General features: G+C 32.7%; 1 protein-coding gene and 1 non-coding gene across 2 annotated transcripts; one reads left to right on the top strand and one right to left on the bottom strand.

The window, feature by feature from the left end:
• Positions 1 to 6,755: 6,755 nt before the first annotated feature.
• On the bottom strand, positions 6,756 to 8,269 carry LOC120139048 (dCTP pyrophosphatase 1-like). The gene is made up of 2 exons (XM_039154388.1): positions 8,061 to 8,269; positions 6,756 to 7,072 (listed from the first exon to the last, which is right to left on the bottom strand). Exons 1-2 carry the CDS (start codon positions 8,187 to 8,189, stop codon positions 6,812 to 6,814), a joined length of 390 nt encoding a protein of 129 aa, XP_039010319.1. The 5' UTR covers positions 8,190 to 8,269; the 3' UTR covers positions 6,756 to 6,811.
• Positions 8,270 to 41,269: 33,000 nt separating this feature from the next.
• TRNAG-CCC lies at positions 41,270 to 41,340 on the top strand. The gene has a single exon. It is a non-coding gene; the product is annotated as a tRNA-Gly (tRNA).
• Positions 41,341 to 72,089: the final 30,749 nt, after the last annotated feature.

Consider the following 72,089-nt stretch of genomic DNA (forward strand, 5'->3'; position numbering starts at 1 on the left):
AAAAGGTAAATTACGCTTTCACTAAACTTTACTACTCTCTTATTTCACTCACCGTACTTTTAATTTTCAATTTGCTCATTGAACTTTAGACATTGAACTTTTTTGGTCACTCGATCGTTACTTAGTAACGGGGTGTTCATGTGGCTTATTTTAATATAAAAATGACACACGTTTACTCTCTAAACTTTACTCTCTTCTATTTCACTCATTGTACTTTTACTTTTTTTCAATTTTAATTTAACAATGTTAGAAATTTAAAGGTCGAGTGACAAAAAAAGTTCAATGTCTAAAGTTAAATGAGCAAATTGAAAAAAAAATTTAAAAGTACGGTGAGTGAAATAGGAGAGTAAGTTTTAGTGAAGAATGTAATTTACCCAAAACTAAATCATACTCCCACCGTAATTTCAAACTTCTCACAAATACACATTCAATTCCATAAATATTTATTTCATCATCAACCCTTCAACTTTTGCTAAATACATAGTTTAAACTACTAATTTTGAATTCTTTCTAGAATTCCCTTAACCTTTCTATAAATTTATAATAGCCCTTCACCATTATGATCATTTCACATTAACTACATAAAATTCCCAGCACCTTAATAAAATATTCAAATCAACACTTAAACATTCAAAAGCTTGTAATTTCATCCTAAACTTTTTTAGGCTTTTAGAATTCAACCACCAACCTAATAAACTTGCAATTAATCCCAACTCAAAAATAAACTAAAAAATTAGCAAGCTACTAAACTTTGAGAATTGTTCTAATTTATCCAAATGATACTTTCACATTTAAAACTTGCAATCAAGTCAATATTTTTAGGACCTTTCAAATTCCACCCCAAAATTTACTAAATTTGCAATTTGGTTCCAATCAACTTTCTAACTTAAAATTCCAACATTTCAATGTTAAAAATTAACAATGAACACCCCAAATATCACATTCTTACAATAATATCTCACAATTCTCAAAACTTATATATATGAGCTCTTTACTAACTCAAGTTCCAAATTGATATCCAATTCACATAGAAAACTTCTAATCAAATTCATGAACATAGGAAATATTCAATATTTTCCCCTAATTTTTCTTCGTCGAACTTATCAACGTGCATGGAACAATATTTTCATTCAATTTCAAGCATGGATTTCAACTTCCTTACATCAAATCATGCTATTCTAACCATCACAACTTCGAATTCCATCAAAATCCAACATTTCTAAAAACCCTAATTAGGCCGAATTCATACAAGGCTTTACACATAGTTTTGATCATCATACAATCCTTAGAATTAATCTCCAACATCACAAACATAAAAATCCTTCATCAATTATTCAAAATGCATAAACCCTACATAAACCCTAATTCTTAATCTCACATTCAAGCATCTTCACTATGTGATATTTATACCAAATGATAGAGAATTTCATGTAGATTAATTCACTATTTCACAACCTAGTCCAAAAATCAATCATGGTAAGCTTAAAATCAAAAATAAAATCTTATCTTGGAGAAAAAAAGAGTTTGGCCTAGGCTTGTTCAAGAGCTGAAAATGTGTTTAATTTATTGGTTATTATAGTATTTAACAACCTTAACACAGGATACTTTATAATATAATTAAATTTAAAATTCAATTAATGAGAAATCCCAAAATATTATATAATGAAATTTGATAATTACCAATTGCCATTGCATTATCTTCATTAAAATATTCTATAGTCAAAGATGAATCAACATGGCTTTGACTTCTACTTTGGCCATGCAATTTTTGAAAATTGCATTTTAAAATTCCACTGTTAAGAAATAGAAAAATTACACTGATCTGAGCTAAATTTCTCTGATCTAAAATATTTAAATAATATTTTCAACCATTATCTAACATCCTTCAAATTTACCTGTCCGATCCGATTATCTGATTTCTATATCGAACTTTATCGCTTTATAGCTTTTAACACAAATCTCGTATCGAAATTTGATTACCATGAAAATTCTTGTTTTAGGCCAAACTGTTCATTTATGGGCTAAAATATACAACTTTTCAAATTATATTTTTAGTCCCTAAACTTTTACAAACTTTATACTTTAACCACCAAACTTTCAAAACTTATATTTTAGTCACTAACCAAATTTGGGGAATTACACTGTTCAAAACCCATATGAAATACCTTCAAGTTCAAGGGGAAGATATTCATCTACCAACTTTTTCGACCTCAACACCATAATAACATCCACCCAACAATATATTCATAACCCATATACAATTTGCCTTCAAATTCAAGGGGAAGATATCCATTTGCCAACTTGTTCGACCTCAACATCAGAATGTCATCCATAAATAAGATAAATTATTATCATCTCTACGAGAAAACCACATCATGAGCCAATTGTGGATGCTGCTGGGGCAACATTATTAGTGCAAAATTGCACTAATACAGGTGCACGGATGCACTAATACAAGAGTACACATTGGTAGTAATTTGAGTGCACAAATACACTAATATAAGATTGATCAATAAACATTTCACCTCATGGCTTGCCAATTGTACCAACAATTCACATATACATATAATGGGCTAAAATATTATTATATACATCAAAGTATCCACATATACTAAAATATTCAATTGTTATAGAAAAGTGTATTGGGCAGTTCATACCCGAAATCATCCAATAGTTCTCATAATTTTTCCCAATTTTACATTCTAACCAATCAAATGAATTCTTTAAAATTCATCCAACTTTCCAATTTATTCTGAAATGGTCCTTTTATCATTAACTTCACATTCAAGCTTCTAAAACTTTTCAAGCATACTACATCGATTATTGAACAATTGTACTTTAATCCCTAAAATTTTCCATAATATGAAAAAATGGTCCCTAAACTTTACAAAGTTCCAAATTGATCCAAATCACATTTTAAAGCATGTAGAATCATTCTAATATCAATTCTAGCCCTTAGGAAATTTTTGTATATTTTTCTTCTTTTTCTTCCTCAGGGCCGAATCAACCTAAGCAATTCTAGCATGATTTTCACTTTGATTCAAGCATGAATTCAAGCTCCTATCATCATTTCCATACAATCTCAATCATATCATATAAAATAATAATTCCTCCATAAACCCTAGCTTAACCAAATTCAATATAGTTATTCCTACATGATTTTAATCATCAAACTTTCTTGGAAACAACTCCACTAACATAAAAATCCAATCTTAAATCATCAATTTCAACTTCCCATTCATCCACCATATTCATGAAATCAATTCTCCATGCAAGAAAACTATGAATATTTACACCAAATGATAAAGAATTTGATATAGATAAATTCTCTATTTCACACTTTAATCCAAAATCAAATAAAATGGCTTAAAAATCAATTGAAAGCTTCCTTACCTTTGCTATGGGGTTTACGACAAGAGCAAGAAGAATATGAGAAATTCTTGAGTTTTCTACAAAATATCTCCTAACACATTCTTAATACTAATTATTCTAATTTACCTTTTTACCATAACTAAAACATGATAATTTCCACTTTTTCCATTTCCATGAAATCATATTCCCTACATCATCTTCAAGTCAAACATGAATAAACCTTTTCATACTTTCTACTTTTCCTTGAATTTTCCAAAAATTACAAACTAGCCATCATAGTTAAACAATCTGATTTATCATGAAAAATTGATCTTAATTCCAATGATCCATGTTAAATTTCACAATTCTAAAATATAGAAATAATATTTTTTAACCTTCTTCTATCGTCCTTCAAATTTCTCAAACTTCCGATTCGATCCGATCATCTGAATATTTTTACCGAACTTTATCACTTAATAGATTTTAATACAATCTCTAGATCAAAAATCTGAAACCCACAAAACATCATTCTTATGGTGAATTATTCATTTATGGGGACAAATATATAACTTTAAAAATTACATTTGGTTACAAGACAAAATTTTGGGGTATTACACACCACCACCTCAAGTCAAAAATAGTTTTAACTTAAGTTAGTTTCATTTAATTTTACAGGTCGGGCCATTTTTTTACATCCTTAGATGGGATTCAAACTGACTACGCTTAAGGAGGTTCTTACTTCTCACGAAAGGGCGAATTTGGTTTGACTTTTGAAAAGTGACTTTTAAAAGTGTTGTAGAAATGAACTTTTAATTGTGTTGTACAAAAGTGCAGTTTAAATTTAATTGTTTGGATTGCTGTTAAAAATGAGTTTGAAAATATAAAATGTCACTTAGACATTATGATGTAAATTAAAAATATAACATTTAATTATTTTACACTTATATATCATAATTTTAAACTATAATAAATTCAAAAAATATATAATTTAAACTATAACAAAAATATAAAATATAAAAAATACAAATAAAAATATATATTATAACTCACTATTATATTTTAATATAAAATAATTTTATTTATTTTTAAATAATTAAAATAAATTATTAAAGTAATAAATTATTGTTAAGGATGTTATTAATAAATTATTAAAATAAAATATAAATACATAATTTAGTGGAGCCAATGCATTAGTAAAGGTAACATTATAATTTGCTTCCAAATGAAAAATTGAAAATGAAAAAAATTAAAAATTCTTAGCTTTTGCGGTTAGTTTGAAACCACTGTTTTCATTGCATTTCTATTGTTTATTTTTTACACATTTTACATTAATTTACAAGCAAAACGGATTTTTTTTAATAAAAGTGCTTTTAGAAAGCTTTACCAAACACACCCTAAACTAGGTCTGAAATTTTTTCTAATCCTAATGAAATCTATATTTAAAGTTATAAATAAAAATTAAATTAAAAGATAATATTAGTTCCGTTTTTATAATAAAAAATAAATTTAATGATCAATATAAAATAGAAATAATAGATTAACTGTTCTTATAAAATAAGCATAAACCAAATTTGTTTTATAAAAATAAAATACTACAAAGTTTAATCACAAAATCTTTGAAGAATATCACAGTGACGAATTATTCTCAGTTTTAGACAATATTGTTTATTTTATTTAGTGACTAGAAAAAATTATTATACTTGCATCTGAACTTTGCGACAATTCTCAAATTAGTTCTTGAATTTATTTTTGCCGCATATTGGTACTTGAATTTGAAAAAAAAAATATCAAAATGATACATAAGTTTGAGAAAAGAAATTCTCAAGTTGATAGTCAACACCGACATGGTCTTCCAACAACCAGTTAAGTTATGACACATGATACTTAATAACTTTATCATTTGATTCATTTTTTTCTTATAAAAATTTAGGTAAGGGGTGTATCCCCCAATCAAATATCAGTATATATAAGACTCAATTTATATTTACATAAGAATTTACAGATTGTCCATCAAGAGTGACGATGAGAGGATTCAAATTTGGCCTACCAAGTTCATGAATCTCAACCACTTATTGAGATGACATGTTAAGTTAACATAGGTAATATTTAAGATTTTCTTTCAAGTTTAAATATTAATTTGATAAAGTCATTAAATTCAAGTACCAATTCGTATAATAAGCCAAAAGAAAATTATAAAGCATTCTTAACATAAGGAAGGAGCAGAAGGAGGAGGGAAAAAAAGGGAGAAAAATGTATCCAAATTATATATCAACACAAGGGAAACAATTGAGGGCGTAAGCAGGGCAAGTACATATAATAAGTCTCTATGAACTCTTCCTGAACCATGATCTCCGAAATGATCTTTTTCAGTATTTTCAGAGGACCAACCATCACACTCCATCGAATCACCGGGCGTGACCCTAACCAGAACCCGCGACATTTAGCCTTATACCCGAGTCGTATCGTGCTTCCTCGTCTCCTCTTCAGACGCCTCCTTCCCCGGCACCACGACACAAACACCATCGAGTTCGAAAACATTGATACGGCCATAGAACCCTTTTTCAGCGTCCTTAGAAAAAGAAATACCGGTTGGTGATAATGCGGATTGCGAAGTGTTTCAGTCAATTCACAACTGATTGCTTATATAGTGAGTGTGAAGATAGAGCAGGGCTTGATCAATGATGACGGTCATTATGGTCGTTCATTATTATATCGTGGCGCTTTAAGTTTGTTAAAAAAGGGTTTCTTTCCACTTTTAAAATGGGGCTTGTGGTGTTCATGATTAGAAGAGATAGGGTCTTCATTAATGCTTCAAATGAGTTCAAAGAGAAAGTTGGTAAGATGTACCAATCATCAAGGAATCCTATTATGTTCTTTTTTCTTCTTTTATATCATTTTTTAACTTTCACATTTTGTTATTTGAGAATACGTTTATCTTCTTCTCATACATTGATAGTTCATTCCTTCTAGTTTAAGCAGAAGATTACAATGGATGAAGACTCAATCATGAACCGAAGTTAAAACGTGTGAGGGGTGAATGAAAGTTAAAAGAAGATAAAAAAGTGTAGATAGGAAACCGAAAAAGAGAGAAAGTCCTCAAATCAGGTTTATCTCAAATATTTATGTTGACATTTTGAGTGGATGTTAGTCTAGATCATCATAATTGTTAATGGTTGAAAGACTATACATATATGATTATCAACTATTAAATTTGATTCTGTCAAATATTACATTAAAGATTGAGAAGTATGGATTTCAGTGAGCGATTCCGACATAAAATGATAAAATCTTTCAAATATCTTTTATATATATATATATATATATATATATATATATATATATATATATATATTTATTTAATAATTTTCTCCAAAAGCATAACCCTTTAATTAAAGGTGCCCATTTATTACAATATAAATACAAGTTCTTAAAGAAAACTAAACACTTAAATAGATAATGATCAACTACTCCCTGTAATGCCATTGTTGGAGTTGAGGTTTTTCTTTGAAGCCGGGTATTTGATAGCATTGTGTTCAACTTTGCGCAAAACAGCTTTCCCCAGATCAATGCCACAAATATCAGACAACCTTACGAGGTAGAGTAGAACATCGGAGAGTTCTTCACCGACATGAACTTTTTCTTCTTCTTTCCAATCAGGCAACCCTTTTGGTACCTCCCCTTTCCATTGAAATATCTCCGACAATTCTCTCACTTCACCCACCTACATGAATCGTCACAAAAAAGTGAAGCATTTGCAGACCAAATTGAAAGAAAAGTTTAAAACCCTAGGTGGGAAGTACAAAAATAATAAGAGAAAAATAGAAAGAAGGCAACTTGCAGAGATGCATCTGCAAACCATGTTATGTGATTTAGTCTTTAAGAGCCATTTTGTTCACGATATACAACATTATCATAGGAATAAAAGCATTATTCTTCCGTTTGATTGGGCGATAATCTTATTCCTGGTAATCTTTTATTATCAACAATAAATTTTTTGAAGTATATTACCGGTAATCATTATCGGGAATGTGATTACCTAATTCCTTTAGGTATTGTTAGATTACCGGTATTCTGAACTAAAATATTCTTAAATTTTTTTTCTTCAAAATTATCATTCTTCTATCACTAAATAATAAAAATTCTACGAAAATTAAATTATAAATTTATTCTTAAACTATTTTAGATTTTAAAAAAAAAATTCATAATTATAATTTTATATGAATTTCGAAGGTTAAAATAAAATTTTATCATTTCATTAAACATATTTATCTTTTTAATTTTATAAAAAAATTTATATAAATTTTTAAAATATATATATAAATTAATTATAGTAATATTATAATAGAAGTCAACTTGTTAAAAAATAAATATGTAATAAAAATAATTTGATAAAATATACATTCTAATAATTTTTTTAACTAAACACATTAATCTTATATTCTTACTAAATCAATAAAATACAACATTCCCAATAATTATATTCCTTAATAATCTTTTATTCTTATTAATAATTTTATATTCCGTGAATAAAACGTATCCGGAAGAATAAGATTATATATATATATATATATATATCAGTAAACGCTAACCTTTCATCTTTATTGTGTCTTGGAAATGGAAACTATAATCTAATATTCAAAGACTGAACGAGTAACGTTCCTAATAAAGCTTTGTTTAATATGCCTCTAGAGGGAGATAAAGAAAGATACCAGGGCCAAAAGGAGGTTTCTAGGGCTGTGGAACTGATCCCAGTCCCTTTCCTTGGCAAAGTTGGCCATTTCCTGCTTAAGAAGATCAAGACTCACACTTTGATCACCTTCCTCAATTCCCCCAGTCATCGTTCCTTTGTTTAATACAAAAAAGGAATAAAAAAATGATAAAAGGAAAGGAAAAAAATGATAAAAGGAAAGAAGGGTTTGATAAAAAGATGAAATTCAGAGACCTGGGAGAGAAACTGCAGTTTTCTTGGAAAGCTAATATAATAAAAAGAGAGCAGGGGAAAGAAACCAGAAAACAAAGGGATGTTTTCTGTGTAAAAGAGTGTGTACATTTAATTCGTAAGTTTCTCTCTCTTTTTACAAGAGTAAGTTTATCTCTTATGTAGTGCACTATTTTGAACTTACGTGCATATGATATATAAGCTTGGCGTATATACATGTATCTTTATACTTTTTTGAGTGTATAAAATACGAGAGAAATTTAGTGGAGGGAGATCGGTGAGCCTGTGGGAAGCTATATATCCTAGCTACGGACAGCTACAACTTTACGACCCAAAACATTGAACCCTTACAATCTATTATGCCACGTGTTAGTAGCCCACATGCATTTCCCTCGATCCTTGGGCAGCCTCTTTTCTTTATATGTACCATGTGTTCTTTTCTTCTTTTTCATTACCTTTGGACGAGAATGATATGTTTGGGGTTCGCTCATGTCTTTAGTTTTTTTTTATATATTTTATGTATATTTTTAATATTTTCTTAGAATCTTTTTTTCTATTTATGTGTTCGGTATCGACTTAGTATCAAACAAGTCAATTCCGTGGACAAGTAGAACCAATAGGTATTGTTATTATGATGGTGAATCCTTATAGGAGGGAAAGTGACCTTATCTTGTTTGTCTTTTTTACGATTTTCCAAATGGGTGATACTAGCAACTCACTTTCAAGTGACACTTCTTTTGTCGAGTAATGATCCCATAGACTTGAAATTATTGCGTAAAATTAAACTAAAGTTCATTTGTTTTCATACGGCATTTAGTTATGAAATTATTGTGATAAAAAAAGGTTATATGATCATATACCTTTTAAGACCCTGTTATGTTAGGCTTTCTCTGCAGAATCTCTCATAACTACTAAAAGACAAACAAATCATCTTTACAACTTCGGTTAATTATCTTAATTTACAAGTTATTAATTTATCGATATGAATAAATTGATCATGATAACTATAGACAATTTATTTATTTATTATTTAAATAGAAAATTACAGCTGGTAGACAACTTCTTTAAACGTCAAGTTTTTTACGAGTAAACTGGTCAATTTTGATGATTTTACCTTGTCAATTTAAGAGGTTTCTATCAACTATAAAAGACTCCCAACAAAGTCAACAAACCCATACAAAAAATTTCAAATACTTCACATACTTCTTTAAACAAAACTGCATGATAAGAGATTTATGTTTTTTCCCCATATGTTTGTCATTTTGTATAATGGGTGAAATGTTTCATCAAGATACATGTCATTTGACTGATGGGTGATGGCTTCCAACCCCGTTTCCATTAATAAATAGTATATCCATGTAGTTTTATTTTAATTTACTAATATCTTTATAAAATTGTGTTGGGTTAGATTTTGTTGTTGATGCATATCTGCCTTTTATATTGTTGAACTGAAACCTCACTTAAGGCATGCCAATTTTGAATCATTAGAAGTACACTTCAGCTGTCTATTTTTTAAAATAAAATTGTGGTGTTTTTAGTTATTAAATCCCAGCCAATTAGATTTAAGTTATATTCATTTATGTTCATTATATTCATCATTTGAGAGAAATCATTATTATTGATTCTCTCAAAAATCATAACAAATTAAATGTGAAAATATAATTTAAAAAGAATTTTTATAGATCATAATACATCATTAATTTATATGAATCAAATTAAAAGGAGGATCAAAGGATTTTGATTAGAATTAAACCAACCGGATTCATTGAATTGAGTTTAAACCAAATTTTATGTTTTACCTAAGTCACACTTCATTACTTTAAACGCGGCTATGTGCAATAAACAAATATGGGTTTAGTGTTTACTTACCATATTTACACTTTTTTGTTTCTAAAAGATGTTTAAAATTTTGTGAATTACCCAAAATCAGTCGATATCGAATCGAAAACGATGTAGCAGAACTGACCGGATAAAATGATATTGCAATTGTATGTGCTTCGTTCTGGAATGAAAAGATGGATTCTTCTCTAGATGGATAACACTTTCACTGTCACAATACAAGACATTGTTTTCTTGTTTCTTGCCAACTCTTCCAAGAAAATTTGGAGCCAAACCATCTCATTGTTGGCTTCCGTAACAGCGACATATTCCGCTTCAGTTGTGGAGAGAGCAACTATTTTCTGTAGTTGAGAAACCCATCTTACTGTAGTCCTCCTATAGTATAGACATACCATTTAGTGCTTCTTCTGATGTCGACATTTCTAGCTAAGTCAGCATCTACATAGTCTGTCAGTATCGTATCTTCACCTTTGAAATAAAGTGCCTTTTTTGTGATACCCCGCAGATATATGAGGATCCATTTGACCGCTTCCCAGTGTACCTTGCCCGGATTATTCATGTACCTGCTAACAACTCCCACTGCTTATGCAAAATCTGGTCTGGTACAAACCATGACATACATCAGACTTCCAATTATTGAGGCATATGACACCTTCACCATGTGTTCACGTTCTTCCTCCGTCTTTGGTGGCTGTTCTTTGAAGAGTCTAAAATTGCAGCACCCAGATCCTTCATAGCAAACTGCTTCGACAATTTTTGCTTCAAGTGTATAATCTCTTGCATGTCTGAGTCTGCAACGAGCATGTCATCAACGTACACTAATAAAATAATGAAGTTGTTGTCGAACCTCTTGATGTAGCACCAATGGTCTGCTTGGCATCTGGTAAAACCACTGCTACTCATGAAGCTATCGAACTTCTTGTACCACTGTCTAGGAGCTTGTTTTAAAGCATACAAGCTCTTCTTCAACCTACATACCAGATTTTTCTTGCCTGCCTCTATGAAGCCTTCTGGTTGCCTCATATAGATTTCTTCCTCCAAATCACCACGAAGGAAAGTTGTCTTTACATCTAACTTGTAACACCCCCAACACGTACCCGACCTGGATACGAGTCCGAGATGTCACATTGACATTTAAAAACAATTTTCTTACAAAATAACAAAATATTTGAACTCATATTAAGAAAATATGATAATATATTATTAAATTATGTTCGTTATAACCAATTTAAGAAAATATACATTTAAAAAAAAAGTAAAATACGGTATGAACAGTACCGTGAACAGTAATGAACAGTACCATGAACAATACCCTGCTACAGTACCAAATGCTAAAATTTTCCAGAATATTAGAGGGGTATCGATACCCCTGCTACAGGTATCGATACCCTGCTATAGTACTGCTACAATACTTCTACAGTACTTCCGTAAAACATACATAAACTCTTAAAATTTAACCTTTCAACGCTATACATTTACCATTTACATAAATACATTTAAAACATTCCAAAACTCGATCAAAGCACACACACTTAATTTAAAAACTTTGTTTACATGTCAACTTATTTATTACATAATAATACATACTGTTTAAGTTTCTTCTGATCTGATAGTTGTAGGAGTAATGTTGTCCCAACTGTCTAACCTTGCTTGTCTATCTTCTCTGATCCTACATGTGAAACACTCACACGCTAAGTCATCGACTTAGTGAGGCATAATACTAATGACAAATAAATATAATGAAAATGTCATAATAAAATGCAATATCATGAAATCATATATTCAATTCATTTAAGTCCCATAATCATGTATCTTACCCATAATATGATCAAATTAACCATCATGAATTCATATAATAAGTTCAATAGGTTCAATAACCCATGATACAATACTGAGAACCTGAGGTATGTGAGTACTGTGAGGTTGTGCACTATGTTGTCGCCACAACTCATATAAATTTGCACCGAAGTGCCACGCAAATTTTTGTCCTGAAGGATCGCGTAGAAATTTGCACCGAAGTGCCACGTAGAATTGCACCGTAGTGCCATATAATATTGTCCATAAGGACCACATATAAATTCCTTAAGAATCATATACATATACCAAGGATCAAGTAGGAGTCTCAAAAGACCTCATACATGTTCCAAAGAATACATATATGTCCCGAAGGACCACATAGAATTTGTCTCTAAGGACCGCGTAGGCCCTCTACTCTTGGCATGCCAACTATAGCTATAGTTCTCATCTACATAACATAGGCTTTCACAATTCACATTGTAACATCCGCAATACCGGGTTAGTGACCAAATTGAAAGTTTCAGAATTCGGTGATTAACGTATAAGAATGAAATAATTTAATGATTATTGGAAATATATGATGAAGGTTATTTAGTAATTATTAAAGGAAATTAAGGGTTAAATGGTCATTTGACCAGAAAGATTTTTATCTTTCTTTTAAAGGTGATATAAACGTGGGAAATGAGAAATATCCAGAGTTCTCTTCTCCTTTCTTCTTCTTCATACGTGGGAGAGCAAGGCAAAGGTGAGAGTTTTATTAGTTGATTATTGAATTTTAAGTTTAGTTTTGATCTTTAGTTGATGGATAAACTTAAGGAAAGCTTGGGTTACGGTAAAATCAAAGAATGGAGGGGTTAAGGGAGATTAAAGATTTGGAGTTTTTATATGAAATTTTGGAAAAGAATTGATAAGTAGAATTTGAAGTTAAATTTGACTTGTCAATGGTTAAATTAAGAGATTTGGAGTGATAGAATTGTATTTAGAACATATAGAAAATTTGAGTATGATTATTGAATTTCATAAGAGGAAAGGTTTTTGAGAATTAAGATGGGATAAATGAGCACAAATGGGTTTAAGTATGTGTGTTTGAGTTTAGTATATAAAAGAGGTTGAAATAGGAAGTGTTTAAGTTGAAATGAAGTATTTTTCGTGCTGAAAATGTAATTCTGGGCTAGGGGAATCGGTACCCATTCAAGGGGAATCGATACCCCTTCAAGCGAATAAAAATTCCAAAATGTCATGGGGGAACCGATATCCCCACAGGAGGGAACCGATTCCCCTTAAATGAAAATTTTAAATATTGGTTTAATAAGTTCGTTTAAGTTGCTAGTATCAAGTTACAAGGTGTAGGTATCTAATAATTGTCTTAAAATATATAATTATGTAGATTCATAGCCTAAACGAGTTCCGGAATCATTGACAAGTAAGATCGATAAAAAGGGAAGATAAGAGATTGGAATGGACTAGTGAGGCCAGGTGAGTGCATACTAGTGATATGTAGTGTTTAATGGAAATAAGACTTGCGATGAGTCTATTTCCTAGAGTAATATGCATGAAGTCATGGACATGATTATGTGTGGTTATAATTATATGTGATTATCTGTATTACATTGATTGTATGTATGCATGACTAAAGATAATGATATGCTTTGTATATGCTATATGATGTATGTAAGACTTTAATATGTAATAATGGAAGAACATGAAATAAGTTATATGATAGAGTCATAAGAAATGAAATGAACATGAGAGAATAAGATAATCAAGTATAAGTTATATGATATGGTATAAGTGATTATACGAGAAATGTTAGGAGACTCTAAGAGAATAGTATGAATTCGAGGGCATAAATAAGGATACATAAGTTATATAGGGAAGATTGATAAATTAAAGGAAACTATGGTTTATGTATTATAGTGAAGAGCTACAAAGTTTTATTAAAGAGTATTGTGGAAGTCATGAGTAAGTTTATAGGATATTGATAGGACATATAAGAATATTTAAATGTATGCTGATATGAAAAAGGGAATACAAGAAATGGAGCATAAGGTAGATAATATGATATCAGTTATTATATCTATATGATATATGTCATCAGGTAATATGAAAGGACTCTGAAAATTGATATAAGCTATGAGAAAGTGTTCTAGGTGTTTCTATGTGTTATATGAGCATATATGATATGTGAACAAGATATGATATGTATGTTATATGAATATCTGAGAAATGATCTAAGCTATATGATATGTTATATGACATGGATCTATGTAACTACGCGAGAAAGTATATAAGCTATGTGACATGTAAATGTGACTCATATGAAAATGTTCTATGAGTAATTGAACTATGTGTTATGTGAAATGATAAGTATAAAAGAAAATGCCCATGTTATGTGTCTTGAGAGCTAGGGGTATAGTTGGCATGCCAAGAGTCGAGGGTCTATGTGGTCCTTCGGGACATATATGTATTCTTTGGAACATGTGTGAAGTCTGGTGAGACACATACTTGATCCCTAGCATATGTATATGATTCTTAAGGAATGATATGTGGTCCTTCGGGACATTGTGGTCCTTCGGGACATAAGTATCTTTGGAACATGTGTGAAGTCTGGTGAGACACATACTTGATCCCTAGCATATGTATATGATTCTTAAGGAATGACATGTGGTCCTTCGGGACATTGTGGTCCTTCGGGACATATATGTATTCTTTGGAACATGTGTGAAGTCTGGTGAGACGCATACTTGATCCCTAGTATATGTATATGATTCTTAAGGAATGATATGTGGTCCTTATGGACATTATTATATGGCACTACGGTGTAATTCTACGCGGCACTACGGTGCAATTCTATGTGGCACTTCGGTGCATTTATATGAGCTGTGGTGACAGTATTAGTGCACAACCTCCATAAACTCACATATCTATAGTTCTCACATATGTACATGGGCTAATCCAGAGATATGAACAAAAATATATTAGTGGTATGATAAATGTTATAGAAATGATATATGTTGTGTGTGTATAGTGTTTGATTGAAAAAGTTAAGCATAAAAGTATGTGATTACATGATAAACTGTTAATGATGAGTTATGTATATGTATGTATTTACTGTAATTGATCTGATATGATTTTATATGATACGAAGAAAGCATGTAATTTGGTATAACATGATAGAACAGAACATGCATGTATTAATATATGTTATAAAGTGCATTATGAGTTTTTATGCCTCAAGAAGTCTTCGACTTAGCGTGTGATTGTTTCACACGTAGGTTTCGAGAAGAGTAAAGAGTAATGCGGAGCAAGACAGGTCAGTTCTCCTTACCAAATGTCAGATCAAAAAAATATATGTACTGTATATAGAGTGTAGTTGGCATGTAGTCTAAAGATATAAATTGTATGAACTCTGATATATTTTGTAAACGTTTTGAATAAGTTAAATGTTATCAAAGTTTTTAAATTACTTACTATTTTATACGAATAAATGTTTGAAAAGTCAATGTGACACTTCGGACTCGTATCCGGGTCGGATACGGGTTGGAGGTGTTACATTTAATGGTATCAGAGCTAAGGTTTAGTCGATTCTCGGCATAAACTGAAGTCCAAAGTGTCATAAAAGGTGTACATGCCAACATAGATTGAAAAATTTCTGATCTGATAGTGTAAGGAATATGTTGTCTTGCTAATAGAATAAGAATAGTTTAATACAGTAGAAATTCGATCGTGATGATTTCGAAGTAAGTGAAGGGTGATATTCCTGATTGTGATAGCTATTCACCTGCCCTGACCAGGCAGGATGAAGAGCGGACACCTCAGGAAATGCCTAGTAAGATCAAAAGTTGATTTCAGAAAGCTGAAATCATATCTGAATAATGATAGAAAGTTTTCATTGTTTTGAATCGGAAACACGATATAGAGTAGTTTTGTTATTATGTGGATAAGATAGAATATGGTGAACAGGTGTCACCATAAGAATGTTAAAAAGATCTAATGACGTGGTGAGTACGTATAGAAGAACTCAAGGATAAGTGCATCAGTGACAAGTGTATAAGATGTATAAAGTCAAAGCTTATGAGTTTGAAACGAAGTGATAGTATTGCGCATAAACAAGAGTATGTTTATGATAAGGGTTTACAGTTAAGATGGAAAGAGTTAGCATTGGCTAACTAGAGTATGTGATAAAAATGTATTGGAATTATAAGATTATAAGATATTGTCAGGATATGATAACCAAATCTGAAATGGATCTGTATACAGTTGCATATTTGGATCATAGTAATATGGTATAGTAAAGGAAAAGAAAGTAAGAATTTATATATTTGAGTAAAGCTGAGGATTGATAAGAAGAGTTTGAGAATGTGTATATCGATGATCAGATTATTGGACACAGGAAGTCAGAATGTTGAGTTTGAGCAAAAGAAATTTCAGGATGTATGAGAATAGAGGTCAAATTGATAAGTTGAGTAAGCGAATTTTGAGATAATTTAGATTGAAAAGGATGTATATGATTGGTATAATAGGGCTTGTGCCCTAGATTGAACAAAAGTTATTATCTAGCTGTCAGAGTAAAGGTGCTAGAGTTATAAGATTGGAGGAAAGATAAAGTAGAGTTAATCAAATATGATATGAATCTGAATGTGGTTATGTATCTTGATCATACCGATATGATGTAGGCAAAGAGATAAGCATTGGTATGTTTTAAAAAGTGGCTTTAAAGAAGAAAATACAAATACAAGAGATGATAAAGAATAAAGATCGGTAGAAGAAACAGGGATATCAAAGTTATGAGGATGCAATGAAGATGGTTACACAGAGATAAAAATAAGTGATAAGACAAGAGTATGTGAACATGGAAGGAAAGATATGATTTGTATATAAGAAGATTTTGATAATAAAAGGATGAATGGATAAAGAAATGAAAAGATGGTGTTTAAATGATTAAATATGATAAAGGGTTATAAGGAAGTGCAAATTATAAGTTTGATTAGAAGTAAGAAAAGTATGTAAGGTTATATGAAGAGATTATGTGTATCGTAATACAGACAAGGATGAAAGAATGAGTAAAAGTTTGGATTGTGGTGAATTAATTAGAAAATGAGGAAAGAAATGAATTGATTGATTTTTTATTTTTAGTGATAAGAATTGATGTTACTGTCTACAAGATAAGTAACATTATATGAATGGAATCAGAGTTATGAATCTGAAACAAAGGGATAGTATTGTGTATAAGAAAGAGTGTGGAGATGATAAGGATTTGTACTTTAGAATGAAAGAGTTAGCGTTGACTAACAAGATTTTGTGATGAAATTGTATTAGATATAGTTGTATATTTTGATTACATAAACGTGATATAGTGAATGAAGTGAGGATTTTTATGGAAGTGTAAATGATAAGTTCGATATAGAAACACGAAAAGTGTGCAAGGTGATGTGAAAATATTGTTTGACTCCTTAAAGTATATGTTTAATCACAATTGAAGAAGATTTAAAGTTGTGTTTTGGTCAAATGATGACGAAATACAAGTTTGGTATGGTTATAAGGTAATTAGAGAGTTATGAAGAAATAGATGGATTTATGATATAGAGATGGATGTTACTGTCAACGTGATGAGTGAAATTATATGGAATTTTAGAAAGGTCAAAGGAAAATGCATAATCGAATGAGAGAAAAGACAACAATGGATTGGTATTACTGGTTATTGTTTATATGATAAGCAACAGAAGATGAATGTATAAACGAAAAAGATAGTTGGAAAACTAAAGGATTGAAAAGTAAGTTTCTGATGATGACAAGAAAGAATAAGTCAGGGAAGCAACATAAGAACTTTAGAAGATATGTTCTTATTAAGATGTGCAGTGAAAATTCGAGGACGAATTTTCTTATAAGGAGGGGAGAGTTGTAACATCCGCAATACCGGGTTAGTGACCAAATTGAAAAGTTTCAGAATTTGGTGATTAACGTATAAGAATGAAATAATTGAATGATTATTGGAAATATATGATGAAGGTTATTTAGTAATTATTAAAGGAAATTAAGGGTTAAATGGTCATTTGACCAGAAAGATTTTTATCTTTCTTTTAAAGGTGATATAAACGTGGGAAATGAGAAACATCCAGAGTTCTCTTCTCCTTTCTTCTTCTTCATACGTGGGAGAGCAAGGCAAAGGTGAGAGTTTTATTAGTTGATTATTATTTGAATTTTAAGTTTAGTTTTTGATCTTTAGTTGATGGATAAACTTAAGGAAAACTTGGGTTACGATAAAATCAAAGAATGGAGGGGTTAAGGGAGATTAAAGATTTGGAGTTTTTATATGAAATTTTGGAAAAGAATTGATAAGTAGAATTTGAAGTTAAATTTGACTTGTCAATGGTTAAATTAAGAGATTTGGAGTGATAGAATTGTATTTAGAAATATAGAAAATTTGAGTATGATTATTGAATTTCATAAGAGGAAAGGTTTTTGAGAATTAAGATGGGATAAATGAGCACAAATGGGTTTAAGTATGTGTGTTTGAGTTTAGTATATAAAAGAGGTTGAAATAGGAAGTGTTTAAGTTGAAATGAAGTATTTTTCGTGCTGAAAATGTAATTCTGGGCTAGGGGAATCGGTACCCATTCAAGGGGAATCGATACCCCTTCAAGCGAATAAAAATTCCAGAATGTCATGGGGGAACCGATACCCCCACAGGAGGGAACCGATTCCCCCTAAAGGAAAATTGTAAATATTGGTTTAATAAGTTCGTTTAAGTTGCTAGTATCAAATTACAAGGTGTAGGTATCTAATAATTGTCTTAAAATGTATAATTATGTAGATTCATAGCCTAAACGAGTTCCGGAATCATTGACAAGTAAGATCGATAAAAAGGTAAGATAAGAGATTGGAATGGACTAGTGAGGCCAGGTGAGTGCATACTAGTGATATGTAGTGTTTAATGGAAATAAGACTTGCGATGAGTCTATTTCCTAGAGTAATATGCATGAAGTCATGGACATGATTATGTGTGGTTATAATTATATGTGATTATCTGTATTACATTGATTGTATGTATGCATGACTAAAGATAATGATATGCTTTGTATATGATATATGATGTATGTAAGACTTTAATATGTAATAATGGAAGAACATGAAATAAGTTATATGATAGAGTCATAAGAAATGAAATGAACATGATAGAATAAGATAATCAAGTATAAGTTATATGATATGGTATAAGTGATTATACGAGAAATGTTAGGAGACTCTAAGATAATAGTATGAATTCGAGGGCATAAATAAGGATACATAAGTTATATAGGGAAGATTGATAAATTAAAGGAAACTATGGTTTATGTATTATAGTGAAGAGCTACAAAGTTTTATTAAAGAGTATTGTGGAAGTCATGAGTAAGTTTATAGGATATTGATAGGACATATAAGAATATTTAAATGTATGCCGATATGAAAAAGGGAATACAAAGAAATGGAGCATAAGGTAGATAATATGATATCAGTTATTATATATCTATATGATATATGTCATCAGGTAATATGAAAGGACTCTGAAAATTGATATAAGCTATGAGAAAGTGTTCTAGGTGTTTCTATCTGTTATATGAAGCATATATGATCATATGTGAACAAGATATGATATGTATGTTTATATGAATATCTGAGAAATGATCTAAGCTATATGATATGTTATATGACATGGATCTATGTAACTACGCGAGAAAGTATATAAGCTATGTGACATGTAAATGTGACTCATATGAAAATGTTCTATGAGTAATTGAACTATGTGTTATGTGAAATGATAAGTATAAAAGAAAATGCCCATGTTTTGTGTCTTGAGAGCTAGGGGTATAGTTGGCATGCCAAGAGTCGAGGGTCTATGTGGTCCTTCGGGACATATATGTATTCTTTGGAACATGTGTGAGGTCTGGTGAGACACATACTTGTTCCCTAGCATATGTATATGATTCTTAAGGAATGATATGTGGTCCTTCGGGACATTGTGGTCCTTCGGGACATATATGTATTCTTTGGAACATGTGTGAAGTCTGGTGAGACACATACTTGATCCCTAGCATATGTACATGATTCTTAAGGAATGATATGTGGTCCTTCGGGACATTGTGGTCCTTCGGGACATTGTGGTCCTTCGGGACATATATGTATTCTTTGGAACATGTGTGAAGTCTGGTGAGACGCATACTTGATCCCTAGTATATGTATATGATTCTTAAGGAATGATATGTGGTCCTTATGGACATTATTATATGGCACTACGGTGTAATTCTACGCGGCACTACGGTGCAATTCTATGTGGCACTTCGGTGCATTTATATGAGCTGTGGTGACAACATTAGTGCACAACCTCCATAAACTCACATATCTATAGTTCTCACATATGTACATGGGCTAATCCAGAGATATGAACAAAAATATATTAGTGGTATGATAAATGTTATAGAAATGATATATGTTGTGTGTGTATAGTGTTTGATTGAAAAGGTTAAGCATAAAAGTATGTGATTACATGATAAACTGTTAATGATGAGTTATGTGTATGTATGTATTTACTGTAATTGATCTGATATGATTTTATATGATACGAAGAAAGCATGTAATTTGGTATAACATGATAGAACAGAACATGCATGTATTAATATATGTTATAAAGTGCATTATGAGTTTTTATGCCTCACGAAGTCTTCGACTTAGCGTGTGATTGTTTCACACGTAGGTTTCGAGAAGAGTAAAGAGTAATGCGGAGCAAGACATGTCACTTCTCCTTACCAAATGTCAGATCAGAAAATATATATATTGTATATAGAGTGTAGTTGGCATGTAGTCTAAAGATATAAATTGTATGAACTCTGATATATTTTGTAAACGTTTTGAATAAGTTAAATGTTATCAAAGATTTTAAATTACTCACTATTTTATACGAATAAATGTTTGAAAAGTCAATGTGACACTTCGGACTCGTATCCGGGTCGGATACGGGTTGGGGGTGTTACACATATAGTGTATCTCATAGACATATTATTTTCATACCTTTATCACATAGACATGTGATTTCCATACATTTATCACATAGCTCATATAACTTTTCATGCATATTCATGTCACATAATGCATATGATATGAATTCATATCATTTATCATAATATGGAAAGTGATCATGTTCAAAATATTGAATCTAGACTTATCACAAGTCTAGAACTGATTATAATACTATATTCATGCTATGCATATGCACTCACCTAGATCTCTTTACCTTTCCCTCGATCAATCTTACTTGTCCCTTGTTCCAGAACTCGTTTAGGCTCGATATCTACATAAACATAATTTCTGAGACAATTATCAAAAGCCTAAACCTTATAATTTGATACTAATAGCTTAAACGACTTAATGAACCAAACTTCAACTTTTCCTTTAGGGGGTATCGATATCTTTCTTAGGGTATCGATACCCTTATTACATTATGGAATTTTTCGTTCAAGAGGGAATCGATACACATACATAGGGTATCGATACGCTCTGCTCAAAACAAGATTTTTCACCTGCAAATTCATCAACTCTTCACTAAATTTCCTCATACAAAGCTTCTTTCATACCACCAAACTCAACTATAACAACTTTTACTAATTCCTACCATTTCAACACTTTATAATCTCCCATATTTCATCAAAATTCTTAAAGCTAAGAATCATACCAAATTTGTCATGTAATCGAAACTTATTTCTAACACTTATAACTTATTATTTACACCTATGACAAATCAAATTTCATCTCAAAGTTCATTTATTAACTATTTTTCAGAAATTCACTTTGAAACCCATTCTCTTTAATCTTTCATAACTTCTTTATCTTTTGATTATAAAATAACTTAAGCTTTCCTTAAGCTTAAGTATCACCTAAGGATCAAAACCCACTCTTAAATTTTAAGAATTAACCAAAAGAAATTAAACTTACCTTGGCTTGGGTCTTCACGTTGGAGAAGAGAAGAAGATAAAGAAGATAAGAAAATGAATTGTCTGGAAACTATGTTTCCCCAATTATGATTCACATGGGTATTATAATACCCATTAATTATTATTTAATTATTTCCTTGTTCAAAGACCTATTTATCATTTTACTTCTCTTTCACTTATTAATTCATCATATACCAACATCTTTCAATTAATTAATTCACTTTTCAATTTATTTAATTTGGTCATTGAATTTAAAAATCTTACACTTTAATCACTAACCCGATATTGAAGATGTTACATAACTGCTCAAGATGTAGATTTTATGCAGCTACAATTTTCAATACCAGTCTGATTGTAGACAGTTTCACTACTAGAGAGAAAATTTCATTATAGTCAATACATTCTTTTTGCCGAAAATCTTTCAACACCAATCTTGCTTTGTAGCATTTGCTCCCATCATGCTCTCTTTGATCCTGTAAATCCACTTGTTATGGAGTGCTTTCTTGCATGGTGGTAATTCAGCTAATTCTCACGTCTGATTTGACATAAGCAAGTCAATCTCATCTTTCATGGAAGACTCCCACTTGACTGAATCCTCCACCTACATTGCTTCATCATAGCACTTTGGTTTACCATTTTCAGTCAGCAACAAGAAGTGCAAAGAAGGCGAATAATGTTGGGTTGGTTTAGAAATTATGGAGGAGCGTCTTAGTTCTAGTGTGCTTGGTTCTTCTTGAACTGCTTCAGGACTGATATGAACATCATTTCCAGAAATCTCCTTAAACTCAGCAAATTCCTTTGTTTCAGCTTCAGTATTGGAGCTACTTGATTCTATGGTTGACCTGTCTTTGTACATCACATTCTCATTGAAAACGATGTCTCTGTTTCTGATGATCTTTCGATTTTCGAAGTCCCAAATCCGGTAAGCAAACTCATCACCACCATAACCAACAAAGACGCATTTGTTGGACTTAGCATCAAATTTACTTCTTTCAGCAGAATTTATGTGTACATAAGAAATACAACCAAACTGTAACACCCTTAACCCATATCCGACCCGAATATGAGTTCGAGGTGTCACATTGACTTTCAAACTTTGACACTTAAAGAAAACAGAGAAATTTTAAACTTTCATTAAAACTAAATACCTTAATTTATATAAAAGAAACCACAAAATACTAAATCGATCAGAGCATTCGTAACACACTTTTCTTACATGCCAACACTATACACGACAAAAGACATACTTTATATTATATGTTACTTCTGATCTGATCTTCTAGTAGTACTGCTGTTCTTGCCACCCTATTTCCGCTCTTCCTGATTCATGGTACCTACATGTAAATCACTTACACACTAAGTCATAAACTTAATGAGACATATAAATATAATAATAATGCATTCCGTATGAATATGAACATGCAATCTATCCATTCAATCATGTCATATACAATTCAATATAAACAATAATAATATGGTAACATATAACTATAACAATGCAATTACCTTTGATAAACCTTTTATAGGCCCATGTACATTTTTGAGAACTCAAGGTATTCGAGTATATTGAGGTTGTGCACTATTACTGTCACCACAGCTCGTATGGGGCCCCACTAGGGGCTATGAAATTTTGTCCCGGAGGACCTATGTACTGTATCTGTCTCAACTCTTGGCATGCCAACTATACCTATAGCTCTCATATCGTATATCATGGGCATTATTCTTATGTTTCATATGTTCATGTATTCATGTCGTTTCTCTTGTGATCACATAACTCATATCACTTACCATGTCACATTTGCATTTGAATCTATTCACATATATCATTTATCAAATCATATGAACATATATACTTTATGCATGTATCATAATAATTATCATGTATGCATGTTCATAACTATTGTGATATGAAAATCAACATAGGAATTAGACTTATCACAAGTCTTATTCCATTGTACCGTACTTATAATATATACTCACCTTAGCCTTGTTTTGACTCGATTCTAATCCTTCAATTGTTTCGGAACGAGATTACGTTCTAAATCTACATAGTAATACATTGATACATATAAGTATACTAATTGATATATTCTAAACTATCACTTCTTAGGCTAAAAAAAGCTATTTTTATCTTTTAATGAAGGTATGCATCGATGCACTACACCATGTATCGATGCATCCCTTGACGGGTGCATCGATGCACTATCTATGCATCGGTGCATAAATCCCATTCGATGTTTGTATTTTAAGCAGGTGCATCAATTCACTCATTATGCATCGATGCACTAATTGCATTCGATATTCATTTATTTGAGAGTGCATCGATACACACAACCCATAAATTGTATTTTAAGCCCAAAAATCATCATTTCTTCACTCAGTTCTTCTCTTTTAAACCCCTATCATGTCATTAAACTCAACTACCATTACTTAAACCAACTTATATTCATATAAACAATCTTTATCTTCCATATCTCATCATGATTCTTAAAATTTAAGAATCTTACTAAACTTTCAACTTTGTTATTAATCCTTTCTAACTTCATAAATCTCTTATTCTTATTGATGGCAAGTCAAATTCAACTTTCAATTCTTATTATAAACTTTATTTCAATATTTCACTCAAGAACTCCAAATATTTAATCTTCCCTAACTCCTTTATCTTTTAATTTTAAGATAACTTAAGCTTTCCTTAAGCTTAGTTATCATTAGGGATGGAAATCGGGGAACAATTTCGTGGATTCTGCACCGTACCCGCCTAGGATGGTATAATTTTAGTGGGTAGTGGGCGAGTGTGGATTTAGAAAGTGGTACCTGTCGCGGGTAGTGGGCGGGTAATGGGTTTGAGACCTTACCCGCCCCGCATCCACACCGCATCCACCCGCCCCGCATCCGCCTACCCAACTAATATCCATTAAATTTTGGACCATTATGAATTTAGGTGTAATTTTAAGAGACTAATTTATAAATCTTAATATTGTATAAGATATAACTTGTAATTTAACCAAATATAAAGGATAAGTTTATGCATAAATTTTTTCCTTTCAAACCTCTCGTTACTGCACCGATCTTTCAAACCTCTGGTCTCCAGCTTATTCAGGTACGTTTCTTCCCTTTTTACTTGAAATTTAATTTTTGTAAGAGTTATTTCCGTAGTCATTTCATTTTAAGCTCCTCTACATTTCGTTTTAAGAGTTTAATTTTTATTTGCTCGTACTGATTTTTAATTATTTTTTAGATTCATCTCAATGTTTGTTTTAAGCTTAATTTCTTAATGTTCTACAAATCAGTATCTTGTGACTGAGCACCCACGTTTTAGGCCAATAGAGTCAGATCGTTGCTTCTCAAATATCCATTTTTAACGCCACTGAATAGAATTAAGTGTTTCACTCGTTCTTCTCAAACCTCCATTTTTAACGCCATTGAAACTGACTTTTTTCAAATTCAAATTTCAACCGAGTATTTTGCAATACTAGTGTTTTATGAGAATGATGATTGTAATACTGGAGTATCAGATGTCACAAGTATTGCCTGAAATTTTAGAATGTTGTACCAAAGAACAAAAACATTAAGTGTTTGTCATTTATGTTTCTAGACTTTAATTATGTCTTTTTATTATGGTGTTTTATGTACTTTAAGATCTATATTAACACTTAACTCAGATAATCCTTGATTTATTTTATTATGTTTCTTAATAGATGTGTTTGTTTTATGTTTGTTGCTTATGTATAACTTAAGTTTGTTGTCAAGCGGGTCTTGTCGGATACGTCTCCAGTGGGTAGTGGGTGTGGGGATGGATTTAAGAATGTACCCACTTGGGCGGGTGTGGATTTGAAAATTTTTACCTATCATGGGTGGTGGGCGGGAGGTGGATTGAAAAATATTAGGTGGGTATAGGGATGGGGGAGGGGGTATCCGCATCCGACCCGCCCGTTTGCCATCCCTAGTTATCATCTAATGATCATAACCCAACCTTAAATTTAACCATAAATTATCTAAATAGAAGACTCACCTTTTGCTCAAGCCTTCACGTATGAAGAAGAAAGAAGAGAAGAGAACTCTGGAACTTTTTCTCTCTTCCCACGTGGTTTCCTTATCTTATAAGGGAAAATAAAAATCTTACTTGTCAATTGACCATTTTACCCTTTAATTCATTCAATAATTACTAAACAACCTTCAACTATATTTCCAATAAGTCATTGAACTATTTAACTATTATGCTTTTATCACCAAATTTCAAAAATTCTCGTTTTAGTCACTGACCCGGATTTCGGGATATTACAAATCTCCTCTCCTTTTAAGAAAATTCATCCTCGAATTTTCATTGCACATACCAATAAGAACATACCTTCTAATGTTCTCATGTTGCCTCCTGTACTTAACCTTTCATTCCTTTAGTTCTTCAACTTCCTTTTTCCATTATACATTTATTTACTGTCACTTATTATATACACAGTAACCAGTAACCTCAATCTATTCATGTCTTTTCTCTTCTTCGATGCTGCATTTTCCTCTGACCTTTCTAAAATTCCATATAATGTCACTCATGACGTAGACAGTAACATCCCTCTCTAATTACCTTATAACCATAACCAAACTCTTTTTCCATCATCATTTAACCAAGAACACAACCTTAAATCTTCTTCAAATATGATTAAACATACACTTTAAAGAATCTTTTCACATCACCTTGCACACTTTTCGTACTTCTATATCGAACTTATCATCTACACTTCCATATAACCTTCATCATATCTAATCCCTTAAACTCAATCCTTTTCATTTCTTTATTCCATTATTCCTTTATTCATTCCAAATTGAAATCTCCTTATACATAAATCATATCTTTTCTTTCATATTCATATACTCTTGTCCTATCACCTATACTCATCTCTATGTACCAATCTTCATTGTATCCTCATAACTTTGATAACTTAATTTACTTATACAGAACTTCATTCTTTATCATCTCTTATACTTGTATTTTCCTTCCTTAAAGCTCCATACAATTACTTTTCTCCTTATCTACATCATAGTTATCCGATCAGAATACACAATATTCAGAGTCACGTCATAATTGATTAACTCAACTTATCTTTTCCTCCAATCTCATAACTCTATCACTTTTACTCTGATAGTTAGTCAATAACATCTGTTTAATCTAGTGCACAAGCCCTATTCTACCAATCATATACATCATTTCCAATCGAAATTATCTCAAAATTAGTTTACTTAACTTATCAATTTCACCTCTATTCTCATACATCATGTAAATTCCGGTGTTCAAACTCAACATTATGACTTCATTTGTCTTATAAACTGATCATCGATATACACATTCTCAAATTCTTTTTATCAATCCTCAGCTTTACTCAAATATACAAATCATTATTTCCTTTACTATACCACATTACCATGATCCAAATATACAACTATATCCAGATCCATTTCATATTTGGTTATCATATCCTGACAATATCTTATAATCTTATACTTACAGTATATTCCCATCACATATTCTTGTTAGCCAACGCTAACTTTTTCCTTCTAAAATACAATCTCTTATCATATTCACACTTTTGCTTATGTACAACACTATTCTTTGTTTCAACTCATAAACTCTGGTTTTCTATATTTTATACGCTTGTCACTGATGCACTTATTCTTGAGCTCTTCTATAAGTACTCACCACGCCATTTGATCTTTTTAACGTTCTTATGGTGACACTTGTTCACCATATTCTATCTTATCCACATACTAACAAAACTAATCCATATCGCTTTTCCAATTCAAAACAATAAAGATATTCTATCACTATTCTAATATGATTTCAACTTTCTGAAATCAACATTTAATCTTATAAGACACTTTCTGAGGTTTCCGCTCTTCATGCATGGCCAGGGCAGGTGAATTACTATCACTATCAGATTTGTCAGCTATCGATTTACTTCAATAATTTCTATAATCCATTTCTACTGTATCATACAAATCTTATTCTATTAACAAGACAACATACTCCTTACACTATCATATCAGAAATTTTCACTCTATGTTGGTATGTACACATTTTTAAAACTCTTTTACCTTCGGTTTAACCCTTTTAACCCTAGAATCAGCTAAAACTTAGATATGATATCATTAAATGTAACACCCTTAACCCATATCCGACCCAAATATGAGTCCGAGGTGTAACATTGACTTTTCAAACTTTGACACTTAAAGAAAACAGAGAAATTTTAAACTTTCATTAAAACCAAATACCTTAATTTACATAAAAGAAACCATAAAATACTAAATCGATCAGAGCATTCGTAACACACTTTTCTTACATGCCAACACTATACACGACAAAAGACATACTTTATCTGTTACTTCTGATCTGATCTTCTAGCAGTGTTGCTGTTCTTGCCACCCTATTTTCGCTCTTCTTGATTCTTGGTACCTATGTGTAAATCACTTAAACGCTAAGTCATAGACTTAGTGAGACATATAAATATAATAATAATACATTCCGTATGAATATGAACATGCAATCTATCCTTTCAATCATGTCATATACAATTCGATGTAAACAATAATAATATGGTAACATATAACTATAACAATGCAATTACCTTTGATAACCTTTTATAGGCCCATGCATATTTTTGAGAACTCAAGGTATTCGAGTACATTGAGGTTGTGCACTATTTCTGTCACCATAACTCGTATGGGGTCCCACTAGGGGCTATGAAATTTTCTCCCGGAGGACCTATGTACTGTATTTGTCCCGAAGGACCACTCCTTAAGAACTATATACATATTCCAGTGGATCAAATCTGTCTCAAAAGACCCTGTAAATGTTCTAAAGGATACATATATGTCCTGAAAGACCACGTAGAACCCTCGACTCTTGGCATGCCAACTATACCTATAGCTCTCATATCGTATATCATGGGCATTATTCTTATGTTTCATATGTTCATGTATTCATGTCATTTCTCTTGTGATCACATAACTCATACACTTACCATGTCACACGTGCATTTGAATATTCACATATATCATTTATCAAATCATATGAACATATATACTTTATGCATGTATCATAATAATTATCATGTATGCATGTTCATAACTATTATGCTATGAAAATCAACATAGGAATTAGATTTATCACAAGTCTTATTCCATTGTACCATACTTATAATATGTACTCACATTAGCCTTGCTTTAACTCGATTCTAATCCTTCAATTGTTTCGGAACGAGATTACGTTCTAAATCTACATAGTAATACATTGATACATATCAGTATACTAATTAATATATTATAAACTATCACTCCTTAGGCTAAAAATAAAGATATTTTTATCTTTTAATGAAGGTATGCATCGATGCACTACACCATGTATCGATGCATCCCTTGACGGGTGCATCGATGCACTATCTATGCATCGGTGCATAAATCCCATTCGATGTTTGTATTTTAAGCAGGTTCATCGATGCACTCTTTTGCATTGATGCACTAATGCATTCGATATTCATTTATTTGAGAGTGCATCGACACACATTGAATGTGCATCGATACACACAACCCATAAATTGTATTTTAAGCCCAAAAATCATCATTTCTTCACTCAATTCTTCTCTTTTAAACCCCTATCATGTCATTAAACTCAACTACCATTACTTAAACCAACTTATATTCATATAAACAATCTTATCTTCCATATCTCATCATGATTCTTAAAATTTAAGATCTTACTAAACTTTTAACTTTGTTATCCTTTCTAACTTCATAAATCTCTTATTCTTATTAATGGCAAGTCAAATTCAACTTTCAATTCTTATCATAAACTATATTTCAATATTTCACTCAAGAACTTTAAATCTTTAATCTTCCCTAACTCCTTTATCTTTTGATTTTATGATAACTTAAGCTTTCCTTAAGCTTAGTTATCATCTAATGATCATAACCCAACCTTAAATTTAACCAGAAATTATCTAAATAAAAGGCTCACCTTTTGCTCAAGCCTTCACGTATGAAGAAGGAAGAAGAGAAGAGAAGAGAACTCTGAAACTTTTTCTCTCTTCCCACGTGGTTTCCTTATCTTATAAGGGAAAATAAAAATCTTACTTGTCAATTGACCATTTTACCCTTTAATTCCTTCAATAATTACCAAACAACCTTCAATTATATTTCTAATAAGTCATTAAACTATTTAACTATTCTACTTTTATCACCAAATTTCAAAAATTCTCGTTTTAGTCACTGACCCGGATTTTGGGATGTTACACAAACACTCTTAACTGTGAAAGGTTATTTCTTTCTTGCTCCAAACTTCCTGGTATTCCACCATCCAAGGGAACTGAGGGCCCATAGTTGATGCTGCAGTGTTTATAGCTTCAGCCAATAGAAATTTGGGCAATCCGGCATGTATCCTCATGCTTCAGACACGTTCATTCAGAGTTCTGTTCATGCGCTCTGCTACGCCATTCTACTGCAGTGTCATGGGAATTGTTTTCTCTATCTTGATCCCATTATTTGCGCAGAAATCTCTGAATCTACTATTTCTGTACTCTCCTCCATTATCAGATCTCAACCGCTTGACTTTCAAACCAGTCTCATTTTCCACCATGGCCTTCCATTTTCTGAAGGTATCAAAGACTTTTGATTTCTTCTTCAGAAAATAAATTCACATCTTCCTTATTGAATCATCGATAAAGGGACATAATATAGTGAGCCTGCAAGAGATGAAACTGGAGATGGTCCCCATACATCAGTATGAACCAACTCTAACTTTCTTCCTTGGGTTCTTACCAATCTTTGCAAAACTGACTTTCTTTGTTAGCCAAAGATGCAATCCTCACATAGTCCGACATATATTCTTTAGATCAGACAACTTCTCTTTTGACAAAAGTGTCTTCATCCCTTTCTCGCTCATATTTCCAAGCCTTTGGTGCCATAGGTTAGATTTTCCATCAGCATTTGCTATTGTAATGATATTCTCTAAATTTGAGGTTACATAGAGAGTACTAGTCTTCTTACCATGAGCAATGACAAGTGCTCATTTGGTAATCTTCATTCACAGCCTGAAAAGGTTATACTATCCTTCTCCATCAAGTTGTCCTACATAAATCAAATTCTTTTGAGGCCAGAAATATGTCTCACTCTTGTCAGCTTCCAGTTTTTCTGGTTTGGCAATTTTAATCGGATGTCTCTTTTTCCGACGATCTTCAAGGTTTCATCATCAGCTAGATGAACCTTCCCAAAATTATCACTGACATAGTTCTCCATGATTTCTTGGCATGGGGTGGAGTGGAAAGATGCCCCTGAATCCAAGATCCATGATTCAATCGGGCTATGACGCTTAGAATCATGGCATACCTGTCTCATCTGTCATGTTGGCAGATTCCTGTGCGCCTTATTTTCTTCGGTGCTCGACAATCTCTTTTAAAGTGACCCTTCTTGCCACAATTATAACAGTTGAAATTTTTCTTTCTCGTTCTTGATTTTCCACTTTGGATTTCGATCTTCCACGATTTGAATTTCATTCTGAAGTTCCCTCTAGACTCCGTGTGTAAGGCTGAGGAGCTTGATGCTTCACCCGATTCTTTCTGTCGAATTTCTTCATCAATATCAGATCCCGAACATCGTCGTATTTCAATTTATTGTTTCCCGACGAGCTGTTGATTGTTGTAATAGTAGCATTCCAACTGTTGGTAGAGATGATAAGAGAATTAAAGCTCGAACTTCATCATCGAATTCAATTTCCACGGAACTCAACTGAGTTGTGATTGTGTTGAGTTCATTTAGGTGTTGAGCACTGATGCCTCTTCCGCCATCCGCAAATTGAATAATCGCCTCATCAAATGAACTTTGTTTGAGGCCGATGGCTTTCATATATACTGGAGAGAGCCTCCATAAGACCTTCCGTGGTCTTTTCCTTTGCTATGTTGAAAGCAACATTGCGGGATAGCGTCAGTCGGATAACTTCGAGGGTGTCTGTCGAGAAGAGCCCAGTCTTCATTCTTCATGCCCTCGGTGCTTTTCTGATAGAGGTGATATAGATTTTTCTAGTACAGAAAATCTTCAATATGCATCTTCTAAAAGCCAAAGTCCGCGCCATCGAACTTCTCAATTTCACATCCCCTTGTCTGCAGCCATCGCTCCCACTCGAATCTGGCTTCGTTTGGATCGTTTCTGACAATTTCCGCGAACCACCGTGTATTAGAACATCTCCGTCGAAAAATTCGTATCGCTGACAAAATTTCACTATTCACAAAAATCACTATTATGTGAATAGTAATAAATAGTAACCTCGCAGAAAAACCAATAAAATTAACCACCAAAGCTTTGATACCAGTTGTTGGGAATTAACGAGTAATTCCCTATAATCATATTAGTGAATGCGAAATAAAAGCGAAAAAAAAAATAATACCGAAATTGATAACGGAGTTCAGCCAAGTCTGTCTCTCCGGACTGCTGCAGATCTTTTACTAAAGAGAGAAAATTTACAGGTGTTTACAAAACATCATAACTCACAAGAAAGCTCTCTAGTATTGGGAGAAAGAAATGATTTTGGATGATTTGAAGCTAAATGTGTTAAGGTATTTATAGTTGAAGCTTAATGACTAATCTTATAAATACCCTAAAGCGTACAGAGACTAAAATACAATTTCTTCAAATAAAAATTAAATACACCAAATTCGGTGCCCAATTCACCAAATTCGGCGCCGCTAATTCTTGATTTTAAACGCCCCAGAGGATCTTTAAACCAGGACTCATTTTAGACATTTCAACAAACTCTTGGTACGCCCCCACAAAGTTCACAATGCAATAGCAATCAAAATAATGAACCCAGACCCCATACCGCAAAACCAATAATTTATATTTCAACTAAACTCGAAATTCCAAATGCCTAAAAGAAAACGAGAAATGGAAATGAAAACCAAACCCATCATTAACTTCTCTAATATTTCCGTCTGCAGACTCTGGCGGGACGTCAAGTATAATTGAATCGGGACTAATGACCTGTTGCTACTGTGTTGAGCGTTCATTGTTTTGTCCATGTCCCCCAGTCTGGTCCTCGTACATTTGCAACCAAAATGGCAGCGGTGCCGATGATCCAGAGATCTTTAAACCGGGGCTCATTTTCTCTCTGCCCATTTTAGAGGAAAGCTTTATGATATCTAGTCACGGACTGGATGATAACAATAATAAATTCAATCAAATTTTTATGATATAATTATGAATCAACAAATACTCAGGCTTTAAACAAATAAAGTGTTTAACGAATCATTAGTAAATCATTCACTTATATTTTTTTATTAAATTAAATAAATATGTATGAAAAAATATAATTGTTTAACTAGACAAACGTAGTTAGATAAGGAAAATCTAATACGTTCGACCAGCATCACAAACAATTAGTACTGTTGAGCACCATTAATTTAATTTATAAAAATTTAAAATTATAAAGTATTAAACGTATAATTAAAATTAATTAAAAATCTAAAGTGAATTATAAAATAAAATATTAATTATATTATTTTTTACAATATTTTTAATGATAATTGGATCAAATACAAACTTCTAAATAAAAAATACTTAAATATTTTCTTTTTCATTGAAGTTGTCGCCGTCATGAGCCTCTTTCGTTGGCGACGTAGGGAAGGAGAAACGACGATGATTATCTCGTCGGTGAAAGAGGCTAACGGCAGCAACTTCAATAGCAAAGAAAACATTAAGATTTTTTTTTTTAAATTTAAGCGTTGATATTGATCTAATTATTGTTAAAAATATTATGGAAAATATAATTAATATTTTATTTTAAATAATTTATCTTTAAATTTTTATCTAATTTATAATTATAGGTTGAGTCCTTTAAAATTTAAATTTTTATAAATTAAATTAATGCTCATCGTTACTCGTCGAGCGTGACAGATTCATCTTTATATAAAGGTTCTTTCGGTTGTTTATCTTGATAAACTATTTATAATTAGTTCATTATAAATTGTTCATGTAAATATAGTATATAATTTTAAAATAAACATAATTTTAAAATTTTAAGAATATAAACAAACTTAAAAAAAGTCTACTTGGTTAGACTTCGACTTGTTTATAACATCAATACTTCTGTTATATCAATAATGATCAGGAATCAATAAACTATATATTGTGTATTATATTGATTATATATTAACAGCGGTGGTGGTGATTAGGGTCGGCTTGGAAGTGGACTTGGGAGTAATTTATGGGCCTTTATTTGGGTCGGAAGTAAAAACCTGTTGACTTTTCTGGGACCAAAACCACAAATTTATACAAAATTTACAAAACTGTAAATGTGTTGTTGTCTTTTCAAAATTATAAATATTTAAATAAAATTACTAAAATAATTATTCGAATTAATCACTCTAACATTTGAATATATTGGATCTAAAACAAATTTTTAAATATAAAAAGAGTGTTATTGATCAATCCTTAGAAATTAAGATAGTGGTTTGCTCACGGTAAGTGAGATTTGAATACAATATTGAGCTTTTATTGGTGAAATGATTTAGGATAAGATTGTCATAGTAAGAAAAGATAAATGTTTCTTAGTCTTAGAAATGATGGAGGAGAAGGGTGATTCATGAATGTGCAGCTAAATGTACTAACCAGAGGCATAGGCCATAGGCCCACGTCCAAGCTATAATGAAGCATACGTAAATGTTGGCACTCAGAAAATGGGGCCCTCCCCTTGTTTATTATCAGAGCATTCTGGATTCTTTCTCACTTTTCAAGCCATCATTAAATGGATTCAAAATGATTTTGTTGGTTTATGTTTTAATATTTGGGACCGCCGCCACATGTTCCAACTTGCAGACCCAGACATCATCTTACTTCCCAACACCATTACTCAAAGCTTGGTTGCACAAAAATGGAACAAGAAAATTAAGGCATAAATGCGACTTCATTTGCTCTACATTAACCTTGTACATCCTTTCCAAACACACAAGCCAACAACATTCTTGTCTTGCAAGACAAACAACTAGCAGGAAAATTCTTGATATGCAAACATTATGGTCTATGGCAAACACATTGTAGCGGTACGCATATTGAGGGTCGTTCCCTTCGACCGGAAACTTGCTCGGCTCGACATTTGTATTTGCATCCTCTACACATTGTAAGTGCAGGTAGGTGCTGTGGATCCAATCATCAATCTCCTTGAATTCTTTTCATCTTCGTTCTTTGCTACCCTTTTTGTTTTCAGAAATGTTGCAGTTTAGAAAAAAAAGTGTGGAAAGTAAAAGTAAAATGCTGGGATTTGAAATAATTACCTGCAACTCCCATGGAGGCGAGAAAGAGACCCTTTGTTGGCAAGGAAGTATTACTGAGTTGTTTTGGATCCTGCAAAATTGGAACCATAAGCATGAAAACAAAACAAAGTAATACTGATTATAAAGGAGTGATCTTGACCTTGAATTGCTGTGCTGCAAGGAAGACGAGGGTGAAGAATAGAATGTTTAAGTAGATTAGATTAAGGTTGCCCATTGTTTCTCTTTTGGAATTGCCAAGTTATAAGGTTGATATAATATGAATATGAAGTAGTAGGGCAGTATATATATATACATGAGAGGATGAAACGAGAGAGAGGAGGGTAAAGAAAGAGTTGTGGTTAATTAATAGGCATAAGAGTATAGAGTGGACACATGAGACTTTGGAGTTACAAAATGTCCATTGTGTTTTCTATTAAGAGGAAAGGGCTTGGATTAGGTTGATATTTTTGGTTTGGTTAGAAACGAAATTTGAGGTGCTGGGGGCTTTGGTCTGCTGGTGATGGATTCAGCTACAGTGAAGGACGAGCACACCATCTTATATTAGGGGATTATGAAGAAAAAATTTAAATATATGATAATTTGAAATTTTTATGGCAGCTTTCCTAGATCCATCTTGACTGTAGTTCTAGTTTCTGCAGGCAAAATTCTACCAACCAAAACGTGCCCAAGCTGTTTTGGAAAAACCATCAGCACATGAAAAACAACATTGAGCTTAAAGTAGAGAAAATTCATGTTGGGACCAGGTTTCAAACAACGGACGCTATTTCATGGTCACTCATATATGAAATCGATATTGTTTATTAGCGGTGGATAGCAGAATCACATCGATAACGGTCCATCGCGTCCGTTAATTTAAGGGTAACGGTGAATAGCACGAACAGGACAATATTACCGTTTTCCAACCGTTAGTCTAAAAAATTAAAATAACGTAAAAATGCTAGATTTCTCAATAAAAAAACACAAGACTCATCCAACAAAAACAGAGCAGGTAAGAAATCAAAAAAGCTATGTAAACTTAAAAATGACAAATAAAAAACATAAAGCACTCCAACAAGACTAACATTCACCAAGGCAAAAATCAAACCGTGAAGAAGTTGAGCAACAACAGAATGAGCTCTAGCTTCCATTTGAGAAGGTAAGAAATCAAGAAAGCAAAAAAAAAATTGATTAATTTTCAAAAAAATCCTTAGATCTAATTCTCTCCACCACCGATTAGACAATCATGTGAAAAACAAAAGGTTGAAAGTGAGGGAGACTTAGTTAATAGCTTATGGAATGTCTTAATTAGTATTCAATTAAAAAATAAGCACTCCCATTTACTATTTTTTTAAATTTTTTAAATATATTCAAAAATATATTTTTAAGAATATATTAATTTATCAGTCCTCCCTTTTTTAAAAAAACAATTTATAATTTAATCCTTACTTTATAATATAAACTTTAATTTTATTTAATTTAGTCTAATTTTATATCTTTAAGTTTATACTTTATTTTAATTCTATTTAATTTAGTCTTATTCTTTAAGTTTATTCAAATTCCATTCAAAATTTCAACCTTCATTTTTTATAGTTTATTACATTTGATTATCATGTTAACTAGTGTAATTAATATATATCATTTCCACTTAGAAAAATATTCTAAAAATCATTAAAAATGATTTATAATTATAATTATTATGTTTTAAAATAATTTGTGCGAACTTTAAAAAAATTCACTATCACGACATCTGCAGTGACCGCGATGACATCTGTTATGTCGGCAACAACAATAAACGCGACGCGATCGAAAACATGACCTTGAACGCTATTTAAATCCTTGGTTGGGACAGTATAGAGTAAGATAGTATCCTTTGTAAAGGAAAAGATTACCCCTTGATTCCTTAAGGGATTATCCCTTATTCCTCCAAGGACAACTGCGATACTTTGCATACATTGCTATTTTTCGGACATTTTTCGCAAGAAAAAAAACATCGTTTAAGTGGAACCTAATACAATTACTCTTTGATTTCCATGCATATGTTGCAGGTGGCATCTGTTACACGAACTACAGCCCTTGACTTTTGACCCTAAGCCCCAATATCTCTTAATTAATTTGTGTCACATTGAATTCGAGTCATCTTTAACCCGGTTAACCCGTCCTCTGCCAATACTCAGGTAGTTGAAATTATCATGTGGAACATGGGACTCCTTGTAGCGTGTAGTTGATACTTTGTCTCTAGAAGAATAGCAACTACACTTCTTTCAGCCTCTCAGCTTCTTCACTTAACTGAGCAGCAACTCCATGAAAAGCATTTTGGTAGCTATAAAGGATCCTATCTATCATCTCCACACCTTCACTCTGGGTCTTGGACATCACCATTCATCATATCCATCACTTCAAAATCGCAGCACTGAAATTGAAAAATTTGAGGTACATAACAAAAAAAATTGTTAAGTAGAGATCATATTAAGCTATGGCATAGGAAAAGAGTTCGAGGAAGAAGAACAGTGAAATTCAGCTAGTCGTAGCCTTCTGGGAATCCATGAACTTCAATTCTCCTTGATTGGATCAATTACTCCAATATTATAAACATAACACTAATTTATAATAATAATACTATAAAAAATTATAATTTAATTATATTTTTGGTGATATTATTTTTAAATAAATATTAATAGTAAATCTAATATTATGATTCAATTTTTAAGGAAGTCTAAGAGGGTTTTGGGGTTCAATAGTCTTCGACGGCAGCGGCCAATGATGATCGGCAATTTCATTAGACGATGATTTCACACAATGGTCCATTTTAAGTGACGACTCAAGTGTTATTTTAAAAACACATGAATTCCTTAATGAATACTTCATTATCTCTAATTCTTTTTCTTCCCCGTTAAATATAGAAAAAAGTGAGAACCTTCTAAAAAAAAAGTTATTTTTTTTGTACGTTTTAAATATTTGCATCATATTATCTTATTATTAAATTTTATCAAAATATGTGATTACATGAAAAAATCTTTGTTATGTATCAAATAATTGAAAAATTTTATAACTTGAATCAATATTTAAGAAGGCACAACTGAGGCGTACCTAGACACTAAAGCGAGGAGAGGGTGAAGCGCCTATTAGGTCTAGGTGAGGCGATTTCAATGAAGCGCAACAAGATGCACCTAAAACACCCCAGACGTTGAAGCGCTGAAAGGCGTCGCCTCTTCAATGTTTTTGTTCTTTTTGTGTGTGCGCGCGTGTTTTAATTTTTTTGTGCTTAAACTATGTGCATATGCTAGTAGGGAGATAACATACATACACACATCAATCCATGTTTTCCACCTGCGTGTGAATTCCAAACATTGAGGTCATAATGCTTTCTTTCTGATATTTTTTTTATCTACAATTGATGTTATATCCTCTGCTTTGCTGTTTGTGGGTGGGTAAACAAAGTAATCGAGAAAAAAACATAATTCCTGTCACAAGTGTTGCTTGACATCCTAATGATGCTCATGTTCCCACCTCGTAGCATTTTGTATATACATATTTTTCCCAATTTTTGGTGATATGGTAACTTTTTTATTCAATTTTATTCTATGGTGGAAAGTTTCTTATGATAGGATTCATCCATCTTCATGTATTAGGGGTCTGGTTTGACTCTCATGGTATTACAATGAGAAGAAATAATTAAAAAAAAATAGGTTTTACAAAAGCTAAAGATATTTGGGTAGAAAGCAGAAGAAATTAGAAGTTTATTTTAATTTGTATCATATGATCAGTTTTTTCTTCTTAGAATATAAGTATTTATAGATAAGAGTTTAGGAAAAGAAACCTAGTAGGGCTTTAGTTTTGTAACACATCCTATTTTATCATGTTGTTTTTTTTGTTTGTTTGTTTTGAATATGACAATTAAGAGAAATATTTCTCTTTTCTTGAAATCTCACAATTTGACATGAGTGCATTAGCCTTCTTGGATAGGCTCTCAGGCCCCAAGGCATTCCCTTAGGGTGGCTCCCTTTGATGTGTGCTTAGGATAAGCCCTTATGAATGTAGTTCTGGGGAACTGCATAACGGTGTTCGGTTGGAGGGCTTCATTATGATTTTGAAAACATGTTTTAAACAATTATTGTTTTAAAAAAGATCTATATCTTTTTATTGGTTTTGGTTGGAACACACTAGACATCCTATTTCAATCTCTTGGAAACATGGTTCTTTGAATGTTTCCTATGAACTGAGATCTTCATGACTTTTACTCGATGAACTACCAGTGAAAACCAACTCATTCCGAAAACTTGTAAACATCTGGATCAATAAGGAAATTTTATGGTTTTCCATTTATATGCATGTTCTTCAGCTTTATCTAGTAGTTTCATATTATTAAGCTTCCCAAAGCTACTTCTTTACTTACCATTTAGGTTAAAGGATCAATCAGTGCAACTATCGACTTCAGTAAAGTTCTACTGGTATTGCTTGCAGAGTACATGCATGTGATTAAGGGGCATGTAGGTTGTATTTTTTGAATATTGGTGGGTCGCTCCGGTGGCCCTAATGTGACACCCCAGATTGGATCGAGTCACCCGCATCGATTCATGGGTGTTACAAATTGAGTCGTTGCTCAGCTATCAGTTAAATGGAAGTTTAGCTAAGCATGATAGAAATCATACTTAGCATATACAAAAAGAAAATAAAGAAGGTGAAGAAGAAAAATAATCTTTATAAAAATCCTAAAGCTAATTAAAGCCAAGAAACATACATAAAGCTTCACCCTTATGGGTATTTATAGTTTTAGATCACTTAAAGAAAATAAAATACCTAAAGATAATCCTAAGAACATTCAAATACTTAAATCCTAATTAATAGCAATCCAAAATCCTAAATAATAGAGAGATAATTCCTAATAAAATGATAGTTCCCAAACATTTAAATCCAATTAAAATTCTTCATTCTTAATTCCCAAAGAGTTTTCGTCCGTCTGACCTTCCTTCTTGATTTTGCTTACCGTATCGTCTTCTAGAAGTTGATGTCGATTGGACTGCAAATTTTGCCACGTCGACATCGTCATACCAAAAGTCATGCCCATATGTTCAGCCTTAATTCCAGAAAATAAAAAAAAAATCTGTAGAATTTGCCCTTTAAATGTTGTTTTCTGAAAAATAGAGTCTTGTATAGAATTGAATAATAACAACCCAATTTAGCAATATCAAAGAAATAACACGGACTAATTAACAACAAAATAATAATAAAATAAAACATTCACAAAAAACTCTCTCTTTCTAGCAGATAAATAAATCTTAGTTAATTATGTATGTGTATATGTTTTGTAGCTTAATAGTTCTTTTTAAAGTATTAAATTTTCTTTCTTATTTAGTACTCTACTTCATGTACATTTATACATTATCCTTCATTGGTTCATGTTGAAGTTGAGCATTAAAAGAATCTTATTATTCATATCACCCTATATTTTATTAAATGTAAATAACTTTGAAGTGATGCTTAATACATAAAATGTTAATGATGAAATACTCTTTGGTGTTTACGTTGCATGAATTATTCTTTTTACTTGACTATACAACTAGAAAAACATATATATTTTTTATTTTCAAAAACGTGCGCCATATAAGGCGTGTGCCTTAGCTATAAAATCCCTATCGCCTTAGTGCTTGCGCCTTTTAACATTGATCTGAGTTATGTGTGCAAGCTATGTAGTTCAAGTGTGCTATGGAGCGTCTAAGTGTCTTTACAAATCAATGTTTCAATATTCTTAGTAGGTTTGATATGAAGTTGTTAGAAGATGGTTCACAAATTTGTCTCGCATTGATGTGCTACAGACATATTTGATAATATTGGTAAACAAGTTGCATCTTCCGTTGTAATTATTTTTTAGAGATTAATTTATCGATACAATGTAAAATAAATTTTTAATTTTAATTTATATAATTTACGAATCATTTTTAGATTTTTTTATATAAAAAATTCAGAGATATCATTTTGGTTATTTAAAGGAAAATCCATGTTATGTAAAGAAAGTCAGAAATAATGTGTAATTAATTTTCTTTCTCTGCTGAATATTTAGCATTAAATCTTTTATGTTCGCACATTGCGGCATGTAGGCGCATCTAGTGTAGTGGTATCATAGTACCCTCCCACGGTACTGACCGGGGTTCGATTCCCCGGATGCGCATTATCATTTTGTTTTTTGAGCTTCATGTAATTCAAATTTAGAATGAAGTTTGGGGATGCTAGTGAGATTGGGACTGGGTCATTGTTTTCAGGGCTTAGATTGTTTTCAGGATCAGCGAGCCGTGCTCCGTAGTGGAAGCGAGATTCGGATCACTAACCTTTGTTTACGGCTCGTTATTGATCTTAATTTAGACAAGAGTAATAAATCATTTTGTCAGGTGATTCAGAATTTAATCTGGTTAAACTGTTGGAATAGGAGTAAGTTCAAGGGATGTACTTTGATGCCCAATATTGGTTATGGCTCAGAGCCACTATCTTCCCAACGGGTTTAAGAAATTCGTCGGACAGCTGGAGCTTCTCAAGATGGTACAATACATTTTTACTGCAATTTGGATGAAACGAATTCAAGTGTTATTTTGACTCGTTTTATGTGACTGAATCTAAACCACTTATCCAGTTTAGCGTATGCTGATGTTTTAAGGGTGGTTTTCTCAATTATTTTGGCCCCATCATGTTAATATCAACCAGCCGTCTGGTTATGGTGTAGACAGGGATGGATCGAGAGGGGAAGGTAGGATAGTCGTCCACTGAAAATTTAAAATTACCATATATTTTATATCGAAAATTTGTTCCGGCCCTTGAATTTTCATTCTTCCCCTTTAAGTTTAAATCCGCCCACAACATAAAATTCTATGTCCTTCCCTAGGTGTAAATCAGCCATTTTTTCTATTAATGGCTCCAGGCTCACATGTTTTAGCCTAAGGAATTCTTTCTGCAATTGAAACATTATATACCAATTATATACTATTCCGATGAATAGGGTGAGTATTCGGTCCAGTTAAATTAAAATAATTTGAGTTGATGGATTTTATTTATGATTGAAGTTATACTTGAAATTTTCAAAGTTGAACTGCATTTTTAAAATTCAAAGTTGAATTGTTTGAATTTTATCCAAATGTAATTTTAATTATTATAATATTATGATATGGATTTATTTAAATTTAAATGAATTTTCTATCCATATTAGATGTACATATATACTTTACATAATTTTTTCACAAGCGTAATATTATCATATTATTTAATAAATCAAATATATAAGATTAATAATATAATGTTATTTTTAAAATAATAAATTTTGAGGATAAAGTATTAATGTAATATTAAAGAAATAAAGAATTAATGGAAAGGGAGAGTTTGTAAAAAGAAATGCAATCGAAATGAATAAAACACAAAGGTGAGATTGCAGAGTTGAGGGATTAAATTGTAAAAAGAAGAAATTTATTATTAAAATTAGGATAAACTACACTCATAATGACTTAATACAAAAAAATCGACTTAATTTGATTTGAACCCAAATTTTTAAAATGAAATGTAACCTTATAAAATCAGACCGATTAAAATCCATCAAAATTAAATTAAATATCCATCATTAATAATACAATGTTTGACTGAGATGAGATTCTTAAAAATATTGTAGATGTGAAAACGAATATAAGGATGACCATTTTACTTGAACTCGACTGGTTTTGATCCCACCTGGTTGAGTTGGTTTTTTTTTATAAAAAAATCAAGTTTGAATCGAGTTTTTAAGGGTGTGATCAAATTGAGTCAGGTCAAACTTATGATGAAAAAAATTATTTGATATAATCTTATATACCTTTTATATATTTAGGGATATTGTAATAATACTCTTTTTTTTAAATTACATAATTGTGTTACCTAAATAAATTATGTATACAACCCGAGTCGAGTTGGATATGTTTTAACCTAAAATATGAATTTTTAAATCGGATGAATACCCATATAATATGAATCATCAAATACATGTAAAAGACTTGACATTTTAAATCGAATTTAGATAGATAAAAATAAAACCCAACCGGACTCAATGAAATCTTAAACGGATAGTATGGCATAATTATTTGTGTTAAGAAATTCCCAAAGCCAAAGTAGGACATTGCATATATATATATATATATATATATATATATATATATTATATATATATTTTAATTATCATCTTTAAAATTTAAATTATATACTTGAGAAAATGGAAAATTCTAGAATGGGTGTCATTCACTGCTATTCACCGTTAATGATATACATTGATATCCACTATTATTTTTTGTAAATATTTTAAAATGTTAAAGGACTCAAAGGGTAATTAATCCTTTTAGCATTTGAGTTCTGCCTTTAATAAAGAAACCATCTCCTGCAATTTTTTTATTAAATATAAAAAACAGGAAGGAGATGGTTATTAAATATAAAAAGCAGGCAGGAGATGGTTGATGAAACCATGTAGAACTCAAATACAAAAGGCTTAATTACCCTTTGAGTCATCCAAAATTTTAAAATATTTATAAAAAATAATAGTGGATATCAATGAATAGCGTTAGTGGTGAATAGCGGTGAATGACACACACTATAGACTCATCCTTGTGAAAATAATATAGTTTACGGATGAGTCTACAACGTGTCATTCACCGCTATCCACCGCTATTTTTAAATATTTTAAAATATTGGAGGACTCAAATGGTAATTAATCCATTTAGTGTTTGAGTTCAAAATGGTTTCATAACCATTTCCTGCCGTTAATGAAAAAAATCACCTGCCCGTGTTTTTTTTATATTTAATAAATTATTAAATATTATTTTTGGATTATAATTTAATTTTAAAATTCAAATCACCCTCAAATAACGTGGGATTTATTTACCCTTCATCTTCTCCACAATTGAAGAAGAAAAGCTACTTTCGATCAGAGTGATTTCAACAGTAGTCAGCGATCATAAATTTATTCAATCATAAATTTATTTTTTGAAGTTACTGTTATTTTTGTCGACCCCATCTTCCATTGTCGTCGAAAAAACCAAAATTGAACGCATTTTAAAGATTCACATGGTTCTTCGTCTTTCCAACCACTAAGTCCCCTCTTTTTCGGTTGCGGCCGTTGTGGTAAGTCTTCCCTTTTCTTATTTACCAGATGCTCGAAAGGACAAGTTGATACTCTTGTTAGAAAATTATGTAGCTCTCCATTTATCAATTTTATCTGGATTATCCCTCTCCTTCATTGCAATATATTGGTAAAAGAAATTTTGAAGTTGATTTTAAAGACTGTAAAAAGCCTCAGAGTAACAGTCCCCCAGAACTTCCTAGTGAGGTTATTAACTTTCAATTTGGTCCTAGTCAATTAATCACGTTAAATAAAACTCCAATTATTATGAAAGCGGTGACAAGATTATCAAGTAGACACATGATTTCATCCAAGAATAAAGGTTTTCAACCAAAAAAAAAGAATGCTAAGTCATCTATTGCTCGTCCCACTTCTACTGATGATCCGAATTAAGAAATTTAATATGTTTGAAACATAGAATCCGAGGTGAATCGATTTAATGATATTTTACATTTTTTTTCATCAGCCTAGGGTCATTGAGTATTGTTTGCATCCTATCAATACAAGACTGGAGGCAAATGTTTTACGATATCATTCTCGATGGATAGAAGACTTTATGCCTATTTATAGTAGTAATGTTGAACAAGTAAAACAAACACATGTTATTTGTATATATGTAGTTATTACTAACTCTTAATTTATGTGATTTATTAGGTATATTTGCCTTTTCACGATGAAAATGGAAAACATTTGTTTTTACCGGTTGTTGATGTTGTGAGGCAACAAAATTACATTTTGGTTTATGTTGGCGTCAATGAAGAACATAAATGAATTGCACGTGATTAAGTAAGTATACATTCATTTATTATATTTAGTATAACGTTGATCAATTATAAGTTTTCTTACACTTAATTTTGTTGCTACTTGTGGTAACAGTTAATTAAAATTCCATAAATTTACGAGACTCATCCTTATTAGGTCAATTGTTTTGAAGATGTTGCACAATTTCCATTCAATTTCTCAGAACTACATAAACAACCAAATGCGTGTGTTTTTTTAATTTAAATTTAAAAGTTGTTTACTTAAATCCTAATTATATTTAAATAATAATTAATTCTATAATAACTTCATGGATGATTGTGGCATGTACGTATTGAATTACATAGAAACCGATCGAAACAATGATTGGTCCAATATTTTAAAGTATTCTACTTAGTTTAATTTATGGGCTTATTGATGTTTAATAACATGATATATTAATTGTGTAGACGCAAGATATGGGAGTTGAACGGCTGAAATGTTTAGCAAGACTTGTAACTAGCAATCGCAATGAGACTTATCTTTTCAAACGTCCCATATGTGTACAGCTCGAAAACATTCCATGAATTATTCTCATTTTTTTTTAAATTTAACCATTAACAAAAAATAATTGTATGAGAACGACTACAAATAATTATTACCTAATCATTTTTATTCATATAGTTAAATTATATACATATAATAATTATATCTTTTTTCTTAATTTGGGAATAAAATACTAATTAAAATATATATTTATTTATTTTATGAATTTAATATAAATATTTTAAAAATTATATTTATAATAGAGATGTAAGGAATCATATTAATTTTAAATTATTATAAAATAAATATTTAGATTTAAATACGATGATGCAATATGAAAATAGAAATAAAATAAAACAAAATAACATAACATAATATCAATATGTAAATAAAATGATCCAAACTAATTTTTAATGCAAATTATCGAAGATAGAGGAAAAGAATTCAAAGCTTCGTGACTTTTGTTTTTTTTAGTAAACATTCAAGGTATTTAATCTTTTTATTTTTAATACATTATACACATTGTTTTGTGCTCCCTTATAGAAATTGATAAATTCTAAAAATGTTACATTTATATAATATGACATTTGATCAATTAATTGTATATCATATCAAATTTTGTACGATTGTATATATAAAATCTGAATTTGATTCAGTTTTTATATATTAATAAAATTATTATCAATACAATATTTTTTATAATTACATATTATATAGATTAGTAATTATATCATAGTGGGCTAAAAAAATATTAATACATAATAACAATAAACAAATTAGATAAAATAATACACTTAAATAAATAATCAATAATAATGTGCAAATCAATTAAATTAAAGTATAATAGTTCATCATAATTCTACCAAATTATAATAGTTGATCATACAAGTATTATTCTTAAATATTTTGCACACTACCAATCTTTATTTGGTTGCCAATCGAAAACAGTTGGATCATTCTCCATATTTTTCAATTTATGTCTATATGATGCCTGCAATAAGATAATTAAATGTGTCAAGTTATATAATAATAAAGAATAATTGCTATTATATGTTATATTATATTACCTTAGATATGTAACCTTCTTCATAAATGTTGGGCATATATATAGCTATTTTTTATAATTGGAATACATCAGTGTGCTTCATATCCTGATCAGAATGCTTGTTTAAAGAAGATATAGGAGTTTTATTCAAGTCTAATGTTACACCATCTTCTTCACAATCTGACCTAGTTGTGGATTTAGATGGTGAAGCTTGACCCTTAGTTTTCTTGTGTGTTTCTTTCTATGTTTCTAAAATTATAGGGTCATCAATTTCAAGAAGCTTTTTTTCCCTGGTTCTCTTGTTACTTCCAACTTTCATCACTTGCAATTTGAGACACATTTTTTAAAATTGATCTTTAACCTCATTGAAAGATTGAAATGTTTGTAATGCACGATGACATATATTCATGCAAAAAGAGGCTAAAATGGAATACCAGACTTGAATTGATGTTGAATTATCACATTCAATCTTTTCATTGTTTTTTTGTAACTCAACATCTTTCTTGGCATGAACAATCCATCGCCTCATGATATATCCTTGAGATATTTCCTTTTTTTTCATATTCCATCACAACAAACATATGTCGACAGGGAAATTCAATAGACTCCAACTTCAAACAACAACAATACATGATGTTACAAGTGACATCATTAACCACAAGATACCATATATTTTTCTTTTTCATCGTGTTCTAACCATTAGAACATATGTCCACTACTCGGTATAATCTTTTTGACTAAATAATAACCCTCATACGACATTTCTCTGCATAAAGTAGCAAAATAGTTTCTTGTATATACATGTGCCTCATGATTTTTTAAATTTGCCAACACACCGTTACAATATGGTTGTTCATCTTTTATCTTGTAGTCTTGATGAGTTCTTCCCACCTTAAAGATTCGAACTCTTTATGATAAAACTTAACAAATCGATACACCATTACCTTTTTGTCCAACAAGGTTTTAGTGTTCGATTCATTGACTCACAACGTTGAGTAGTTCTCATCATTGCACATCAAAATATATATTTGCATTTAATACAATAACTAAAATTATTAATCAACCTATAATTTAAATTAAAGTTTATATATACATATATATATATATAAAGTTACTTGGATAAAAGTATCCTCGCATATATGTTTCTGTTCATTTCTCTTTGTCTTCATACAATTCATTTACCCACCTCTTATCTTCAAATTTATGTCTAGAAATTAATTCAGTCCAAGTCCTTTCAAAATATGTGGGTGTTCTACACTTATCAACTCACTTAATAAGATGCCATAAACAAAGTCTATGTTTTGCCTCTGGGAGTACTTGAGCAATGGCATTTTCCATGGCTTTATCTCCATCAGTAATAACAGTTAGAGGTTTGTAGCCATCTCCCACTGTAATTAGTTTTTGTAACACCCACACATATGCATCCTCTTTCTTATTAACAACAAAAGCACATCCAAATGGTATCGATGATGATTGATGCCAACCAAAACTATGAATGGCTTGTTGTATGTGTTGCACTCATACAAAATCAAGTACTTGTCCAAATTCCTTATAGTGGTACGTGATATACCATCACACCAGAATAATTTTTCTAAGTTTCCATCTTCATCTCTTGTATGGCTCACAAAAAATATGTTTCTTGCTTTCCATAGAGATACACCATCACTGTTTCAGCATCACCATCTTGTACTTCTTCTCTTTTGATTCTATGTACATACTTGTACAAATCCTTCAGTATGAATCCCAAATTTTCAAGAGAACCAACTTCATTCACGAAATTTCCATATTTTTATAGGAGCAATTCCAAAATTATGCATACCATTAATTTTAATTTTATCTGTCTCATTGATTTTTCTGAAATGACGTGAAAATAAATCATTGACATCAAAATATTTAAATTAGTATTTCTAATATTACCAAAAAAGTATGTACTATGTATTTACCTGATAAAAGGTACTTGTGTTGGCTTTATCATTTCATGATTATGTTGTGCATTAAATTTTTGAACCTTCTAAAATTGATATCGTTTCTGAAATTTGAATTGAATAAATGCTCGACATCCAACTCTCCTTACTGGTTTTGGTTCGCGTTTTCTATTAGATAAGTCTTTCCATTTTTCCTCTCTATAAGCCTCTTTACAACATATTTCTTTGAAATTATGTGACCATTACTTCGACTTTTTGCTGTTGAACCCAGTCGAACTTCAAAACCTCACTTTAGCATAAGTAATAAAATTCAATGCAATCTTCTAATGACGTCCACTTAAGCATATCCATGTCATTTCATCGTGTCTTTTAGTTCTTTCCCAATATTGTCTCATACATCCTCTATAACATCCCAAAAAGCGGGCTAGTTACCAAAATGCAAATTTTGAAAGTTTGAGGATCAAAGTAGAAAATATGGAAAAGTTTAAAGACCTAAATGTTATTTTTCCCAAAAAGAATTTTATTCCATAAATGGATTTATTTTAGTGACCAAACTATAAATTTTTAAGGTTTGATGATTAAAGTATAAACCACATTTCAAATCTATTATATTCATCCACAAAAAATTATTATTATTATATTCATAGGTGTTGTATAAAAATATTTATTAAAAAATAAAATTATAAAAATATTTATTAAAAATAAGATTATAAAAATATTACTAGTTAAAATGTAAAATCACCTAGCAAACATAATCATATGATAAAGTTTTATTTTTTTAGTAAAAATATATTTAAAAATTAAATATATTGGTGATCAAAATTAATTTAAAAAGGATAGTGAGAGATGTACATACTTACACATGAGTAAGCATGTATTTATTTTTAGGTATCAAAATAGTGAGAAATGTGCATACATATACTGGTGTAAGCAGAATCGACTAATAGGGTGCAGGGTGAGCAATTGCTCAGGGTCTCATTTTTTATCAGGTCCTTAATTTTTCAATCATATTTTTACTTTCACAAGCAAGGCCCTTAATTTTTAATTTTATTTTTCTTTATAATTAAGGCTTCTAATTTTTATAATCTTATTTTTTACCTTTATAATTAAAATATCTAATTTTTCAGTTCTACTTTTACATTTATAATTCAGGCTCTAATTTTTTCAAATTCAATTTTTAACTTTATAATTGAGGCCCCTATTTTTTCCTATGTCACTTTCTAATTTTATAATTGAAGCCTCTTATTTTTATAATATCACTTTTTACGCGTATAATTGAGGCCCCTAATTTTATTCAATCACACTTTTTACATTTATAATTGATGCTCATATTTTTTCTGTTTCTCTTTCTACCTTTATAATTAAAGTCTCTGTTTTTTAATCTCATTTTTATCTTTATAATTGAGGCTCTTAAATTTTTCAATCCCACTTTTTACCTTTATAATTGATGTCCCTAATTTTTTCAATCTCACTTTCTACCTTTATAATTGAAACCCCTAATTTTTTAATTCTCATTTTTTCACCTTAATTAAAGCCCCTAATTTTTCAATCCAATTTTTTACTTTAATAATTTAAGTTCCTAATTTAATCATTTTTCTCATATTTATTAATGTAATTTAATTAATTGTTCAAAGTAATAAAATAACTTTTATTCTATAAATGCCTACTTTTTAGTTTCACTCAGGGCCTCGAAAATGCCTGAGACAACTCTGGATGTAAGTATGTGTTTATTTCTAGATATTATGATATTGGTAAATGAACATACTGACACTGGTTTAAATTTAGTACCTAGAAATAAACACATACTTACATCGGTAAAATATGTACTTCTCCTACTAACTTGGTACTTATAAACGTCAATAAACAAACTTATAAACGAGCTAAAAATGAATTTGTCACGAACATAAAACGAACTAAACACACATATGTTAATGTTTGTTTATTTATTAAACAAACATAATTTTTTTACTTATACTCATTTGTTTAACTTAATAACAAATATAAATGAACGTTATATAAACGATTCGATGAACAATTCATCATCGAATGTTCTATTTATTTACACTTTTGTTTTAATTATATTATATATTAACTTATCGAGTATTAATATTATGGATTAATTTAAATATTTTATTTAAATGTTTTAGCTTTTAAATTAGTACATCATAATTTAAAATTTTTTACTCCACCTATGCACTAAACTACTTGTGGGTTCTAAACGTAGATTTTGGGATTATAACTCTACTTCCTAATTTAATATTATCAATATATTTCAGGTGTTGGATTAGGGTTTGGAGTTTTGTGTTTAGCGATTGTGGGATGGTCGTTGTACAAGTTTCTCAAGAACAAGGAGGAAAGCGACACTGAAGAGGAAGTTTTTTAAACGCAACGGTGGGTTATTATTACAACAACAAGTTCATTTATATGAAGACAGTTTAGAGAAAATCAAAATATTTACCTCCAAGGAGTTGGATAAAGCAACAGACAATTTCAACAAGTACAGAGTGCTGGGCCAATGCGGTCAAGGCACCGTTTTCAAAGGAATGTTGGTCGACGGCAGAATCGTCGCGGCCAAAAAGTCCAAGGCCATGGCTGCTGACGAAATCGACGACTTCATCAATGAAGTCGTCATTCTTTATCAATTAATCACAGACACGTGGTTAAACTATTGGGGTGTTGCTTGGAAACCGAGGTTCCATTAATACTTGTTTAGGAGTTCATTTCCAACGGCACGCTTTTCCAGTATCTGCATGACCGGAGTGACGAGTTCCAGTTATCATGGGAAACGCGGCTACGAATTGCCAGAGAAGCCGCTGAAGCCCTCTCGTATCTCCACTCTTCGGCCTCGATTCCGATCTATCATCGAGACATTAAGTCGACCAACATCTTGTTAGACGAAAAGTTCAAGGCCAAAGTATCGGATTTCGGGACATCGATATCGATTTCCATCGATCAGACTCACTTGACCACACATGTGCAGGGTACGTTCAGGTACTTGGACCCCGAGTATTTTCAATCAGGTCAATTCACGGACAAAAGCGACGACTATAGTTTTGGGGTCGTCCTTGTCGAGTTACTGACCGGAGAAAAACAGATTTTGCAAGGAATGGCGGAAGAGGGTAGAAGTTTGGCCACACATTTCATAGAATCAATGGAGGAAAACCGAGTGGTGGAGATTGTTGATGGAGGGATTGTGAAGCAGGCAAAAGGTGAAGAGATAATGATGGTAGCTAAACTGGCTTATCGATGCTTGAATTTGAGCGGAAAGAAGAGACCGACAATGAAAGAAGTTGATGTGCAGTTAGAGCAGATTCTGCCTTTGGCAAACCCAAAGGATTCAAATGTTGATCATCATCATCACAACCTGAAAGAGATGCACTATTTAAATTTGGATTTGCCTTTCTCTTGGGACTTCGTTTCTTCTTCAACAGATTCAACCTTATTCTCTAGTAATACTTACTCCATAGAAAATGAACCACTTGTTAATCCCCCCCCCCTTTTTTTAAACATACTGGTATTTGTTAAACTAGCATTGAAATTTTTTTATTACACTATATGTGGAATCTAAAAAATATTTTGTTATTATTTTAAACCTAATAATTTGGATTTTATTAAGTCTTGGATAAACTAAATGTTTAGTTTCACAACTATACTTTTGTTTCTTTTTGATCACTCAACTATTAATTTTTTCCAAAATCAAATCTAACATCGTGTTTGGTTTCATTTTGGTTACTCGTCGTTAAAAATTTAACAGAACTATTGACGTGACATTTTTTTATTTTTTTCAATGATGATTTACTCTCATGTCTACCCTCTCTACTTTGGTTTGGGCTCTCATCCATATCTAAGATCTAGGATTAAGACGAAAATGAGCAGTTACTACTACTATTTCAGATGTAGAAATACTCTCAACTCTTTAGAGGCATGTATACTCATAAACTCTTTACTGACACTGACTTGCGGGTCCTAGGAACGCCTAAACATTGCTCTAATACCACTAAATGTAACACCTTAAATCAATACAATACATAATCGACCGATTAGGATGCCACACGGAACCTCCGGAGTTTATGAGTATACATGCCTCTAAAGAGTTGAGACGCACTCTGCTCTGCTTTGCTCTGGACCTTGGTCAATTTAAGACTCCTCGGATGCTCCACCTAGTAGCGTAATGAAACAAATTTCAAACGCTGAACTAACTAGCTCAGTGTCACACTAACAACAAAACCATAATAAGAGTGTATCACTAAAATGCTCAAGCTGTCAAGTTTACTACTTTAGTGAGTATACATGTATACTCATTCTCTACCCTATGGTAGACATCATGGTATGACTGAGGGTTCTACTTCTCGGAGCTCACACACCCCTATAGTCTACCAAGGATAATTGTCATGAACTCTGCATCGGCCAACACCCTCGACTAACCCACCCTTGCGAGTGTTGGGTCTTGGTCCTAGTTAGTCAGCTTAAAGTGCCTTGCGCACTACTTAAGGATATCCGGTTTGATTCTATATATTCGACACCCTTAAATCTACTAAAGGAACTCGGGTTTCCTGGTTGTTTCCCGAGCATAAAGCAAGGCTAGTTTTATGTCACCCTAATTGATCTCGTTTGTAAGTGTAATTAAACATTATTTTTCCACTTGAAATCTTATTAGAGAGTAACTATAGAGTTTTTGGGAACCTCATTTCCCTCTTATAATCCTTTAAAATTATTACCCAAAAAGTACAATAGTAACGTTATTGGACCCTCAGTATCGGTACTGATGCCTTTATCGATACTTCCTCTTAGGTATCGATATTGATCTCATGTTCGATGTTTTGAAAATATATTTTGGTATCGATACTCCCATGTACCAAATTTAGGTTCGATACTCCTTTGGGGGGTATCGATACTCTACTACATTGGGTATCGATACTCCCATGAGTACCGATACCAAATTTAGCTTCATTGTTTTAAAAAATTCTCTAGTATCGATACCTACACTCACTGGACCCCCAAGTATCAATACTTCTTTAATGAGTATCGATACTACCATTTATACTTAACCCAATTTAAAGTTGACTAAAGAACAATATCGATATTGTTTCATTTAGTATCGATACCCTCACTCGAAATGACCTTATTTGGGCACTTATACTCAGTGTCTTATGTGGTTAATAAGGCTCGAGACATGCTAAAATATCATTACAAAGAATCTACCATGAAACTTACTTAACATGCTTTAAATCTCATGTTTCTAGCTAGAATGCATTTTCTAATGACCCACAAAGGTTATGAAGAAGTTGTGAGTATGTTACTTGATTTCTTTAGCGGCTAAAACCTCACTCAAATCAAGAGGAGGCACCTTTTCTTTCCCCCTACTTTAGAACTTTCTCCCACTTCTTTAGCTAAACAAAGGCAAGGAGAGGATTACTAACTTGTCTAGGACTTGAAACTGAGCGAGGAACACTCTATACAACTTAAATTACTAAAACAAGCTTAAATCCCTTGATTCCCCTTACCCTCAAAAACCCATTTTTGAAACCATAACCAACACTTAATATTAAGGGCTTAAATTAAAGCTTGATGGATAGAGATTAATGTTCTTACCTTGGTTGATTCAGACTAAACTTGAAATTCCAAAAGCTTGAAATTCAGAGATTAAGATAATAGAGATTAAGGTTCCTACCTTTATCTTACTCTTGGGGAGGAAAAAGAAAAGAGAAAGGAAGAGGAAATATAAGAGTTTTGGTGGGTATGATTCACGTGAAAAACACCTATTATAAGAGGTTTCTATCCCATAACTTAGGAAATGAGTAAACTACACTTTTGGTCCCTCTCTTTTTATCCCAATATAAAACCATCACTTATCTTGAACTCTTAGGCCAACTTAAGCTCAATACCCTTTTGAATTGGTCTAAATGGCTTGAAGAGATTTAATGGGCTCGACTTATGAGTCTCGGGTTGACCCTAACTACTGACCCGATTTTAGGGGTATTATATTATCAAGTAAAGATTTTCTACGATAACCTATCAATTATACGTCTAGTAGAGAATCAAGTCTTTCATGCAAGGACAAAACATATAGAAGTGCACTATCACTATGTTCGTGAGAATGTGTTTTAAGGGGAGATCAAGATAGTGCCAACAAAGACAGATGAACAAGTTGATGATATTTTCACAAAGAGTTTAAGTAAATCAAAGTTTGAGAAATTCAGAGATGCACTCGGAATGGTCTGCAAATCATATATAGAAAGAAGTTTGCATTGAGGGGGAGTGTTAAAAGACAATGCAAATTCTACGGTTATTTAGTATATATATATATATATTAGAATAATATAGAAATTATAGATGTGTAGAAGTATCCATAAAAATCTAGATATTTATAATATTTAATATTATATCTAGAATTATCTATTAGAATAATCTAGATATTTGTAACGTTAAATGACTAAGATGTTGACATGTGTTAACAATCCAATGACCACTAGAATCTATCAATAGGGGTGAGTTTTACCATTTTAGTAGAGTGAAAAAGGTGAGAAAATAGTGCCAAAAGTGTGACCTAGATAAAGAGAGCTTAGAGGTAGAGAAGAGAAAAGTAGTGAGGTAAGTGAGTAATATTGTAATCATATTTTGTATCAATAAAAATGTTCTATTCTCTTAGTCAACTTGTGTTAGTTTTGTTATTTGGTCAGCTATGCCACCTAATTAATATATGGTCAGTTATACTAGTTGATTGATATATAGTCAGCTCTGTCGCCTGAATGATATATGGTCGGCCATTCCATGTAAGTATTATTGTACACTAAGAATATAAAAAATTATAGGCTAATCAACATCAAAGAGTTGGTGTAGTGTGAGTGGTACATCCTATATATTGGAATAATCGCACTCGGTACCATCTCTGGAAGAAGTAAGTACGCTCACTAAATTTTTTTCTTGAAGAAATATATTTAATTGTCTTTATTTTTCATTTGAGTTATTGGTTTAGCATAGGGATTGACTGAAAGTAGAAGAGGATTGCCGAAGAGCTATTCAACTTGATCACCATTTTTTAAAGGTAATTTCTTTTCCTATCTTATTTTTTTAATATAAAGGTTTCACATTTAACCTTCTTGTTTTGTTCAAACTTCCAAAACTTTTTTCCTTTAAGCTTTAGTTACAAAGTAATTTTCATTTTTCATTTGTTTTTCCCTTAGTAACAAGGAACGTTTTGACTTATCTCATACTTTATATTTCCCTTTCTATTGTCACTAACAGAGTGTAGTTTCATTTTGCTACATGATAGGCACAATAAATGTTGAAACTTGCTTTTCTACGAAATCGAGAATTAGTTGAAGGGATTAATGAACTACAAAAGGTATATATAACTTGACAACTCTTCCTGTTTCTTAAGAATCGTGAATAACATGCAAATAAAATCCATTAAGTAATTATAATTATTTTGATATTTTTTTGAGTAAATTATTTTGATATTCACCTTTTACATTTTCTTTGAAATAATTGGATAAAAATCAGTATGTACCAGAATCTGGTATTTTAGTTCTTCACTTTGATCTCTTCTAGTTAAAATTGTTAAACACAATGCAAATAACCAGTTTTTTTCAGTTTGTTTAACTTAGCATGTAGCATACACTCAAGCATCTATGTTATTGATGCTATTCATATTTCTTCTTATGCAATTATACATGCTCCAATGGAAATGGATCAATTTCAAGAAACCAATGTATTTCTTCATATCCAAATTCCCTGTTCATTTAAAGACCTATTTTGCTTTGTAGGCGTTGGACCTTGAAAGGGGTGCAAATATAAATGGTTCCATGGTAGATATGATTGGAAAGAGCTCGCAAAAGCAAAGTACCTGCAATGGGTGCACACATCTTTCAAGCGTTCATCGGAATTGTGGAGTTTGAAGTACTGTTGTCCCTCTGTGTTTAAACATTTGCTTTAGAATTGTATCCATTAAATTTTGATTCATGCAATACTTTCTTCTGCTTTGCAGTGAGGCTTGTGAAGCAGCTCTTAAGAAAAAAAACATTTTCTTGATAGTTTTCAACCCCAATCTTTTTCAGATGAGGCTATTAATTCCCATATGAAGCAACTTAAATTTCTGAGTCAAGTGTTTCGCGAAGCTGACATTCTACTATTTTTTTTCAATGAGACATTATAGATGATTTCAGGTTTTGGGTTACTTATGTTGTAAACTCACACTTGATATGTTTCGCAATTCAGTCATCACTCCAAGTGGAATTACATATGAGAGAACAACGATCCTTGAATATCTTCTCAGGGTAACATGCTCTGAAAATGTTAGATTTTGTAGCTTAGCTATCTTTTCCTTTTTTCTCACTCGCATAAATCATCAACTTATTGGAAAACAAGTTGGTAATTTCAATCTGGTTACACACGAACCGCTTGATCAATCCCAGCTTGTACCTAACATGACGATAAAGCAAGAAGTCTAAGAGTATTTAGATAAACATGGTTGGTCCTACAATATCGAGTAAAATTTTCAAATGTTTTTTTATTTTTTCTTGGTGTACTTTTGTCAAGATTTGTAATATCCCATTCATGTATTCGTCACCAAACACGAATCAGAGATGTCACATGAAATTTACGAGACTTCCCTTATTGAAAATCACTAATAATTTGTTTCTTTAATAAAACTATTATCAATGTAAGCTAACTTATAATTTATTATAATCTATGTTCGAGTAAAGTTTATACCAAATATTAATAACATATGCATGCCAACCAGTAAAATCGAATAGATTAGATGAATGTCATTACTGATACTATATGTGTGTTTCTCGATATATAAGATGCCTAACATTGGCTATTCCGACCTTTGCTCTTTAGCTACGCATGAAAATTGTCACACTCTAAGTATACACTTAGTGAGGCATTATAATAATACAAAATAAAACATAATAATAATAGTAATAATACAAAACATATCGTATGAGAGTATATGAACATATAAAATAAACTTATACCAAATTATTTCCAATTCAGAGATACCTAAATAATCAAGTCAGATATAAAACATTTTATTTTGTATCACTTATAATGAATGGAAAGTTTAACTTTTCCACTTATCTTTCATAACCTACACTTTTCAAATTAAATTTCTTTCTATCATAGCCCAAGGTATATAAATGAGAATGCAAGATATGTGAGTCATTGAGAATGAAGTTTTATAAATTTTTATTGATAATTTCATATATATATATATATATATATATATATATATTATTTAAAATTGTGAGACTTTTTGATAAAGTTAATATATATATAATTAATTTTTTTAACTTCAATAATAATTTTAAATTTTTTTAACTTAAATAATAATTTTAAATTTTTTATTAATGATTTTATATATTTTTTGACTTATTTTATTTTTAATAAAAATATATGAAATTATTTTATAAACAATTAAGTTGAGTTAAATATATATATATAATTATTTTAGAAAAGTTTAAAATCATTACTTAATTTTAAAGTAATTTTTTTATCATTTCTTACAATATGTTATAGAGAAAATCGCCTCAGTGACAAAAAATGCCTTATAATATACGATTTTAACCAACTTTTTCCGGATTTGCCAAAATGACCAACAAAATCGCAATGCGATCGCTAATTCGTAACGCGATCTCCATTATCGCAAATTCGCGTTGCATTTCACGTTGCGATAGCTGGAAATCGCGTTGCGATGGTCTACAGTGTCGTTGTGATTTTCCCAATTCGCAATGCGAATAAGTAAATCGCAACGCGAATTGGGAAAATCGCAATGCGATACTTACTATCGCAATGCGATAATACAAAATCGCAACGAGATACTGACTTTCGCAACATGATTCCGACTTTCGCAACGCGATAATACATAATCGCAATGCGATTTTCAAAGCGCCATTAGTATCCTGGCCAAGTATTTTATTTTTAAATTCTAAACACGAATATTAATATATTGGAACACTGAACCGTCCACAGTATATCCCGTAATCGCAACTCATAACCTAAAACCTAAAATCACAACTCAGTCTCATCTCCATCTCTCACTCTCTCACCCATCTCCGACGAAATCCGTCCCCATCTCCGAACGAAATCCGCCTATCTCCATCTCTCAGAGCCACCCTCACAATCAGAAATGGAAAATCAACCAAATCAACCAACGAGGGTTAGTTTTTTTAATTATTTTCTTTTTGAAATTTTTGCATTATTATTAGGTTTTTCATATTGAAATTGATGATAAGTTTACTGGTAATTTCAATAATAGATTAACCATTTCACTTAGATTGCTTATTAAATCAACCGAGAATCGCAACGCGAAATGAAAATCGCAACGCGATTTTAGTTTCGCGTTGCGATTCTCTCGTTGCGATAGTCAAATTCGAGTTGCGATAGTCATTTTCGTGTTGCGATTTTCATTTTCAGAAACTATTCTTCTTCTGCAAATTGAAACTTGAATAAATTGCATTACTTCAACCAAAAAACAAAGACAAATAAGAAATTCACAGTGTTGCAAATTTAAGTTTGAAGAATAAACTACTACTCTTTATGTTTATTATTGTTTTTGGTATATCTTCACAGTGTAGTTTTTGGTATATCTAACTTAGTATGTTTATTGTTTTTGTAGAACTTTTATTCGGCTCAATTAACCTTAAGAAATAAAGTCAGCCTGGCCAAAACAATTGCGTCGAAGCTTTCACCTGCACAAAGAAAAATGTTTGAGGATACTTGCTTCGGGCCATGGCTGAAAGTACAACATCCCGGTGGAGATGCGATGTTGACACGCCTATTTCTTCAAACCATGACTAGGGATCTACCAGATACTATACAACGTCGTGATGAAGAGATATGGTTTGATTTTCCACCGGCGTATACGTGTTTTGGGCGGGAGGAGTTTTGCTTAATCACCGGTCTACGCTTCGGACACGATGATGTAGGTCGGTAACTAGACACATTACCCGCCATCATGGTTATCCGGGTTTTTCCTGAGCTGGAGAGGCCGAATCTACACGTGGAAGACCTGACGATATTATTGAATAAGAAAGATGGTTTTACTCGGATGGATGACGTCGACGTTGTCCGAGTATGCCTTCTAATTCTTTTGCATGCCGGCTTTTTAGGCAGAGAGGCCAGACAACCTATTCCAAATGATCTAATCAAATTGGTAGAAGACCTAAATGCGTGGAACCTATTTCCGTGGGGCTCGGATTTATGGAAAGCTACATGGAATAAGTTATCGTCTGCCTTGGATGATCGAAAAAGTTTGCATGGCGATGGTTCCAAATACACTTTGACAGGCTTTATTTGGGCCTTTAAGGTAAGAATTTTTATATAATGTTTCCAAAATTATAAATAATTATTTAACAATTACTAATGTTTGTTATTATATTGTTTGTAGATTTGGATATTTGAGGCCTTTCCCGCCATGAAGACATATGCAATAAAAACTTCAAATAATATTCCCAGGGCTATTTCTTGGAAGAGGAAACGGACCTTGCAATGGGAAGATTTACTACGGTATACGACAATAAATAATGTAAGTTAACATAAATACTACCATATGTTTATAAACAAGTTATTACTAGTACACGTTTAACTTTGTTTGAGCTTTTATATTGTTAGGAGGCCAACACTCCTCTAAAGAGGCTGACACCCACGGAAGCTGAGCTTGCCACTGATTGGTGGCAAGCTAGTAAGCGTTTTTTTGATGGAACGGTTGATGAGCAGCCTCAACTTCGGCAGCCATCACCTCGCCCAGAGCTATCACCTCACCCAGAGCCATCATCTGATCGACCCGGCTATACACCTCCACAACGACAGCCATCACCTATTCTGTCACATCATCGAGCCTCTTCTCCACCATCACCGCAAGATAGGCGACCGGCAAAGATGCCACGACGTTTATCTCCCTGTTCTCCACCTCTACCTCAACGGGATGAGTTAGGGGAGTTACGTGATGAGGTCAATGCCTTGCGTGAGGAGGTCAGTACTTTACGCAAAGACGATGGTGCATGGCGTGTTGAGGTGTCTACATTACGCGGTGAGGTAGCCGCTCTACGTGAGATGGTAGCATCGTTGCAGAATGAGGTTTATACTCTACGCAACGAGGTAAGTTTAAGATTTTTCATACTCGTAATTCATTCGGTTGCTGCTAATACTGCTAAACTGTTTTTGTTAGTATTTGTTTTTGGTTTTGTTTTTGTCTTTTGGTTGAAGTAATGCAATCCATTCAAGTTTCAATTTGCATAAGAAGAATAGTTTACTTTCGCAACACGAAAATGAGTATCGCAACGCGGAAATGCCTATCGTAATGCGAAATAAAAATTGCAACGAAAAAATCGCAATGCGAAATGAAATCGCAACGACAAAATCGCAACGCAAAATGAAAATCGCAATGCGATTTGTGTTTCGCGTTGCGATTTTGTCGTTGCGATTTCATTTCGTATTGCGATTTTTTCGTTGCGATTTTCATTTCGCATTGCGATAGCCATTTCTGCATTGCGATAGTCATTTTCGCGTTGCGATTTTAAGTTTCGTGTTGCGAAAGTAAACTATTCTTCTTCTGGAATGTTTATATATGTTGTCCTTTTAAATGTTTATATAAGTGCTTACTTCTGGAATGTTATCTGAGCATTTTGTGAACTATGATAGAATAATGACTTGGGTGAATACAATGCTAGTTTGAAACATATTTGTCTTTGTTTAATATCATGTCTGTTTATTTACTGATTTATGTATTAATTTTTTTTAGCAGCCCGATAAGGTGGATGCTTTACGTCGGGTTTTCCTTGCACGACGGAGTTCACGCATCAGACGGCGTGGATGTGCTATTACGTCTGCGTTCACCCCAATGGTGCGAAGACTCCGCAAGAAGAAGCCCGACTCACCGGTCATCCCTCAAGAGTCCCCTCCAATCGTTCAAGAGGCCCCTATCCTCCCTCAAGATTCCCCCCCCCCACCGTTCAAGAGGCCACTGTCATCGTTGAAGAGGTTCCTCCCACCATTCCAGAGCCTGATTCACATGGGGTAATATATCGAAGTATTGAGAAACCCCCACCGGTTCCGAACATGATGGATAAGAGTTGGCTCTCGTATGAGTTACCGGCTAGTACCCTTCCAGTATCTGAAGTGGAGAGGAGACAACTACCGGAAACAATTGTGGATAATACCCTTTGGGCTAATACCGCAGTTGATTTTTATCTACATGAGCGGAGCCAAGGGTGTTACACTGACATCAGCAAACTCAACGATGAAATGTTTTTGTTGCTTGATCGGTCTTGGTGGGGTGTGCTATTAGGGGTTGAAGACAGTGGCTATTTGGATGGGGAGGTAAGTCTTATATTTGTCTTATATATGATTTTGATTAATTTGTTTAAAAATTAATGTAATTCACTAATATATGTATTTTTTTGTAAAACAACATATCGATGCGTGGGTGTCACGTCTACTAATAATAAGGAAGCTTAGGAAAAATAAAAAAAATTTGCTATATACAATAATGTCGGCGGCTTTTCACGCAGTTCACTTGAAGAATCAACGAGATGAATCATTTTCGTTGGGCAATGGACAAGCTAAACTTTATCCTGCATGGTGGGAGGTCGATAAGGTTAGTGTTTATTTTTTAAATTTTTTAAAGGTGTTCATAAATAAGTGCGCAAATAAATGAATTATTACTTATGATTGCAGGTGTTTATCCCTATTTTGGAATGTCGTCACTGGCTTCTCATCCAACTTCAGCTCCCATCCCTGAAGATAATAGTGTATGACAGCATGATCAATTACATATCACTGTATGATTTGAGAGATATTTTCAAGGGATGGAGATCTCATTTGGCTAAATTCTTGGATGGGATTAATTATTGGACTCATTCTGGACACAAGAAGCCAAAGAAGTTCAATGTCACAGTTGTCAGAGACGAGACCGCGCCACAGTAATCACCGGGAGCCAGAGGGGATTGTGGTCCTCTCGTATGCCTTTGCTTAGCGCGTTTGACGACGGGAAGCACAGAGTTTTTACCTCCCACCGATAGAGATAGAGCTGCAGTAGGCTTGTGGTTTCGGCATTATATGGCTAGAGCAATATATTCGAGACGCTGCCTACCTGCATCCGCGTTATGAAAGTGTCCATTGTTAATTGGTAAGTCAAATGCAAGTTTTGTTAACATATATACTCCTTTTGGTTTGAAAATGTTTGGTTAAGTACCTAGAATTCAATAATTTGCTGTTTGTAGGTTTTAGATGTGTAGGAAGTCTTGTTTGAGCAAATGTTTGGTTTCTGCAGGTTAATCCTTAAGTGAGCTGCGTGAAATGGATGTACGGGGTCACAAAGTTGTTGATTCATTGATTCAATAATTGATGAAGAAATAAGAATTATTATTATTTTTTGATTGTTTAATTGATTTGTAAATGTTGATTTGTTTAATTGATGTGTACATAATTCTTATTTGTGTTGAAATGTAATAGTTGATTTGTTGATTTTCAATCTGTATTATGTTGAAGGCAAAACAGACTATCGCAACACAAAACTGACTATCGCAACGAGAGAATCGCAATGCGAAATGAAAATCGCAACGAGAAAATCGCAATGCGATTTTCATTTCGCATTGCGATTTTGTCGTTGCGATAGCCATTTCGCGTTGCGATAGCCATTTTCGCGTTGCGATAGCCATTTTTGCGTTGCGATAGTCAAATGAATGTCTAATAAGTGATAACAACTGAACAGATCATAGCAATGTTCAAACTCAAGTTACTAATACATGCCTAACTGAAAATGTTAAAAGTGCACACATAAAATACACATAATGCAAGTTTTGTTAACATATATACTCCTTTTTCATTTCGCATTGCGATTCTGTCGTTGCGATTTGCATTTCGCATTGCGATGGTCAAATGATTGCCTTTCGCAATGCGATTCTGACTTTCGCAACGCGATTCTGACTTTCACAACGAGATAATACAGAATCGCAATGCGAGTTTCAAAGTTCGCAACATGTTTTAGTTTCGCAAGCCAAATTTTTTGTGTATATATCTACGCAGCAGCAACAACTCATAACCTAAATCCCTAAATCGCAACTCATTCCATCTCCATCTATCACTCTCTCCGGCGACATCCGTTCCTATATCCAACGACATCCTTCCCCATCCGGCAACAGGTCTTAGTTTCGCATCTCGTTTGTTTAGTAAATTAATTTACAACCATGAAATCATCTAATGTTGATCATGTTTGGATAGATTTGTGTTTTGGAGGGTCATGGGAGAATGTTCATGGTGTTTTACAATATATGCCTTTACCCATGAATCTTCAACTAAAACTGTCATTAAAGAAGTTAACTTATGAAACTCTAATGTTACGTGTTTCAAAGAAATTGAATTTAGAGCCCCTAAGTGGATTTAGGCTATCTTATCAGAGAAATGGTAAAGTTTATTTCTTAACCGACAATGAAGATATTGAACGATTCATTGCTTACATTAATGTTTCAAGTGATGATGTTACATTGTATGTTGTTGAACCTAGAAGTAGTATTGTTGGGTCAGTAGCGGGTAGTAATCAACTAAGTGGGTCTCAAAACCCACAACCTTTCTCTAATCCAAATCCAAATCAACTTTCAGCACCAAATTCCGGTTTTTGTATTGACCAATTAGACGATGATGAGCCAAGAAAAAAAATTGTGAGTACTAGTCAGTATTCGAAATTTGATCTTGGTCAATACCCGGACTTTGATATTGGTCAATACTCGGATTTTGATGATGTTTCAGAAGAAGAAACAGACCCTGCGTGTAATGATTTTGATATTGGTCAATACCCGAATTTTGATGATGAAACACCCGTTGCCGAGGAAGATGTTGTTGATGATAATGAGGAGGAAGTTACGACTATGAATGAACATGTTGAACATCCATTCTGTAATTCATATAATCCTGAAGAAGAAAAAGAAGAAGAAAAAGTCCCCGAAGAAAAGAAAATACCACGGGAGTATAACTGGAATATGCCAGAATTACTTCAGCTACCGGAAGAAGAGTTGGCAAAGAAAGCAGTTGATTGTTACACAAAAGTTATTCGTATCAAGAAAGATGATTGTTTTGATACAAAGGAAGACTTGAAGATAGCTTTGTATACGAAATGTGTGGAAGATGGCTATCAACTAAAAGTTAACAAATCAAGCAAAGATCGTTTCGAAACAAGGTGTATGATTGAAAAAAACTGTACGTGGCGTATGATTGCAAAGAGGATAAAAGATTGCGAAATGTTTCAAGTTAGGACTTTTATTGATAAACATACATGTTCAAGAACCCAAGTTTTTCCTAACCATAGACAGGCAAACAAAAAGGTGTTGGGTGGTTTTCTGGCTGAGTTAATGTTTTTGAATGGCAGGGTATATCGGGGACATGAAATTATGACTGACATGAATGCTCGGTTCAAGATTAGTATATCATATTCTCAAGCTTGGAGAGCCAAATATTATGCCTTGGAATTGTTGAGGGGGTCGCCAAAAGCATCGTTTGCCCAACTGCCGGCTTATTGTCACAATTTAAAGCTGAAAAATCCTGGGTCGGTAACTCATATCAAAACAGATAGAGATGGACGCTTTGAGTTGTTGTTTATCGCCATTGGTACTGCGGTTAGTAAATCAATATAATTCTGTTGACTCATTTCTGTTAGTTACATGCATTTCACATTTAAATGATTATATTTCTTATATATATTATTTTGTAGATTCGTTCGTTTATTACTTGCATGCGCCCAGTTATTATAGTTGATGGAGCAAATTTGAAAGGTCGATACCTTGGAGTAAACTTATTAGCAGTAGCCATGGATGCTAACAATGGGATATTGCCAATAGCTTACGGGGTTGGCAAATCTGAAACCTCTGATTCATGGACATGGTTTATGGGGCATCTTAGGGATTGCATAGATCCTATTAGCAATCTGACAATCATATCCGATAGGGCAAACTCAATTGACAACGCTGTTAGAAGGTGTTTCCCAGATGCTTTTCATGGACTTTGTGGTGTTCATTTGTAAGAAATCTAAAATCAAGGTCTGCTGGTATAAAAAAGCACAAATGGACATACTGGAAGGCTGTAAAGGCTTATCGGGAAGTGGATTTCAATAAGCATATAAACTGTTTAAGACGTGTTTTACCTCAGTATGCTCAAACACTAGAAGATGTCGAGTTTGAAAGATGGTCAAGAGTACATCAACTTGGAGCAAGATATGGTTTCATGACGTCTAATAGTGCAGAATCAATCAACGCTCTAAGTCGTCATTCCCGGAAATTACCCATTACTATGTTAATGGAGTTTTTTCGAGCCTCTATTCAACAGTGGTACTACAAGAAAAGAAACCATGCAGGTATTATTTCTTTGAATTCGTAACTTATCATATATTTTACTAAGTATTATTTATTTAAATTTACAGGAACATTGGAACATCGTGTTACACCATGGACTAAAAAAAGATAACGAAACGTGTTGTGAAGTCAACGTCATGGAGAGTTGAACCATGTTCAAACACTTTGTTTGAAGTACTGGATAATAACTTAAATGGGCTTGTCGATCTAAATGCAAGGACGTGTAGTTGTATGAAATGGCAAACATATGGTTATCCGTGTGGCCATGTTATCAAAGTTGCTCTTCATCTAAACCAAGATGATTCAAGCACATACGCTATGGATTGCTACACTAAAGAAGTATATCGACAGACTTATGCCGAGATTGTCTACCCTATTCCACATCCTTCTGAGTGGGACATACCAGATGACTTACAAACAGTTTTGCCACCAGCCATGGACAGAAGGCTACCTGGCCGACCAAAAAGTCACGATCGTATACCGTCTAAGGGTGAAGAGAAGAAGAGATCGACATGTAGTCGGTGCAAGGAAAGTGGTCATACAAGGTTGACATGTGGATCACCAGTGCCATCACAATCATCTTTTCCTCTACCAAAATATGGATCATCATCAAAATCCAAAGCTCATATGGTGTCAAGAAAAAGGCAATCAAAATCGCTATCATCTTTAAAATCCCAATCACAACTGGCTTCACCTTTTGGGACTGTTAACTTAGGTGATTTTTAAATGCAAACATTGTATTATGTAGATTTTATGTGTGAACTTTTAACATTTTCAGTTAGGCATGTATTAGTAACTTGAGTTTGAAAATTACTATGATCTGTTCAGTTGTTATCACTTAATAGGCAATCATCTTAATGTCTATCGCAACGCGGAAATTACTATCGCAATGCGAAATGAAAATCGCAACGAGAGAATCGCAATGCGAAATGAAAATCGCAACGCTAATTTCGCAATGCGAAATGAAAATCGCAACGAGGGAATCGCAATGCGAAATGAAAATCGCAACGCGAATTTAATTTCGCTTTGCGATTCTCTTGTTGCGATTTTCATTTCGCATTGCGATAGTACTTTTTGCCTTCAACATAATGCAGATTGAAATCAACAAAATCAACCATTACATTTCAATCAATTAAACAAGCAAAAATAAGAAATATGTTAACATCAATTAAACAAATCAACTTTTACAAATCACCTTTTACAAATCAATTAAACAATCAAAAAATAAGCAATAATTATTAGAGAAAATAACACTTCTACTATTGAATCAACTTTTACAGTCATACATCATTTTCACGCAGCTCACTTCTGAGATTAACCTGCATAAACCAAACATTTGCTCAAACAACACTTTCTACACATCTAAAACCTACAAACAGCAAATTATTGAATTCTAGGTACTTAACCAAACATTTTTAAACCACAAGCCTATAAACATACCAATTGTTTATGGACATTTTTATAACGCGGATGCAGGTAGGCAACGTCTTGTATATATCGATCTAGCCATATAATGTCGAAACCACAAGCCTACTGCAGCTCTATCTATATCGGTGGGAGGTAGATACTTTATACTTCCTGTGATCAAACGGTCCAACGCCAAGCATACGAGAGGACCACAATCCCCTCTGGGTCCTTTCGTTTATTGTGGTGCGGTCTCGTCTCTGCTAACTGTAATATTGAGCTTCTTTGGCTTCTTGTTTCCAGAACGAGTCCAATAATTTATCGCATCCAAGAATTTAGCCAAATAAGAGCTCCATCCCTTAATAATATCTCTTAAATCAGCTAATGATATGTAATTTATCATGCTGTCATATACTATTGCCTTAAGGGATGGGATCTGAAGCTCGACGAGAAGCCAATGGTTACGTTCCAAAACAGGGATAAACACCTGCAATCGTAAGTAATAATTCATTCATTTGCGCACTTATTTATGAATACCTTTAAACTCAATCTAAAATAAACACTAACCTTATCGACCTCCCACCATGCAGGATAAAGTTTAGCTTATCCATTGCCCAACGCAAATGATTCATCTCGTTGATTCTTCAAGTGAACGGCGTTAAAAGACGTCGGCATAATTGTATATCGTGTATTTCTTTTATTTTCCTTAAGTTTCCTAATTATTAGAAGACGTGACACCCACGCATCGATATGCTGTTTTACAAAAAAAGACATATTAGTAACTTACATAAATTTACAAAAAAATAATCAAATTAAAATATAAGAAAAATATAAGACTTACCCCTCCATCGAAATAGCCATTGTCTTCGACCCCTAATAATACGCCCCACCAAGACCGATCAAGCAACAAATAGATATCATCATTGAGCTTGCATATGTCAGTGAAACACCCCTGGCTTCGCTCATGTAGATAAAAATCAACTGCGGTCTTAGCCCAAAGGGTGTTATCCAGAATTGTGTCCGGTAGTTGTTTCCTCTCCACTTCAGATACCGGTATGGTACTGGCCGATAACTCATACGAGAGCCAACTTGAATCCATCATGTCCGGTACGTCAGAGGGTTTCTCAAGAATCCTACATATGACGCCATGTGAATCGGGCTCTTGAATGGTGGGAGGACCTCTTCAACGATGACAGTGGCCTCTTGAACGGTGGGAGGGGACTCTCGAGGAATGATAGGGGCCTCTTCAACGATAGGAGTGGACTCTTGAGGGATGACAGGCGAGTCGGGCTTCTTCTTGCGGTGTCTTCGCACTATTGGGGTATACGGAGACTTAATAGCACGTGCACGCCGTCTGATGCGTGAACTCTGTCGTACAAGAAAAACCCGACGTAAAGCATCCACCTTATCGGTCCGCTAAATAATTAAATACAAATATCAGTAAATAAACAGACATGATATTTAAACAGTGAAAACAAAGACAAATATATTTCAAACTTTCAACCAAAAGACAAAACAAAACAAATACTAACTTCACAGTGTTAAAGAATACACAGTTTAGCAGAATTGGCAGCAACCGAATAAATTTACTTCAACCAAAAGACAAAACAAAAAGACAAATACTAACTTCACAGTGTTAATAAACAGTTTAGCAGTTTTGGCAGCAACCGAATAAATTTACTAAGCAATCTAAGTGAAATGGTTAATTTAAGTGAAATTACGAGTAAATTTATCATCAAGTTAAATATGGAAAATCTTAAACTTACCTCGTTGCGTAGAGTATGAACCTCATTCTGCAACGATACTACCATCTCACGTAGAGCGGCAACCTCACCACGTAAAGTAGACACATCCACACGCCATGCACCATCGTTATCGAGTAGAGTATCGATCTCCTCACGGAAGGCATTGACCTCATCACGTAACTCCCTTAACTCATCCCGTGGAGGTGGAGAACAGGGAGATATAAGTCGTGGCATCTTTACCGGTCGCCTATCATGAGGTGATAGTGGAGAAGAGGCTCGATGATGTGACGGGATAGGTGATGGCTCTCATTATAGAGGTGTATAGTCAGGTCGATTAGGTGATGGCTATGGGTGAGGTGATGGCTCTCGAAGTGGAGGAAGTGGAGGCTGCTCATCATTCATGCCATCAAGAAAACGCTGACTAGCTTGCCACCAATCAGTGGCAAGCTCAGCCTCCGTGGGTGTCAGTCTAATTAATGGAACGTTGGCCTCCTAAAAATATAAAAACTCAAACAAAGTTAAACGTCTACTATTAATAACTTGTTTATATATGATAGTATTTGTGTTAACTTACATTATTTATTGTCACATATGGTATTAAGTCTTCCCAATCCAACAGACGTTTCCTCTTCCAGGAAATAGCCCTGGGAATATCATTTGAAGTTTTTATTGCATATGTCTTCATGGCGGGAAAGGCCTCAAAATATCCAAATCTACAAACAATATAATAACAAACATTAGTAATTGTTAAATAATTAATTATAATTTTGAAAACATTATATAGAAATTCTTACCTTAAAGGCCCAAACAAAGCCTGACAAAGTGTATTTCGACCCATCGCCCCGCAAACTTTTGCGGTCATCAAAGGCAGACGACAACTTAGTCCAGGTAGCTTTCCATATATACGAACCCCACGGAAACAGATTCCATGCATTTAGGTCCTCTACCAATAATATTAGCTCCTGAGGAATCGGTTGTCTGGCCTCTCTGCCTAAAAAGCCGTCATACAAAAGTAGTAGAAGGCATACTCGGACAACATCGACGTCATTCATCCGAGTAAAACCATCTTTCTTATTAAACAATTTCTTCATGTCGTCGACGTGTAAGTTCGGCTTCTCTATTGACTCATCAGGAAAAACCCTGGATAATCATGATGGGCGGGTGATATGACGAGTGTACCGGCCTACATCATCGTGTCCGAATCGTAGACCAGTGATTAAGCAGAACTCCTTCCGCCCAAAACAAGTATACGCCGGTGGAAAATGAAACCATATCTCTTCCTCACCACATTGTATACTGTCGGGTAGATCGCTAGTCATGGTCTGAAGCCACAAATGGGTCAAATTAGCATCTCCACCCGGATGTTGTACTCTCAGCCATGGCCCGAAGCAGGTTTCTTCAAACAATTTTCTTTGTGCAGGTGAAAGCTTCGAAGCAATTGTAGTGGCTAGGCTAACTTTATTCCTTAATGTCAATGAAGCCAAAAAAATTTCTACAAAAACAATAAACATACCAAGTTAGATATACCAAAAACTACACTGTCAAGATATACCAAAAACAATAAACATAAATAGTAGTTTATTCTTGAAACTAAAATTTGCAACACTGTTTTGTCTTTTGGTTGAAATGAAAATCGCAACGAGATAATGAGAATCGCAACGCGGAAATGACTAGCGCAACGAGAGAATCGCAACGCGAAATGACTATCGCGACGAGAGAATCGCAACGCGAAATAAAAATCGCAACGCGAAATAAAAATCGCAACGCGAAATGAAAATCGCAATGCGATTTTGGTTTCGCGTTGCGTTTTTTATTTCGCGTTGCGATTTTTATTTCGCGTTGCGATAGTTATTTCCGCGTTGCGATTTTCATTCTCGAAACTATTCTTCTTCTGCATTACTTCAACCAAAAGACAAAACAAAGACAAATACTAACTTCACATGCTAAACAGTTTAGCAGTATTGGCAGCAATCGAATAATTTAATAAGAAATCTAAGTGAAATGGTTAATCTATTATTGAAATTACCAGTAAACTTATCATCGATCTCAATATGAAAAACCTAAAATAATGCAAAAATTTCAAAATAAAAATAAAAAAAACTAACCCTCGGAGGTTGATTTTCCATTTCTGAATGATTGTGAGGGATTTTTGACTGTGAATGGTTGTGAGGGATTTCGCCGGCGATGGGGACAGAAATCTTCGGAGATGGGGACGGATTTCGCCGTAGAGAGTGAGAGATGGAGATGGGACTGAGTGTTGTGATTTTGGGTTTGAGGTTATGAGTTGCGATTACTGTGGACGGTTCAGTTTCCGATTTATTAAGAAAAAATTCGTGTTTGGAATTTGAAAAAAAAATACGCGTTAATACGAATGGCGCTATGTAAATCGCGTTGCGAAAGTCAGAATCACGTTGCGAAAGTCATATCTCGTTGCGATTTTGTATTATCGCATTGCGATAGTAAGTATCGCATTGCGATAGTCAGTATCGCATTGCGATTTTCCCAATTCGCGTTGCGATTTACTTATTCGCATTGCGAATTGGGAAAATCGCAACGACACTGTAGACCATCGCAACGCGATTTCCAACTATCGCAACGCGAAATGCAACGCGAATTTGCGATAATGGAGATCGCGTTGCGAATTAGCGATCGCATTGCGATTTTGTTGGTCATTTTGGCAAATCCGGAAAAAATTGGTTAAAATCGTATATTATAAGGCATTTTTGGTCACTGAGGCGATTTTCTATGTTATATATTAAATGTTGTATATCAATAAATGAGTCTGGTACTATTCCTCAACAGGCTCCATCTCATGAGGGGACCTCAGCCTCTACATTGACAGACAGCTGTGTCTGGTCCAGGGTTGTGCAGTTTTATAAGCGTTCAGCGCCATCTGTTAACTCAGATGATCCGAAGTTAATTCTAAACGAAGCCGGTTATCTATTTTAGCATATGTGAACTCTGAACAGACATTGGTGGAAACTGAGAATGATAATGTTGTTTCAGTGGTGGCTGTTGACCAGCCCCGCTGGTCGTTATGAAAATATTT

The sequence above is a fragment of the Hibiscus syriacus genome, unplaced genomic scaffold (genome assembly GCF_006381635.1).
Source record: "Hibiscus syriacus cultivar Baekdansim isolate YM2019G1 unplaced genomic scaffold, ASM638163v2 tig00110721_pilon, whole genome shotgun sequence".
Taxonomy (NCBI): Eukaryota; Viridiplantae; Streptophyta; class Magnoliopsida; order Malvales; family Malvaceae; genus Hibiscus; species Hibiscus syriacus.

What these genes read in the sequence shown, in the direction of transcription:
- LOC120139048 (XM_039154388.1), bottom strand. Translation starts at nt 8,189, where the DNA reads ATGACTGGGGGAATTGAGGAAGGTGATCAAAGTGTGAGTCTTGATCTT. An exon ending in GAAACCTCCTTTTGGCCCTG is followed by an intron (nt 7,073 to 8,060) that starts GTATCTTTCTTT and finishes CGATTCATGTAG; the next exon opens with GTGGGTGAAGTGAGAGAATT.